The following is a 72,089-nucleotide window of genomic DNA, read 5'->3' on the forward strand; positions in this document are numbered from 1 at the left end:
GATTTGTATGGGGATAAATGGGGAAGAAAACACAGCACATCTAGGGATAGTCAAGCCCATTCACAGACTATATGTATACACTATGAGAAAACAACTTAGAGGGGTCAGCTACACAAGGAATCTGATTTTTAATTGTAAAATGGGATGATGGTAATGGTGATGACATGGTGCTGATGGTGATAGGAATTAAGGCAATGATAGTGATGTGCACTGTTGAGAATAATAGTGATGAGAGTAATGATGGTAATAATTAAGATGGTGTGATGGTGATGACAGTGATGATGGTGATAATGATAGGCATGATCATGAGAATGACAGTGATGATGGTGGTGGTGGTGGTGATGGTGGAAGGGATGATAGTGATGATGATGATGGGGATTATTATAATGGTGATGATGATGATGGTAGGGATCATAGTGATGGCGATAGGTTGATGATGGGGGTTATAATAATGGTGATGACGGTGATGGTGGAGTGATGATAACAGTGAAGTTGATGATAATGATTAACAGATTAATATATATTTATATTTATGATGAGAGGGGCCTGTTAAATAAAAGTTTATATGGCTTTGAATCATTCAAATATTTACATCCCAGTGACACAGTACTGTGTGAATCTGATACAAAGGACTTAAAATTTACAAATAGCTACAGCTCTTGGAATGGGGAGGGTCAGAAAACAAGAGTGGTAGATGATAAACTAATCAAGCAGATGAATCATTTTAAATACCTATGACGCCTCATTAGCCCTAGAGGGAACGAAACATGAAACAAAGAGATAAAAATTTATTACAATAAAGAAGGACATTAAAGAAGATTTATAACAGAATCCCAAAGCTGATTATTAAATTTGGCAGAGCAACTTGGCTATAGAAAGTGGAAGATAAAGAACAACGTGGTAGTCACTGTTATGGGGAAATTGTCCTTCTTACTTAAGGATTAAAGAACAATATTCCCCCTCTAAAAATGTACACACACATACAGACACATGTACACATGTACCCAGGTGCACATGTACATACACTATCCTCAGTAATCAATAGTCAAAATTTACTTTTTAAAGAAAACAAGTTGTTAAAATAGAGTCTGGGAGAGTGTTCAGTGGATAAAATGGCTGTTGTGCAAGCACGGGAGACTTAGTTCAAATCCCAGCACTAACATAAAAGCAAAGAACAACAGGGCATATCTGTAGCCACTAGTGCTGGATTGGGGCAGACGGAAAGGGGAGAATCTGAAGCTGATTGGCAAGCCGGCTGGCTGTACTGGTGCACTGAGAGATCCCTATCTGAAAAAGTAAGGTGGGGAGTAACTGAGAAACACCCCTGAAGTTGGCCTCTGACCTACACACACACACACACACACACACACACACACACACACACACACACACACACACAAATAAGTATGTATACTACATACGAGTGCTCATGTACACACATGTGCAAGTGCATATACATACACTAAAAGAGAAAAACGTCAAAAGAATTAAAAAAGCCTCAAACTCCAACTAAATATTCAGTAAGACAGAAGACTAAAAGTCAGTAAAAATTGTTTCATGAAAAGGAAGTTTGGAAAGCAGAAGTGTAGAAGTGAAAGTAGAAGTTGAGGAGAGAGGAGCACTTACCTAGAATGTTCTGTGGATAAGAGTTCCTAAAGAGCCTTGTATCTTCTATTGACCCTTCTGCAAGGTTAATCAATGGATTTTAACCTCAATGATTATGGAGAGGTTGAAATGCTGGAATTCTAGAGCTAAATTGTGTTGTGGCATCTTAGCTCCCATAATACCCTTTTATAGTTCCTTTCTATGTTTGACCTGACAACTTTGTGACTGTCAAGTAAATCACTTGGAAAGTATAGGCAGAGCACTGGTTCCCCATCAAATAATGCTGTCAGCGAGCATCTGAGGCCCCTTACAGGTTCTCAGCTTTGCTTTAACCTTTCCACCTAATGTTTCTACAATATATTTTAAAAGTGCATTGATTTATGGCATTTATTATCCTATTATTATAAATACTTCATGGAAATGCCTCCACTTTGAAGCAGGGAATTTAAGATAACTTAAATCTGTGTCCCCTAGACATGGGCACTTATATTTGCCTCAAGAATAAATCCTCTTTGACATGAGAGATGTGCTTTCTACATGATTTGTTATGAGGTTTTGAGTTCAGTACTGAACTAAACACTGAAGCAAAACAAACAAGATCAACCAAAGAGAAAAACAAAACAAAAAGGACTTTGGAATGCAAGTTCATTCAAATCAAAAGTCATTCCAATGGAGTTCTGCCCTCCAAATGTGGGTGCCACTGAAACTCCTCATTTGAGTGACTTGATCAGTTAGAAATCTTGATTTGGTAGCTATTAAAAACAGAATGGTTTGTGAGGAAATCATAAATGTCTTGCAGTCTAAACCAGGAGGCTCTAGAGCTAACAGAGTATTTAAATTCTGTATCAAACAGTGGCACAGTGACCTCTAAACAAAACCCTCTATTGCCTTTGTCTTGGTTCAGCTCATTGTCTTCTTTATATGATTTCTTTTACACATCCCATCAATCCTTCTGCTCTTGAAATGTAGTTGCCACAGGTCCAGGCCTTACTTCAAAGCTTACCATATTGTTCAAAACCTTAGATTGATGCTAACAAGCTAAGCATGGGTCATCTGTCTTCTGAATGATAATTACTATAATCCAGAGAATGGGATATGATGATTGGCAAGAGCCAATTTGAACCCAATGAATATTAAATTGCATGAGTTAAAAATGGTGAGAAGTGGTTCCCCACTAAAATATGAAGGATTGTGCTCATGCTCCAAAGGAGAAAATGACTTTTTGTTTTTATTTTCTTTTTGGAGGACAATTGTTTTAAGAGAGAGAGACAGAGAGAGAGAAAGAGAGAGAAAAACAGAGAGAGAGAGAAACAGAGACAGAGATGGAGACAGAGACAGAGATAGAGACAGAGACAGAGAAGAAATTAGGTGTGTGAAAAGGTAAGGATAATATGCAAGGTGTTGGAGAGGGTGAAAATAAATAAATGTTTTGCATTAATTTTTTTTTAAAAAAGTAGGCCTTCTCTAAAATAACAACCTGAATTCTGAAAATCCTACCTTCAGTCTTACATTTCCTCTTACTAACATTTCCATGCATTTTACTTTGTATTGATCCATGGAAATGTCAAATATATACTGTTCAGCCAAAACAAAACAACAACAACAAAAACTCTCGCTTACCATAGAAAACAGTCATTTGATAATTTCTATTCACTCTTTGTCCATTTGGAAGTAATTCCATTTTTGTAGATGAACTATTCTTAAGAAGATAATAAGTAGCATTCTGAATATTTATGACTGTAAAATGTTCTGTCTGGGCAGCCTGTGAGCTTCCGTAAAGCTCCTATGTGAGGAACTGTCTGTGAGTTGCTCTGGTCATTGCCTAAACCTCTGCACTGCACATTTACAACACTTGGATTTCAGGAGGCAAGGTCCGTACATATTCATCACAGCCTATTTGAGCTCAGTGTAACACTGTTCAGAACACCGAATCATTCACCACAGCCCAGGAGAAATGTCTGTGAAACACAGCAGAGGTTCTACAGGATACTTGGTAAAAGCAAGGCACATTCTTTTATGAAAGGCAGTAGGGTGTGAGTCTCAGAGGGAAGAAAGGTGTGTGCAGTTTACCTGCCAAGGCATCTCTACACACAGATATATAATGCCTCTCTTTGCAATCTGAAAGGAAAAGTTGGAGTTGTTTCTATACTGTATTTTCACAGTGTTTAATTGCAAGAGTAAATCCAGATGGGAGAGAGGCTTACTTTCAATCCAAAGGGATGGTGTCACTCATCTTCTCAGAGGTCTGGCAGTGTGTCATCCCTTAGGGTGGATCAGCTCTCTTCAGAGAGACTGAATACAGAAAGAGAGATTTGACACATAGGGCCAGGTTCCTAACCATGAAGGTAAACTTTTGTTCTTTGATTGATCCTATGGCCCCACTCTCAACTCTTCTTAATACTTCACTGACCTCTTCCTTATGGAAAAAAATCTGAACAAAGTAAATAAGAGAGAAGACATCACTAGATATTCATGTTCCTTCATAAGAACATTTGATTTATTAGAAGATGGTATAAAATATGAGAGAATGTTAACAAAAATCTAAATCAAAACAATGACTACGCAAAGCCAGACCCAGGGAAACATGTCTACAATCCTAGCACTCTAGATAAGAAGGCATATGTCTGAGGAATCCAAGGTCATCTTAGGTTCTAAAGTTCTAGGCAATTCTGTGCTGAATGCAACTTTGTTTAAAATGAAATGCAAAGCATTATATGTGTGTGTGTATACACGTAAAACAAAATACACAAAAAAAAAACAACAGCAATAACAGCAACAAAGTACTTCTATAAGCTATCTTTATTCTGTGATCAAATGCAAAATTAAATTCCAATTTTTTAATCACCAGTAATATTTTTGCAAGAGAACTCAGCAAACCATGCAGTATAGATAGAAAATAGATGCTGCCCTAGCAGTCTCTAACTCAGTTCTTTGCTAGTTTCTATAAGTAAGAGGGTGCTATTTGAGACCCCAGCCCTCCACCTGCTTCTTCCACAGGAATCACAGGGAATGCCCAACCACAGCCAATTCATATTGACTAATGGCTCATTGATTCCTGGTACTTGCCAGATACTGTTTACCAGTCTCTGAATATTGTTTTCTCCAATCTCTGCTTTATTCTAGTTAGAATGACAGTGAACGGGGACTCAAAGAGATTAAATCACTTGTCTTTGTTTAAAAACACTGGCAGAGGTGGCCTCATGTAATTTGTCCTGGGTTTTTGTTGTTGTTGTTATTGTCATTGTTGTTGTTGTTATGTTTAGTTGAATTGGGTTTTGTTTGCATCTTGCTTGTGTCAAACCTATGCTGTTACTTTCACTTCAGTATTTCAATGACAGGAAAGAGGCACACCAAAGTCACAGGGAGACACAAGTTCTCTCAGTAAGATGAGGTGAAGAAGCCTGGGCACAAAGATGACATTCTCCTCTCCAGTCTGCCCAAGAGACATATGATACCTTACAAGAGACCAGAGGTGTATCTTCCTTTAGTTCTTCTCCATCTAACTTTCTGACACACAGAATCTGGAGTCACTGATTCAGCTAGGTTGGCTGGCCAACAAACCCATGGAGTCTCCTGCCACTCTGCCTCCCAGTTCTGGGATAGTCAAAGCTTCTGTCCCTCCCAAATTTTGATGTGGGTCATTGGAATCTTAACTCAGATCCTCATGTTTGTATGACCATTTTCTCCAGCCCTAGGGACTCACCTTTAACCAAGAAAATATCTCAGGTCTAGTTGTTACTTCAGAAACCAAGTCCTCAAAAGCTCCATGGTTTCTCTTCAATGGGTCTCACTCCTGAACTAGCTGTTCTATGGAGTGCCAGACATGCTATAAACATACCAAGGAGAGGCCCCAGGCTCCCCGCCTGACAGTAGCCACATTGCCCACAAGCTAGGATGGGGAATGGATAAACTCTCTTCAGACAACCTCTATCCTAGACTGTGAACACCATGAGAAGGATCAACTGAAGCAGCGTCTCCATATACCCAACATCATAAAAGTTGGGAAATTCCTGCTAACCTAAGTGTGAACTAGGATGCCTTTATGTTCAGATATGGAAAGGGCATCTTTGAGGAGTGAAGAGTAAATTATATTTCTAGAGGTTTTGCCAATTCTTACAGAACTGTCTCTAGAGTCAATATAGAAGGAAAAGAACAGCCAGGGATCCTCACCAGAAAAAGTGAAGAGAGCATTGGAAAGGTGATTCAGGAAAACTATTTTCATTGCTTGTTAACTGGGTTAAAGGTTTTCCAAATGCACAATGGAGAATTGCAAGAGAATATTCATACACATTCTAAAGAAAAACATATGCGAAGATGGGTCACCATGGATGACCAACTACTGGAAAGTTGCATTAAATAACCATTAAGAAGCTTATACAAGGGTGTACTGTGGTCTGTCCTCTTGAAGACAGTAAGCATAAAAGGTAAGAGATGGTTCTTCCTATGAAGGACGCTATAGGCTTGTTGGAAAGTTGAGAACCAGCTGCTTCTCAGACAGCTTTCTATTGTTATTATCCATTGGAAACTCATATGAAATAAAATACAAATCAGAATGATAAGTTGACGGAGGCTAGAGAGATTACCCAATGACTTAATACTCTTCCAGAGAACACACATTCAGTTCCTAGTACTGACATAGTAGCTAACAGCTATCTACAACACCAGTTCTAGGGGATCCAATAACTACTTCTGAGCTCTATGGGAACCAGGCATGTACATGGTGCACCTACATACCTATAAGCACAAAATCCAATACATTAATAGCAAGCAAACCTGAAAATATTTAAAAGGAAGGGAAGTGGTGATGATACAGCTCCACAATGGACACATAAACATACGCACATACACACATACACAAATGAAAATAAATCTTAAAGATGAGAGCTAATTTTGAAGATGTGGAAATAACTGTGTTGTATATAACTTAAGGTCCTTGGTGTTACACTTATTGTAAGGACAGGATAAAGAAACAACAATGTCTAGGAGAATCAGGGATGCATGATGAACATCTAGAGAAAAGAGGAGCTCTTAATATGTAAAGCTGAGGGTCACTCTCAGGAAGGAATAGGTAAGATTCCCAAAGAAGATGGAAGCACAGATAGCAAAGGAATATTTTCCAGAAGATGGATGCAGGTCAGGGAGAAATGAGCAAAGTGTGAGAACAGGATACTGATGCTACTGTGTGGAGAAAAAGACTATAGACAACAAGACAAGGGAAACCATCTTCTCCACATGATAATCTTCAATATGGCCTCATCCACATCAGAACGACTTTAGAATTTTAAAAACTTATGATGTTTCTATTGCTTGGTGGAAGTTATTCTACAAAGCAAGAATGTGTAACAATACAAATGCTTGGACGTTTAAAAGCTCCAAGAGAAGTACAGCAGCTGGGATGTGTGTGAACGAATAATCTGTTATGTGTGGAAATGAGCACCATACGTTTGCTGTGATGGGGGTCTCTTAGGAAGCTTCATTGCAGCACCATGAAAAATGGGAGCAGAGAAACTTTCTCAGCCAAAAGGGAGAAACGTGATAGATTCTTTTAATTTTCTTCAAGCTCAAATGTTCCCTCGCATATGCCAGTGTCACAAGAGGGAAGCAAAAGCAGATGTGTATTGGCCTTATGCTCTTTTGAAAAACCTAAATGCAGCCACTTATTGTACCAGATAAGTAATCAAATCATTTATTAATGAGTGTATTATATGTGAGTGTGTATTTCAGGAATGATGTACATAATAGAGTCTTTACTGAGGCATGAAAACATGTACCTATAGGAAAAGATTTATTTGTTGAGGAAGATGCACCAAGGTTAACAAAGGCATTCTGTACTCACCATGGTCACTACCCTAACAACAGTCTCAATGGAAATCTGAGAAACTAAAGTGTACAAATAGAGTAAATGACTTGCCCGAGGCATCCAGCTGACCAGATGACCTTTTATTATTAATCCATTCCAAGGTTATTTCTATTACATCAAGAAAATTTCTGAAGTGGTTAATCTTCATTGTCAAATTGATAGGGTTTAGAATATCAGCGCTTGACTGTGAGGGAGGGCTCAGAGATGTTTAACTCAGTACAAAAGTCCCATCTCAAATGTAGACAGCAACAGCATGCCATGGATCAACATTCTGGACTGAATAAAAAGAAGGAAGAGAGTAAGACATCAGAAGGTATCTCTTTCTGCCTCCTGACTGTATGCTGTGTGCACATCCATATTCTCTCTCTCTCTCTCTCTCTCTCTACATATATATATATATATATGTATATATATATATAATCACTCATACATATATATGTGTATATAAATATATATGCACATATATATACATATATACACATATATACACATATATATGTATATATATATATATGAATGAGTGATTAAAAATCCAACTTGATTCAAGACCTCCAATGTCTATATTTATTGTCTATGAGATAAAGAACCAACATTTTTCACAGAGCGCACACATGTAAGTAGGTCTTCATGAACCGCTCTCACCTTAGTCTCTACCCTCATTTTCTACATCACATTTATATTCCTACCATGTTTCCCAGGTATCCTCACAGGAGAATTTCACAGTGATGTGTGAAACAGGGAGAACACCTCAAATCCAAAATTTGGAACTACAAAGTGCTCCTAATTCTGGAGCATTGTGAAGGTCATGTTGCCATCATAAACAGAAAGCCCTACACCTGACTATGTGTGCTCATTGCTATGTTCATAGCTCACTGCTGTGAAAATACAGGCACACTAACAACTTGGTGCTCAACTACCTTTGGACTAATTGCATAAAGTATATGTAAAATAAATATGAATTTCACACTTAGATTTGAGTCCCATCTCTAAGATAACTAAGTATTTGCAAATAATATAAAATCTGAGGGAGATTTTGTACTCTGGAAGCCTATGGTCTCAAGCACTTCAGATCAGGGACATTCAGCCATCCACTTGAAGACAGATGCTAACCATCTAGGCTTTAAACAACTTTTAAATGCAATTTTAATTATAGTTTTTACAGTGTTAACTGTATTCTCATAAAAGATAGAAGCAAGAACACAAAGACATCCAGGGTTGCAATGCACCCAACTTCTTCCAATGGCAATACTCAGTAGAGCTCTAGTATAGAACCATGAAACAGAGCACAGACTTTGACTACATAAGAAGCCCTTGATCTTATGTAGAGTTCCTCGAATTTACTTGTTCTTGTTTGCATATGTATGTGTTAAGGTATCTACAGTTTTATAGCTTTTAAACTGACATGAATTTGTGTGGCTACCACAGGAAGTGAATTACTTAAACAACTCCACTCTCATGGGGATGCTTGTTCTCTCCCCTCCTCTCCTGACCCCTCTTTTCTCCTCTCCTCTCCTTTCCTCTCCTCTCTTATTCCTCTTTCCTTCTCTCTCCCTCTTTCTCTTCCCTTCTCCAGCCCTCCATCTTCTTCTCCTATCCAACATGGCTCTATGTCTAAGATAGGTCCTCATTATATAGTCCCAGTTGGGCATCCCACAGCTACCTACCTATAAATCAACACAACCGTGTACGATGACCAAACTCTGTTCATTCAAAGTAAACTCAAACATACCAAGAAATGAAAAAGCAGAGCTTTGGAGATACTGAGTAAGTAAGCAAGGTTATGAGTTTTGCTTTAGTTTTGAGACAAGGTTTCATGTACCAATAGATATCACAAAGCTGTATTAGATGCAGTGTAAAGCAGCCAAGCTTAAGGTGTGAAATCCGATCCCATTTCTACCTGTTCTTCCTAAAGAGTATAGATCATAAACTTTTCAGTAAGGGGATATACACCCAGATGACTTTTCCCCAGGAAATACTCATTAACTCCACCATTATATCTTGGTATCTGGGTGGTGGTAATTTCTTGGTAAAGGGTTTCCATTTGCCACACCTAGTAATGAGTCATTGGTGAAAATAAAAATGATTTTCTTAAAATCAAGCATCAATACACTCACATCTTACTGCTTGTTCACTCGGGATCACTAAAAATATGTCTAGACTTTGCTAATTTTCCCAAGGGACAAGTCAGGTTTCCTGTCTAGCACCTATGCTCTATCATTCATTTCTGCAAAGAACAACATATTGGTATGCACCTCCTATCTAAGTCATTTATAATTTGCCAAATTACACAAATATAGTGTCTTATTGAATTTTGTGATACTTTTCAAATATTATCATTTTTCACTTTATATTTGAGATTCAGAGCCCAGTACTCTAAATCCAGGACCAAAACTCTTAATCTACCTATATAATTACTAAAAAGTTACTAAATTTCTCTACCTTGCTTAACTCATTTATAAAATGGAGATGAGTAAGGATTAAATGAGATAAGTGTGGCACAAAAAAAGGCTCAGTAAAAATGGATACATATCTCTGTTCTAATCAAGGACAGCTGGAGGGACAGATTGAATATTTCAGTAAGAACCAATGTGGGGGAAATGTTACAGCAGAGAAAGTTTGTTTAACCTTTTTGCTCTGAAATGGTTATTGGGCAAATATATCGCATTTAAGTGATGAATTACATGACTCCATAATATAATTAGCACTTGCTAAAGTAAAGTCTATTATTTCTAGATCTTTTGGTAATATTCAGAACAGGTGATGTCATCACTAATGTTACATGCATCTTTCTGGTGATCCAGGCAGTCATACTTAAGATACATTGTTTTGCGGTATCAACGAACTTTTTTGAGGCCAAATTAGAAGTTAAAAGGGGAAGTAAATAATAAGTAAATAATGTTGTTCAGAGTACAAATTCTCACATATATGGGCTAGAGTGCACAGCCACACACATACGCACGCACACACACACACACACACACACACACACACACACACACATTTTGATTCCAATATCCCTTTATCCAAGGGGAAGATCAAAACAGAAGTTTCAAAATTTTAAAATATTGCCATAAACATTATGACCCAATGGACCAGCCAACTGAAACTTTGTGAGAGGGTTGAGTTTTTTGTTGTTGTTTTTTGTTTTTTTGTGGGGTTTTTGTTGTTGTTGTTGTTGTTGTTGGTTGGTTGGTTGGTTGGTTGGTTGGTTTTGTTTGTTCATTTGTTTGTTTCTCTGTTTGTTTTTTGTCACATCCATGGAATCTTAAGTATAGTCTAGATTTATGGCCATTTCTCAAATGTATTGTTTGAGACCAAAAGTCACAGAGAATCAAGTCTATGAAATCACTACAGGAAGAACATACTAGAGCATGAAGAGAAAACATATTCTTTAAATTTAATGAGTCTATATCTCTGGTTCACCTCCTCCGTACATGAAGAATGTGATGTTACAGCAAGAATGTGAACGTTTCTGAACATATTTTATCCATAGTGGGATTGAATTTGGTAGAGTGGAATGTGCTTGTGTTCAATTTATTGGGGGATAAGTTAAAATTATGGTAATGAGAAAGTTAAGGAATATATGCCAAATCATGATCTTCAGGGATAGAGCAGGGACTCGGATCTAAGACACTGAATCTAACTTGCATCACGTTCCATCATACCTGTTCATATTCTAAGCATTAATTCAGAGTTGAGTGGATTTCTATGAGAAATAAGAGGCAAGAAATACAAGCATAGAGATGCAAACTTTAAGGGTCAAAAGTATATCTAAGAAGTTAAGGAAAACAAGGAAAGAAGGGAAGAAGGGAGGAAGGAAAGAAGGAAGGGAGGGAAGGAGGGTGGCAGGCAGGAAGGAAGGAAAGGAAGGAAGGGAGGAAGGGAGGGAGGAAGGGAGAAAGGAAGGGAGGAAGCAAAACTACTCTGAGCCTTTGTTGTGTTCATCTACCTCAGGGAAGGAGCTGCAATCAAGTGGTTAGTAGATATTTCCCAAATTCAAATGTAAGGATAAAACATAATTAAAAAAGAAAGACATGGCCAAATATCCAGGAACAATGATGGTATTTTAAATAGTGTCATATAACTATAATTGAAAATGGAAAGAAGAAATTACTGAAGCAATCACAGCCAGGGCTTTTCCCAAGTTAGCCACTGATCAGAGAAACATGATAAATAAATACCTAGTAAAATAAACACCAGGAAAAGTTCACCAAGTCTCAAAGTCATCCAACCAATCAAAAGAAATATTTGTATGACATTAAAGTCAACAGTTCCTCCTCAATTCCTCCTTTTGAAATATCTCTGGAAGTCAAATCTGTAGTTTATTCAGTTGCTGACCATTCACCAGCCATTCATTCTCATTTGTCTCTGTCTAATTTTGCTGCTTGCCTTATTCATACTGACTTTTTTTTCCAATTGACGATTACTGAAGATGAACAAGACACTAAGTGCCACAACACATATGAAAGCCAGTAAGTACACAAGGAGATATGGGAAAAAAAATATCTCTAATGAGTGCCATTAAAAATCAGACAAGAAATGCATTCTTGTATATGTGGGTTGAGAATATGGGTGAAGAGGAAGAAGTCAGGGAACCAGCTGGATGGTAGCTCTGTGAGACACAAAAGGAAGAGCAGAGTGGATTTCTAAAAAGCTTTTAAGAGGCCTTTTTCAAGTAGACAGAACACAATTGGTGGTCTAAACCTCAGCTTGACCAAATTCTCCAAGCTGTCAAACATCAGAGGGATGAGTCATGACAATGAAACAGAGGACACTTAAGTCCACAGTCTCCCACCATTAGTGCCCAGTGTTCTATCACTACAGCCACTACAATGATAAGTCTCTATCTAGGTAAGTCTAAGATACCAAAGAGCTTCATCAGTCTGAAAGCTGTCTCTCAAAACAAAGAGCTTGTTGAACCTGGTAATGACAATTCTACAAGCCAGGGATGGCAACACAGCATGGCCCAACAATCATGAAAATCATCCTGGTACTAGTGCAGGGGAATTATTAAGAGATGTTTCTCCCTAACACAGATAGATTTTCTTTTCCTTCACCTATCCTAACGCACTAGAGAAACTAGTTCACAAAAGATGTGGTATCTTGTTTTATCACCATTCCACTTTTGCTCATGTAAGTATCAGGTGTTATTGGCAATATCACTTTTAGCAACAATAACTCTGAACCAAAGAATCTGCTGGCCTCATCAAGGCCAAGGATAACAAGTCCTTCTCCTCTGAGAATTAGGGACCCCTCTCCTTCTTGATGCATTCTGAAGACTGTCCAAGGAACCAGCTGACAGATCTGTACGGATTCCCAAATAAAATCAACAGCAGGCTATTGTTCCGCCTGTAAAAGCACAGAGAGATGGGTAACTGGATAGTTACCTTTGCTGCTGACAATGCCATAAGTAGAAAAGAGACTCCACATAGTCTAGCAAAGAGGTAATTGGCCCAGATACTTTAGTAATAGAGGCACAGATGTAAACACTGAGAAAGTTTATACCAGAGCACAGGGAAGGAATCTGTGTGAAGATTATCATTAAAGCCATCATAAAAAGTGTTATCCACACATTGCATATTCCTTATTTGGTCTTTCGTCCCACTTTTAACATAATCACTTCCCTCTATTCATCTTTTAAAACTGATACATAGTTGGTTTATCTTCTTTTATAAAATTGATTTTTGTTAGTTTCTCTATTGCTATGAAAAAAAACATTAACCAAAAACAGCACGAGAGGATAGTGTTTATTCCATCTGATAACTCTCAGGTCCCACTCCGTCACTGAGGCAATTCAGGGCAGGAACTCTAGGTAGACTCCAGAACCTGGAGCCAGGAATGGAAGCAGAAGTCATGGAGGAATAGTATTTACTTGCTTTCTTTCCATGGCTTGCTCAGCCTGCTTTTTCATACAGCTCAGACCCATGTACCTAGGTGTAGCATCATCCACAATAGGCTGGCCAACAAATATCAAACATTAACTAAGACAATGCCCCCACTGGCTTACCTAAAAGCCAATCCAATTGAGGCATTTTCTCAACTGAGGTTCCTTCTTCCAAGATGACCATTGTATCAGGTCAACAAAACATTAACCAGTACACAGTTGATCTGTTTGTGTCCTGAGAAACATGGATCACAACAATGAGTCTTTCCTAGCCTTCCTGGTCTCTTAAACCTTGCCTGAGTCAGCCTCCTCTGATGGGTAATTCCACCCAGCCTGTATTATTACTATTAACCAGACAATCAGCTTCTCAGTACTGGCCTCAGGAATGGCCACATGTGGCAAGCCCAAGACATCATGAGTATTAAATGAGAGTACAAATCACTCTATCTGCTTCCCTTCTGTTTCCTCATGAGAACAAAAGAAGCCATTACTCTCCAAAGCTTTCCCAGCTCGGTCATTCTGTAATTATACATCATCTCTGCATCCTGCACATTTAGCAAGAAACAACAGTGTGTGTGGCAGGTAAATGTGCTATCCTGGCCATGAATTATTAAAAGAGACTTCCATATTTCTATGACAATCAAAGCAAATATAAAAACATCCATAACAGAACAGAACTGAATTTTCTCCCCAGACTTATAACATTTCTGAATTACCACATATCCAGTTGAATATGAGATATGATAATAACAAAGATAGCTTTATTCAGTGTGCAGCCCTTAAATACTGCTACTAAAACTGTTTATATCCTTGCACATCATTATTTTTTGTTCTAAGAGCCACTGTTTTCTTGAGGGAGCATATTCTTGAATCATTCCAATTGGAAAGGAAGCTTCAATGTACAAAAATCAGATTTTCAAACTAAGCTGCCTGATTTTGTTCAATTTGCACACAGGCGTCCCCTAGTGGCTCAATAGAGTCAGTACTAGTCTCAGAAGTACCTCACTACCAGCTCCCTATTGTGCCTTTGAACATATCACTGGCTGCACACCTTGCATTTACAAGTAAATCATCTATTACCCACCTCTTATGACAAAGAGAGTAATGCCTAGACACATGAGCACTTCACTTGGAGTAAGGAGGCAGTCTTAGAATCAGTCAAAGACCTTGTAAACTTGGACTGGGCTTCAAAGAGCCTGACATCCAGAGGTCCCCAAACATCTCTTTCTGAGCACCCTGCTTTCAGCATACACAAGAATCCAAAGCCTCTTTGTTTTCTTCTTCTATTGTGAATATATGCAAAACAGTAAAATAGTAATTGCAGGAACTGTACATCCTCATTGAGCTCGTTTGGTTTAAATGCAGAGAGCTGTGATCCTTGTCATTCATTATCCGGAGATAGAACTCTTCATGTATTTTTGAAAGAAGGAAGTGAAAACATCAGAATTAGAAGGCATCGGTCCATTTAATTATTGTTTACAAGTCTCAGTGGAATGGCACGCCAAGTCTGCTTTGCTACCCAAACTATGTGCAAGACAGAGCCACAGTTTCATCCTTGCCAAAGCATCTGAGTAGTCCTGCCAGAGTTGAAGCAAGTCAATCCATCAACTGAGAACAGAGTAAGAGAAAAAAACACTCACATATAGAATATGAAAGGACAGTCAGTCCTTGGTCTATTCAAACTAATTATCTGAGTTCTGGAGAGTTCCTGAGTGAGGACTCAAGTCTTAGGGATGCTTAGGCCTTCACTTGAGATGATACCCTACCAGAATGGAATTCCTGGACATTAGAATTTGAAGATGGTGATTTCCCAAATAGGAACACAAATGCCAGGAAATAAAATAAAAGTAGAGAGTAAGAGAAGAGACCAACAAAAGGTCTTCCTAAGTGTCTTCCAAATTCCTTCTCTGTCTTCTTTACCTATAGATTCCTAAACTAACTTAACTACCTGCTTTTTCAGACAATTAAACTCCAAAATGTCTCTTCTTAGCACAAATTCCAATTAAGACCAGCTTTCTTGAAGGTGTCTAAGATATCTATGGCTTAGTAATGGTATAATCACACAAAGATCACAACAACTTGCAAAGTGATGGAGTTGGAAATGCTGATAAATTTGAAAGATATTACTATATACCTTTCTATATGATGTGATATACAGGTGGCAAGTACACCTGTAAAAACGTGCCAAATAACATTTATTTTAGGGAAAAATGAACTAAATAATGATGGGTACACCAATGTATTACCAACTGAAATTTATTTCTTTAGTGTGGATGCATGCAGGCAGGCACACACATGTGAAAGCCAGAGGAAAATCTGCAGGAGTCAGTTTTAACCTTTTGCCATATGTGTCCAGGTGGTCAAAATCAAGTCATTCTTAACATTTGCCATTTGAAATGCCATGGTTCATTATTTGAGCTTCTCAACTCAGTACTATGATATACATATAGACAGTAAAATGACCACTTGAGAGAAGTGCACTAACATCTCTCATTTCATACTTATTTTTTCATAAGGGAAGTTAAAAAAAATTAGTTAAAGCAATCTCTAACCCAATACAATTTTATTCACCATAGTTCTCATATACTGCATCTGCTATTTATTTTCTCTTTGGTTTATAACCTGCTATTACTTTATTTTGTTCCTCTATTTGTGCCTTTGATCGCTCTGTTTTATTCATGGGTCCCTTTTATTTTTCCACCTTCAGTGTAAATTTTAAGGTATTTAAACATTAGTATTACCTATTGTATGTGATTATTATTATTTTGTTATTTTATATCCCATAATTTATGTATATCTAGATTATATATATATGTGTGTGTGTGTGTGCATATATATGTATACACACATACAATATATATATATAAATGCAGCTGAGATTCAAATCAATGACTCACAAAAGACAATTCAGAAAAACAAAGTTACTCAAATCTATAGTGTTTTAGGAATTATGTCTGTTAATTCTTTTTGGTTGGTAGCTATGTCTTATGGTCACTCAGTCTGTTGTATAAACTTATGTGGACCATAAACTGGGGAAACCAATGAGGTTTTAGGAAACAGTTGGAAAATCCTTCAAAGTGAATATGCTTAGTCTCTACAACTTTTCTAGAGGCACAGCCTCTGAGAGTTAACTCAAAGTCATGGAGTTAAAGGAAATACTGAATAACCAAAGTAACAAATTTCTCAGTGAGATACTTTAGAGCTGTTTCCTGCTGTTTCTTCCTCATTTACCCCCTCAATCCCGAGCTCTTCAAATACCTGAAATACCCTTGATTCCAGTTAAGAAACTAATATTTCATATTCCAATTCTCCATTTATGGTCATAATGTTGACAGAGTCATGCCATCATGCTTTCAGGCCAAAGAGACATTCTTTTCATACTCTCACATTTCAATCACATCCAATTCTGCAACTCAAGGTCAGGCATGTCATTGAGTTTGCAGAGTGCTTGACTAGCATTCATAAATCCTTGGATCGGATCCTCAGTGCTGTGCAAACCAGGCATGGTAGCACTTGCTTGTAAGTCCAGATATGGTAGGTAAAAGCACAAGGACCAGTAGTTCAAGGTCATCTGCCTGGACTTCATGAGTCCCTGTCTCAAAAAGACAATGGTAGGATGATATTAAACTGGACCACATATTTTCCTGCTTCATTGTCTTTTGGAGCAAAAAGATTTAGCATTCAAATGTTCTCACTTATTTCTCTTTTCCTTTAACTACTAAAGAATGTTGTAATCGGAATGCCTGTACCACCCCAAAATTTATGGGTCAAAATCTCACCTCATCCCATGAATGATATTGATATATCAATGATAGTGGTATTGATAAATAAAGCCTTTGAAAAGTGATTAGATTATGGCAGCTGGAAAGAATCTTTTCCATCATGTGAAGACACAAGAGGTCATCAGCTATGAGCAGGGAGTAAGCCTTCACCAAATCCTATATTCTTCAACACCTTGATACTGAACCTCAAACCTCTGAAATCAATAAGAATAATTTTTCATGTTCATAAGCTCATAGGTTATTTGCTTTGGTTACTGCATCTCCAAAAGATCCATACCAGAGATAAAAACCCTGCCAAATGATTGGCTCTTCTCTTTGGCTCTTCAAAATATTTTATTTGTAATTTCTTCAGAACCCTGGGAATCACACCTAGAACCCAGCCTAAGCACTGAATCACCAAAACTTTCAGTGATACTGTAAATATCAAATTCTCCAAATGCGTTCACAGTCAAGATGAAATGATTCTTGGTTCCTAAAACCTAACCCCACACTATTCAATGCCAGACAGAAATTCTTTCTTCACATTAACTGTTATAGTCATAAAGCTAGACCTAAGGAAAGTGCAAAAGAAAATTACATATACTATCTGCTGTAAAGACAGAGAGCCCTTATCCAGTCTCTACTAGTAAGAATAGCTGGAAGGTCCATAAGGTGGCTGTGGCATCGGAAGGCTCGCCTTCATGCTGTTTACTTACTACGTGTACAATATAAAAGACTTGTTTGTCTTGAATATGCTATGGCATTAACAACTAACTGAGCATCAGATAAGTATGACTTAAATAAGCTAGAAACAAAAGGAAACATTTCCTTTGCCTTATTCTATAATACCTCATATACTATTTAATTGTGTATTCAATACCCAATGAAATAAAATATTCAAAAAAATCCTCACCTCTCAAAAGAATAAATTTGAACATAATTATGTCCAGGTAAAAAGACTGTCACATTCCTCCCTTCAGTCCACACACACAAAAGCTTTTTTTTTTTTTTTAACATTTAAAAACATATTTTAAGTAAATAGAGTTACATCACATTCTTCTTTCCCTTTTGTATCCCAACTCCTCCCAGAGACCCCCTTCAATACCTGCAATACCTTTTTTTATATTGTCATATTCATTAAAATTTATAAAATATTGTAACAATAAAAATGAGTAGTATAAAAGCTTTTTTGTTTGTTTATTTGTTTTTGTTTTCCCAGACAGGGTTTCTCTGTATAGCCCTGGCTGTCCCGGAACTCACTCTGTAGACCAGGCTGGCCTTGAACTGAGAGATACACCTGCCTCTACCTCCCAAGTGCTGGGATTAAAGGCATGTGCCACCACCGCCCGGCCTAGTATAAAAATTTTTTGATATAAAACAATCAATTAAAAAGTCATATGTAGATGCTTGTCTGCAGCAATAGTGAAAATACATGCGTTTTTCTCAATATAAATTTTAAATAACTCCAAACATAGTAGCTGTATATTTTAAAATAATACATCACTACTAGTTGTTTTAATTGAACATAAATAGATAAAGTCTTTTTGATTGTTTGTTTTGTTTTTAGTAGAATTTAAATCTTGGCTCTTATTGTGGTACAAGCCCAAAATAAGAACAACTTTTAGACATTGGAGTTCATTGTAATAAGACTGTACTTCAATGCCCCTCACATCACCAAAGGACTTTACCTCCATCATAGTTAAGCTGAGAGTTGACAGTTCTGCTCTGCCAAGGAGTGAGTTGTAGGCACGATTTTTGAATACAGATTTTCTGCTATGGTCAAAGCTATTTGACTGGAGTGATTGTCTTCATTCTCAGCCCACAGAGAACAGGTTACATTCATTTAAGAAATGGTGTATGCATTAAGATGGTCTATCTGAAATGGTGTGTGTATTAAGAAGGTCTATCCATGAAGTCATTCACCAACTGTTTCAATGAACAATGGTTCTGCTTGGAGAGTGGCTCAGATATTAGGTGAGGGTAAGAATCCGGTTCATTGGCTGTGATAATTTGGAAAAGCATTCATCTCAGAGAAAGAGTAACTTGTAAAGTCCTCTTCTTCAAAACTGATACAATAATCATAAACATCAAGCAAAGCAAATGCATTCAGTCTCACACTTTGTTGTTCTCTTATAAGCCACCTCCCAAGTTAATTGTTTGTGTTGCTTTTGGCTGTATAAATAATTTTGAAATATGTAAGCTGTTCTGAAAACCATAGTATAATGTAAAAACATCAAATAAACAATCCTACTAATAGAGAAGCTGAGATAGGAGAAGCATGGTTTCAAGACTGTTATGTGGTGCACAGAAAAACACTGTTAGGTACCATCAAGCTGAAAGTGTACATGGATTGTACAATATTGGTCCTATTTCTCCAATTACCAACTTAGAGAGACCACCAGATGACAGCCAACAAATTTTCAATTCCTCATACTTTTGAATTTGAATTGATTAAGATAGGTTGGTAATATTAATTTTCATATTAAGAGATATTAAGAGAAAGTGATGGTTACTTCCTGTTATTTTTGTTGTTAGAGGTGAAATTATGTTTGTGTGGGTTTGTTGAAAGGTTACTTTCTTGCTTTTTCTAGGGTGTAATTTTGCTCCTTATGTTGGTATTTTCCATCTATTCCCCTTTGTAGGGCTGGATTTGTGGAAAGATATTGTTTAAATTTGGTTTTGTCATGGAATATCTTGGTTTCTCCATCTATAGGGATTGAGAGTTTTGCTGGGTATAGTAGCCTGGGCTGGCATTTGTGTTCTCTTAGGGTCTGTATGACATCAACCCAGGAGCTTCTAGCTTTCATAGTCTCTAGTGAGAAGTCTGGTGTAATTCTGATAGGCCTGCCTTAATATGTTACTTGAACTTTTTCCCTTACTACTTTTAAAATTCTTTCTTTGTTTAGTGCATTTGATGTCTTGATTATTATGTGGCAGGAGGAATTTCTTTTCTAGTCCAGTATTTTTGGAGTTCTGTAGGCTTCTTGTATGTTCATAGGCATCACTTTCTTTAGGTTAGGGAAGTTTTCTTCTATAATTTTGTTGAAGATATTTACTGGCCCATTACCTTGGGAGTCTTCACTCTCTTCTATACCTATTATCCTTAGGTTTGGTCTTCTCATTGTGTCTTGGATTTCCTGGATGTTTTGGATTAGGATGTTTTTGCTTTTTGCATTTTCTTTGACTGTTGTGTCAATGATTTTTATGTTATCTTCTGCCCCTGAGATTCTTCTTTCTCTTGTATTCTGTTGGTGATGCTTGTATCTATGACTCCTGATTTCTTTCCTAGGTTTTATATCTTCATGGTTGTCTCCCTTTGTGATTTCTTTATTATTTCCATTTCTATTTTTAGATCCTGAATGGGTTTGTTCATTTCCTTCACCTATTTGATTGGGTTTTCCTATAGTTCTTTAAGGGATTTTTTGCGTTTCCTCTTTAAGGGCTTCTAGCTGTTTACCTGTGTTCTCCTGTGTTTCTTTAAGGGAGTTATTTATGTCCTTCTTAATGTCCTCTATCATCATCATGAGAACCAAATCTTGCTTTTCAGTTGTGATGGTGTGTTCAGGACTTGCTATGGTGGGAGAAATTAGGTTCTGATGATGCCAAGTAACCTTGGTTTCTGTTGCTTATGTTCTTATGCTTGCCTCCCTCCATCTGATTATCTCTAGTATACCTGCCCTGACTAGATCAGACTGAGACCTATCCTTTCTGTGATCCTGGTTATGTCAGAACTCCTCAGAGTCAAGCTGCCTCTGGGATTCTGGGATTCTAGGTTCCTGTGATCCTAGGCTAATTAGAGTGCCTGGAAGTACAACTTCCTCTGGGAGTTATGGGACTCGCTACAGATTTTGCCCCCAAATTATGCTCAGAGGACCAGCCTAGACAGACTGGAAGGAACCAGTGTCACTGAACTGGTGGAGTTCCTGTGGGCATGAGTCCTGCTGGTCCCAGTTATTCCCAGTGTTGTGACAGATGTTATGTCCTCCTCACCTCTGATCCTCTGATCCTGGGTGTGTCAGAGTGCCTGGGAGTGGAAATTCCTCTGGGTGTTGTGGGACTGGCTATAGAATTTGTGCCCAAAGTCTGCTTAGGACACCGGCCCAAACAGACTGGAAGCAACCCATGCCACTGGGCTGACAGAGTTCCTGTGTTCCTGGGTCCTGCAAGTCCCAGTTACTCCCAGTGTTCCACACAAAAGCTTTTAAATAAATCATTGAGTAGTTTCTTGTGAAGTAATAAAATAGATGATGATGATGATGATGATGATAATGATGATGAATAAAGATAGATATTTTATGTATGAACGATGGATGGATTGATGTAATTGATGTATATATCTGCCTGTGTGTGAGTGTGAGTGTGAGTGTGTGTGTATGTGTATACATGTGTGTATGTGTATGTGTATACATATATATATATATGTATATATGTATGTATGGTCAGAAATACACACTATACATACATGTTTGCTCTGAGTTCTTTTGAAATTTTCCACATACAATTACCACATTTTCAAATTTTTGCCTTAAAAAGTACACAATTTTATACTTTTAGAAAAAAAACTAGCTATGGGAACTCACAAAAGAAAGTCTACACTAATTTTTTAAAGGACAAACATTTATGTATAAAATATTAATTTATTCTCTCCTACAAGTAAGAAGCCTCCATTGATTTTCTTTGCTTAAAGCCATCAGGTTAATTAAAGGTTTAACAGTGGAATCCAGCTACACTTAGATGAACTCTCTTCTTTCTTTGAACCTGCTATTTTTCACATTATAAATGTAAAACCTGCTTCAGCAAGTCTGGAAGCAACTTGGCTATTGATTTCCTAAAACCCACAACTTGAGATTTGCCCTTTAACTCCATGATAGAATAGGTAATGTCTCCCTGGGAGTTGTTTCAAGCCTATCCATTATTTGATATGAGAATCCAGTCATTATGCAAGTTTAAAGGAGAGAGACAGAGAGACAGAGAGACAGAGAGACAGAGAGACAGAGAAGAATGGTAATTTAAAAAGAAAAGAGAAAGAAATGAGAAATGAATAAGAAGACCTTGGAGCATCTTTCCCATCCAGTTGAGGTAAAGTGTTCCTTATTTCTTATCTCTAGTCTAATTTTAAATAGGGCTTAGGTTTCCTCCTCTAGAGAAGGGATGAAAAGAGCAGAGTAGCTGTTGCCTGTGTTTTCTGCTTTGCTTATTTCTTAACTAGAGCTGCTATTCCTATTACTATGTGGTAGTTGAGTCCATAACAACCTCAGTGACTTGTGCATCCACTAGCATCTGTAACACTCTCAGCTACCCACACATCCCTTTATTAGAGGATCTCTCCATAGCCAACAGTGTCTGGTTACAAGTTCTCCCAGAAGCAGGCCCTGAGATGAAGCTTAACCTGTCAGAAGAGTACTAAGTTTTTTGCCTAAGAAATGAAAATGAAGGAAACATCTGGGCACAAGACATAGCCATGCTGCTGCAGGGTCATCCAAAGTCTCAAACAATGCTTCCAGAACTGCACAAGGGTGGTTCTTGAGGGCAGAAGCTTCAGACCACTGAGTATGAAAGGTGTGCTATGGGAAGCAGATGTAACAGTGAGAGAGCCAGCTCCAAACAGAGTCAGTTCCTGGAGAGGGCTAGCAATTAAAGGTTGTTGGCCAGCAAGGCTCACAATAGATTGAAGTTAAGTATTTAAGTCTTGAAGGAGAGGTGAAGCATCTACTATACTACTTTGTGTATAGCACTACTATTTGTATTTTTCTATTATTTGGACTTCTAATATAACTCTTGTGAATGACTTGTCATAATGCTGCAGTCATAAGAATTCCAGAGGTGGTAGAGTACCAAGAGACTCTAAGAAATGATGAATGGGTAGAGTTCTCACATTCAGGGCATTCCCTATGAATCAAACCTTTTAGAGTAAAGTATGTCTCAGAAAGTAAAGTGGGCCTCAGTCTACACATAGACTTTCTCTAAAAACCCATGGAATGCACAAGGACTGCACAAATTAAAGGAAATGAAGTTAGAGTCAATAAAGTATGTAGGGGGTAATAGAATAGAAATAGACACCACTGGACAATTATTAAGTTTTTCTATAAAGAGGGGCAGAAAATAATGTCATAGAATCTGATGAAGAGCCTGAGATTAAGAATTGATGGAGAAATTGAGATATAGCTAGAGATCAGTGAAAGTGTAAAGATAGAGCTAAAGATGATAAAGATGATAGAGAGATAATGGTGACAGATATGTTAGAAATGAAGGTGACAGAAATGTTAGAGATAAAGAGGAAATGGCAGAGATAACAGAGTTCTGGATGACAAAGGTAACAGAGACCAAGATGATATGACAAAGCTGATAAATATGATAGAGTGCAGATGACAGAGATAACAGAGTAGAGATTATTAGAATGGAGATATATAGTGATGAGAGAGACTGAGATAATCAATATAATAGAGACAGAGATTACAGTAAGATTAATGACATGGAGATTATGGAGATGGAGTTTATATGGGGATTAAGATAACAATTAACAGAGATGGCAATGATACTGATGAAGATGATATGACAAAGAAGGGGATGACAGAAATGACAGGAATAGGTGAGTATAATGCTGGAGGATGTGAAATCCTGAGCATGTTGGAAAACTGATGGAAGCAAGCTGTCAATTCCAATGCAACATAAACAGCTAAAACAGTACTTCTGGAGTAGCAGACCAACCCAGTCTAAATCCTCTCATTGTTCACATCCAGACTACATTCACCTATGTGGGGAGTACCAGAGTTGTTCTTCAAGAAAAGAAGAAAGGAATGGTGTGCCTTCTTTATTGCAAGAATCACTTCTGTATTAGAACAGAATAAACAATTACTTTTAGGGGTTCAGACACCTCTACAAAACACTTGAAACAGAAAAGATCTTCAGATGTGGAATCAGAGAAGATTAATTTGGTCCTGCTTATGTTGGTTTACCACAAGAATAGGACTCAGAGAAGTCATTCAACTTGCCACACAATAAAGGTCAAATATTATGTTATAATTAAAAATATCAAACAGTCAATTGAGGTGTGTTAGTCACTGTTGTACTGCTGTGAAAAGACACCATAACCAAGACAACTCTTATTAAAGAAAACATTTAATTGGGTGCTTGCTTACAATTTCAGAGGTTTAGTCCATTATCATCATTGCAGGAAAGATACCTCATGTGATAAGATGCTGGAAAAGTAGCTGAGAAATATAGACAGAAATAGAGACCCACAAGGTCTGGTATCTTTTGAAACCTTAAAGCCACCCAAGGTACATGCTTCTTCTAAGAAGGCCATACCTCTTAATTTTTATAATCCGTTCAAGTAGTTCCACTCCCTAGAAACTAGGCATTCAAATTCATGACCCTGACGTAAGCCATTCTTATTCAAACTACTACAGTAGGTATCCATCAATCTATGAATTGATGAGAAAACTTTCTCATCCATCTATCTATATCAACTTCTATCTATATGTGAGTATATAATAAAATTTTATTAAGTAATATAGGAAAACAAAAGTTACAGGAAAATGTGTAGAATTGGAAAGTATATTAAGTAAGATGTCCTAGGTTCATATACAGATAGTATGTTCTCTCACATATTTATATACAGGCTTATAATAGGAAACAGAAGAAATGAGAAAGGAGAGAGGAGAAGATGATACATGTAATGAAGAAGAGTGAAGGAGACTATGTGGGGCATGGATAGATTGCAAAGAGGATGCAGAGAGAAAGGAGGAAGAAACTTATGAAAACATTTATTTGAAAGTACTATGATGAAAATGTAGAATAATGTGCATATTAACTTAAATTTTTAAGTAAAAAGAAAATCACTGATCTTTCAAGACCCTATGAAGCAATAAAATATAAGCATATAGAAATATTTGCAATTATTAGACTGTTCTAAAGCTGCAGTTCTCAGCCTGTGTCCACAACACCTTGGGGCCCAAACTACCCTTTCACCTAAGACTATCTAAAAACACACATTTACATTGTGATTCATAACAGTATCAAAATTATAGTTATGAAATAGCAACCAATATAATCTTATGGTTGGAGGTAACCACAATGTGTAGAGCTGTATTTAAGGGTCACAATATTAGAAAAGTTGAGAACCACTGCATTAGGGTATCATTTGTCATTAACTCAGGAGATACTCATCGTGTAAAGTTGTCTGTTGTGCACATAGAAATCTTCTAGGCCCTAGAGAGGTGACAGTTCTGAAGAAAGACAAGGGCTCCATGGAGTTAACAGTCTAATAGGACAGAGATAAACAAGGCAAACACATAAATAACCACAGCTATTGACCAGTTCCGTGTTGTTAGCAAACACAATGCTTAGAGAATCCATGTCCCTTTCTTCTTTCTAACAATGGACTTCTCTAGTGTGAGGATTATACCACAGTGAGTCTTCTGCTGTGTGGTCTCTGCAAGGATGTTGTCTGACTGCCTTCTTTGCCCTTTGTGTTTTCCATAAACTGACAGCCGCATATGGTTGAACTGAGTCCTGATCAACCTTTTGACCAAAATTTCCCACAGGTAGCTTGGTGTCCATTGAGTGTCACATGCTATGTAGCTACCTCTTTTCTTAGACATAAGCAATCACCAGTGATTGCCACTTAGATCTAGTTCATTAACATTTCACAGTCAGGGAAGCTGTAAGCCAACTGGTCTCTTAACCAGCTATGTCAGTTTCACTGAGGGATGTGCTTTTACAGTGCATGCTCTCTAGCTGGTACCTGGGGTTGTTGTGGGATGGAGGAGTTAGTAAATGGGGAAAGGGGGGAATATCTGAAGGGCTTATTTAAAACTTTACCACTAACATTTCATCAAGCCATCCTCAAACTGTTTCTCATTGTTTAGTGACAAACCAGAAGAGCAGCTTTGGGGTCTTACACAGACCACAAGCTAAGAGTAAACTGGCTACAGCAAAAACAAACAAACAAACTTCTCCTTCCTGGCCCAGAGCTCATGAAAGCTACAATGTAACACAGTAAAATGAATTTGAGTTGCCCTCTCCTATATCTCCAACACCTATCTTGAGTTTGAGGCCAACATAGAACATCCTTTCACTGATTTAAGCCAGACCAACCCCTAGCTAAGGATCCATCAGCAACTGATGGGTTCTGGGGGAGAATCAGTTTTCGTGAGTTTAGTTATGACCAGCATAATTGGACTTCGTGGGTTATTAAAGGGGAAAGGGTAGGAGAGGAAGTGAAGTTGGGTGGAAAATTAAGAATAGATTTGTGTCTGGAAGGAGTTAAGGGAAGGAGTGGGGGATTATGATCAGTTACATTATATGCATGTATGAAATTATTAATCAGTGCAGAATAACTGTATTTTAAAACAACATTGGAGCTGCAGAGATATTCAGCAGTTAAGAGTATTTGTTGTTCTCATAGAGATCCTGGATATAATTCCCAACATCCACACATGATTCACAACCATCCATAACTCTAATTCCAGGAGATACTATGCCATCTCTGGCCTCCATGAGCATTGCACGCACATTGTCCATGTACATATAGCCAAGCAAAACAATCATACAAATAGAATAAAATAAACAATAGAGTTTTTTAAGTTTTAAAACATTTTTAGAACATCATAAATTAGATGTGGTTAGTTATTTTTTCCTTAGATGGTCCAAGAAGTTGGAAAGGCGATGTTCAAACCAAGGCTCCTATCACTTGAGGCAGGACATGCTATTCAAATCTATGACAGTGCAAGTCTCAATGGATCAACTCTGCAGATGACTGGTTCATTGTCCTCTACTGCTGTACCCACCTTGGCCCTCTATGCTGCTTCTACTTTGTTAAAAAAAAAAAAACTTTCCCCCTTCCTCATGTCCTTTGTCTATTTCTTTGTGAAGGTGCAATGGGGAAAATGTCCTCCAGCAAGGATGAAAGGTGATTCTCCAGTTCTCGGGTAATCATTCTATTAAATCACAACCTCCAGAATGGGTCCCATTTGTGTTGCCAACAAGGCTCCCACCCCTAATCAATGATGTTGTTATACAACTGTGTCTGAGAACAACTTTTTTCTCACTAATTAGCTGGACTTTTATAGAGAAGTAACTCTCTTCACTATCTATCCCTTTGGTTATTATTACACAGTCCAGGCAGCAAAAGCCCAGTTTAATGTTTGGCACTTCTTTTTTAGTTAGCACTCTCCAGAATCAGGGGTTGGGTCCCAGAAGGAACATTATTTGAGAGCATCTAGAGAAAGGTGGGTAGAAAAGAAATACTTGGTGTGCCTTGTATCCCTGGGATTCCATTGGTTCTGTTAAAAAAAAAAAAGTCAAAGTACTCCAGAAAAGAAAGCACACAAGAACTTCAGCAACCTGAAAAACCCAGGAAGGCAGGTGTGCATCATTTTTTAAACCACTTCCTCTACATGTATATGTTACATTGCCCACATCAAGCCTTGTTAATCCAATTTCCCCATCCCTATTTAAAAAAAAAAAAAAAAGGAGGCACTCATCATGATCAATACTCCTTGTCTGATGATAAACAAAGACAGATGAGCCTGTGAGGCCTGTCTGGTATTTGTAATTACTGTCTCATAGGCATTCAATTACAGATAATGAAAAGGTGACACCCCACCCTCCCTCCTGGCTGACAGAAGAACACTGATACAGACTCCCTGGCTTGCCACATGCTGTCAGCAGGTATCATTTCTTTCCTCAAACCAACTTCAGCTCGCCCCACCAGAGAAGTTTCTCAGTACACAAAAGCTCTAATGCCATGACACCTCCCCTAATGGAATTTTCAAAGAATAAGGCCATTCCCTCATCCCATTTTTCTCTGGTTGAGCACTTCTGTGTTCGTGCCTGCATCATCAACAGGATGTGACAATGTTCTGTGACTCAGATATGTTGCCTAAAAGCAAAGAGGTGAGCTCAGGTTAGCAGTGATACCTTCAGTGGTATTAAAAGCTTTCATTCACAAGCCAGGCAGGAGGAAGACTATCCAGGATACTCCTGCTGGCCATTATTCAGTTTAAAACATGAGAATATATACATATGTTAGCTTTTCTATTTGAATATATTTCATTAATGGGCATACAATTCTATTTTCTCTGCTGAGAAGTACAGAAGAAACCTGTTAAATGTAGAACTTCTGTTTCTGATCATTGTGCTTTAATAGGGAAACCTCTTGGATTAAGCTAGCCATAGCCCTTGCAGGTCCATACAGCCATCCAAGACTACTTTATTAGTTTACATAACTCACACAGATGTCCCATTCTCGATAAATGTCTTCATTCAAGCATATCTGCCCTTCCATTACCAGAGGAGCTCACCCAATGATGCCCAGCACAAGGGCTGCATAAGTGGACTAGACACCTTATCTTGCTGAAGTTGAACCACATTGAAGCCAGTCTTTACATGAAGCCACATTCTTGCTTAGAATTTCTCCACTGCTTCATCCCTTTCATCTGAGCATAATCCTCTATCTCCAAACCAATCAAGTGAAAAGAATCCCAACTTCCTGTCCTATTTCTAGGAAACCACAATCCTTCCTCATAATATCTTCAGAAGTTATCAATGAGGTGACCCCACCGTCAGCCTCAGAGCCTACTCAGAGCACTTATATTTCTTTGAAGCTCTTGTGATTGGTTCAAAGATGGATGTAGATCTTTTCAGGCCAATCATAGCCTAACCTGATGAGGGAGATCCATGTGGAACTTGAAAAACTTATCCTGCACGTCTGAACTTAGGGTGAGGGCAATGAAGTGCTCAGGACTGAAATCTAAAGCTTAGTCAAAAACTCAGTAATCACAAATAATCACTTGGCTCTTAAACCTTAAACCTAAAACTAAAGCAAATTAGATAAGAAATAAAATACCAAATGTTTTTATAATACTGACACAAATCACCTCTATTATGTTGACACTACCCCCACCCCCACTCCAGGTTCCAGTAAGCTTGATATGATACTGCCACTCTTCTGTCACCCTAGAGAGGGCATAAGCAACATACAAACCAGATAAACAGAGCCAAAAGCAAGGAAAGGGCAGAGCTCTATTCTGTTCATATAAAGTCTACCTCTTGGGCAATGGCAAGGATTGAATCAGCAAATCACACAAAACCCTTAAACTTGACCTGGCTCACAGTGAAACTGTTTTAAGTGGTGGTCATAGTGACACTTCTTTCTGCTACATGGTGATCTGGCTACAAGTCACATACTCTGTTCTCAAGTTCTACTCAGAAACAAGGCAGCATGTGTTGATGGGCAGTGATGGACTAGATGGATGTTTAGATAGATAGATAGATAGATAGATAGATAGATAGATAGATAGATAGATAGATAGATAGATAGATGGATAGATAGACAAATAGACAAATAGATGATAAATAATAGTAAAGGAAAGCAGGGGATAAAAAGATGGCTTAGCAGTTAAGAACGCTTGTTACTCTCGCAAACAAACTGAGTTTGGTTTCCAGCACTCACATCAGGCAGCTCATAATTGCTTGTGAACTCTAGCTCCAGAAAATCTGACACCCTCTGACCTCCATGAATACCTGGCCTGATGTTCGCATACCTATACAAAGATGCATGAAGACATATATCCAATTAAAAGCTTTATTAAAATAAATCATCACCCTCCCAGTCCCTCTGTCTATGAGGGAAATCAATGATATTAGCTAAGTGGACTCAGCTGAACTCATGCAAATGGTGGTTATTTGGCTCAAAGGATAGTCATATATAATAACTCTCTGAACCTCAGATAGATTTATAGGCAATTTTCTTATTAATCCTTATGTTTCTTGAGGGGAAGTAAGTGGAAAGAATAAAAGCATTCCCTAAAAATCATCTACTATTTAGAGTGAAGCCAAAAGAAAGAACAAAACAAAATCTTTCTGGCTTTATCTGTTAAGGACCCCAGATGCTAGCAGCCTTTGTGGGTCTGACATGGCTGAACCTTGCCCCTTAGTCAATCTGTAGGTATTTATTCTGAGGGCAACACATCAAACTATGTGAAGACTCCATTCAATTTAATCATTGAAATGAAATACATGAAGTGACACATTGGAGCTAAGAATCCAATTCTCTAATCAAAATGCTGGGACTCCAATTCTAAATTTAAATACATGATAACAGCTAACCTGGAAATTATCTTCTATTAAAAAAAAAAGAAAAAAATGTGCTTGATGTGCTTATTTGAGATTTAAATTAAAAAAAAAAGAATATTCCATTATTTGACCCATAAGACAGTAAGGGCTGATATTAATATTTGTAATAACATCATCATTTCTGGTAACATATTTTCCCTTTACCTGTTTCATAGAATATTACATAAGACCTCAGCCTGAGGGGAAGACAAGAACTAGTTTGGGTTTGATGCGGGGCTTTTGGTAAATGCAGAAACCAAAACCACATCAGCACCTTCATTCACAGAAACCACCCATCGTGTCTTACTCTCTGCTAAGTGCAAGTGATGCCCAAAAGAAGAGAGAGTCCCAAACTTTACTGTCAAAGAAGTCACAATCTTGGCTAAGTCTTTACTTCATAACTGTTTTGGGGGGGGGGGTTGTTTGCTTGTTTTGTATCAACAGTGCTTACTGAGGAGAAAGCACAAGAGCTTTAAGTTTTAGTTCTCAGACAGTCCTGGTATTAGCTTCGGCTGAAGAAAAAGCAACCCACTAGGTTAATGATTTCCAAGCAAAAACATCAATCTGTCCCTCATAGCATACACGGACTCAAACCACCTATATGAGTCTTCTCATACTAGGTGGATGAAAAAGCCACAGTCCAGAACGTTCTAACCTCCTAATGAAAGAACATGAAAGGCTAAGTCAAATTGCCTAGTCACACACAAAGAAAAAGGCAGATCCTTAAAGGACAACATTTCCTTGTATTGCTTCACTTTTGTTTGTATTTCAAAGGAGGGATCCAATGCTGTGCCTTAAGCACTGCAATTAAACCTTAGTATTCAAACTATTAATTAATATCAACCACAGACTGCAACCTAAATTTCTGAGAAGTTTAGCTAGCTAAGTAATCACTGACCTAACTCTGACACTCATTTCCCCAAAACAAGATCCACAGCTAGGTCTAGTCATTTCTTAACTTCGGGCATTCATATCTATGAAGTGAATAATGATAAATCTAAGGTTTGAATTTTGAGCTGAGAACCCTCTAAGCTTTTGAGCAAAAGCAAACATTAGACAGCATGTGAAAGAGTCAGCTTTTCCTGTTTTGTGAGAAAATCAATAAACCTTTGATCATTTAATGTTCTTGTGCCTCGAATAACTAATTTCAGTCTGCCTTACAATTCGATAATGCACATTTTAAAAGTGTTATTCTTGCCAAGGCAGATGCAGAGATACATTGAATTGTTTGGTATTTTCTAATACTACTCAAAATATATCTTCTGGCTCTTTGTCAGACATTTTTTTTAAAGAAATGGAATTTGTATTCCTTGAACTTACTGGGAAGTTATGCAAGCTAATTTGTCAACTTCAAAATAACAAATATAGATTAACCCATTGACAAATTTTTATATCCAGAAAACTATTAAAAATTTGTTACCTTCTGGAGCAATATGGAGCTTGTGGATACCTAGGGGCTGACTCTCTGGGCTCAAACACACTCCACTTTTATTATAGACAAATATTTTGCTACAATGATCCCTGTTTAGAAATTAAGGCAATATCCATGGGATAGGGGAGCAATCTGTGCAAAACAAAATGACTTTTGAAGGTCAAACATGAATATACATGAGCCCCTTGGAGAAGGTTAAAGAGACCCTAGAACATTATCTCACCAAACCCAAGCTGCCTAAGTGAAAATGCAACTGTGTGAAGTTTGCCATAGTAAAGTTGGATCTGGGATAAGCTATGATGACTCCTGTTGATGTCGGAAGAGCTGGGAAACATCACCTTTGCTCCTTGCCCCAGAGTCCTTCTAACATCCTGATGACAAGTAAGAGAATTATACTTCAGAATCAACTCTGTTTTCATTAAGCTTCATCAAATGTGAAGGATCCATATAGACAGACAGACCGTCTGACCTCTTGAGAGAGGGATGAAGAGGTAGATGATTGAAGGATAGAAAGATGACAGACAGACAGATTATAGTCTTGGATCCCAGTTTGCTGACTGGCCATATAGTACTTACATTACCCTTTCAATCACTATTACCTGGCTCATATTCGACAATTGGAAACAATCATAACAGCCATCATTTTGGAGGCAGTTGTCATTTATTCTATGTTCTTTTTCTGTTGTGTATTTATTACCTTTACTCATGACTTAATATCGAACCATCTAGGTTTTTTATATTAGATATTATACTTTTAGGTCACAATATTTCTATTTTGTATCTTTTGGTCAGTTTGAACACATTAATAATAAACTCAAAGTCACTGCTAATGTTTGATATCTCCTTAATGAAAGAATTCCAAGCACTCCCCCTTGGTGTCATTTAACCAAGATAATGCCTGCATTTAAATTCTTTACTTCTCTTTCCCTGTGTCTCTCATCCTTCTGTTTGTTGTAGGAGTCTGAATCTGTGTCAATTTGAATGCTATCTTGTGTGTCCCTGTGTCTCTGTCTATGTCTACTTTGCTCTGGATGTAATGACCAGAAAGCAGATGTGGGGAAGAATGAAAGATTCTTTATAGCAGTCTTTAACATTGCTTAGCAAGGACTGAGTCACTGACTACAACTGACCCCAATAAACTTAGAAAACCAACTACTACAAACACCATTCTTTATCAAGTAATATCCATGTTACTTTCAACATTTATGGTGGATATTCACTTTATAAGATTGCTTTCTGTTTGTTTTCTGACTTCTCCTTTCAGCAAATGATACCCATGGATTACCTGGAGTCAGGAGCATGGAAAAGTACATAATTGAAGACTACAGCTATGCATTGGCTGAGGTCATAGGGTTCATTCCATGGGAGATCCAATGCATGTAGGGGCATTTGACACATTGTTCTCTAAAAGGCAGGTTAAGTAAACAGGCTGAGTGCACAGCAGGACAGCAGTCCTAAGTCTTAAGTGGCAGCAAAGTGTATGAGGTTCATCAAAAGTTCCAGGCTCAGCGCAGGGTCTCCAATGAAGGAGCTAGAGAAAGGACCCAAGGAGCTGAAGGGTTTACAGCCCCTTAGGATGAACAATATGAACTAACTAGTACCCTCAGAGCTCCCAGGGACTCAACCACCAACCAAAGAGTACATATACATGTTGGGACTCATGGCTCCAGCAGCATATGTATAGCAGAGGATGGCCTAGTCGATCATCAATGGGAGGAGAGGCCCTTGGTCCTGTGAAGGTTCTATGCCCCAGTGTAGGGGAATGCCTGGGCCAGGAAGCAGGAGAAGGTGGGTTGGTGAGCAGGAGGGAGGGGAGAGGGAACAGGATTTTTTCTTCCCCCTGAGGGGAACCAGCAAAGGAGATATCATTTGAAATGTAAATAAAGAAAATATCTAATTAAAAAAAAAGTTCCAGGCTCAGAATGTGTGCAGTATTTTCACAATATTGCATCATCACAATAGCTCTGAAATTTTCCTGTTTGGAGACATTTTTGGGGTTTGTTTTCTTAGTTTTTTGTCCCCATGGTTTTCTTTAGCTTTCTTTGAAGAGTAGAGAGAAATAAACTAAGGTTTGTTTTGCTTTGTTTTGTTTTTGTTCAATATAGCTCACGGTTTGTGCTTCTTCAGGGATAGTCTCCTCATAATTTTTTTCAAGTCGTGCTTTCTTTTTTATGTTTATGTTTTATATTCATTTAAATGGATACAGGATAGTTCCTATACAAACAAAAATGAAAAGAAAAGAAAAGAAAAATAACTAATAAAATATAACAAAATAAACACAAAAGGGGACAAAACAAAGAGGGAACATACATTGTAGGCCAGCAAGCCAGCCTGTGTCAAAGGACCCTCAGCATGTGCCATTCAGAACTCTGTCTTAGCTTTTATGTCCTATTTGCTCTGAAGCCAAAGACTAGTCAGAGGTGAAAAATCTACTCTTCTCAGATCCTCTGTAAGAACAGGGCTCATCATGAGCACTTGTATCTTTCTAGGTTCCTTACACACATGGTAGCTTTACAAGCCCCACGGCCTCAAAAATAAGTCACTCTGTCCCCAAACTCCATCCAGTGTTCGGCTGTGGGTCTTCATGGTCCTTGTAAGACTGTTCTCAGCTTTCCCTTTAGTGTTTCTGAACTGAAGAAAGATGGTTCTCAGAGGTCCCTTCCTTGCCAATTGACAAATGTCATTTCTTATCCACATTTTATATTTTTAAAAGAGAATTTCTTTATTTTTTAGAATAATTTTAGGTTTACAAAAACATAAACAAACAAATAAAAAACAAAAGGCTACATACAAATACAAGCAATCTCCACATCTCCACCTCCCTCCTGTCACTGTATCCTCAGCTCATTGCCATCTTGCATTAGTGTGGTGTAACTGCTATAAATGATGTACCAATGTCAATACATTAATATCAACCCACTTGATATTAATTAATTGATAGCACTTGTTCTGTATGTTCTGTGGATTTCAACAAATGTATGCTGGCACACATTCCATATTACAACGATTCAGATAATAAATATATTGTTCTAAAACTTTCCTGTGTTCCACATATTCTAGTCTCCCTACTGACATAGTCCTGGTAAACACCTCACAGTATCCTTAGATTTTAATTCTTCAAATGGCATGTAATTGTAATCATATATACATACATACTCACAAGTGTGCCCATCCATACACACACACACACACACACACACACACACACATACACACACACACACACACACACACACACACACACGCGTGCGCGCGCGTTGGCTTTTTCCATGTGACAGCATACTCTTGAATCTCCATGCTTATTTTATTGCTTGAGACTCTAGGCAGCATTAAGTAATATCCAGTTGTATGAATGCAGTCTCTTTGTCCATTTGACTGCTGAAGAACATCCTGATTGCTTCCAGTGTTTGGCAATTGCAGATAAAGCTGCTGTAGCCATCCATGCTCAAGTTCCTATTTAGATAGAGTTGTTATTCAAGTGAATTAAAACCTACATAGTTTCTGAACCTTACAGCAAGACATTTTAGTTTGGAACCAACTGTCAAATTGCTTTTCTAAGTTCCCATACAAGTTTGTATTGGCACCAGCAAAGCCAAGGGCTTCCATTGCTTCCTGTCTCTGTCAGCATTTGGTATTGGTGGCATTTTGCACTTTAGCTATTCTAATAAGTATATAATAGCATCATGCCTAGGCTTATATTTTAAGCTACTAAACAAAAGTGGTGCTAAGCATCATTTCATGTACTTATCTGCCATCTGTAACTCATCTTTGGTGCAGTAGTGAAGTTTTTTTTTACCTATTTTAGTTGGGTTGCTTTTTAATTTTAGAGTTATACAAATTCTTTCTGTTTCTGATACCAGTCCCTTATCTGTTTCCAGATCTGTTCTTCCAATCTGTTCTATATTTCCATTCTCTTAACAATGTCTTTTATAGAATATAATGGTTTTTTATGCTAGTAAAGTCTTGTTTCTCCATTTTTAATGGATATTGTCTTTTGGGTGCTGTATCAATAATCATAACCAAAGCAAAAGTCACCTAGGATTTTTTCTTCATGCTATTTTCTAGGGGCTCGAGATTTGCATATACTTATATTTGTGATCCATTTGAATTTCTTTGTGTGAAAGGCATCAGGCCTACGTCTGGGTCCTAGGATTCCTACATTTGTTTGGGGAGCTGTTTGGTTTTGTTTGCAGTTGCTATTGTCTGTTCTGTGCATGTGGGTGCCCACTTGAATCAATGGTCATAGCTCACTCAATTTAACAAAACAATAACAAGACTACCCAGATGGCCTTTGTTCTCAGACAAAACTATTCTGTTGAATTGTAGGTACATTATATAAAGTCTGTACTTGCCCAAGGTCCCACTTTGCCGCAGACTGGCCGATCTGGGCCTCCCTCAACCCGCGGGAGAAACAGGGGTCCTACTCAGGTCAACAAGGTGAAGGAGAAGAAATGACAGACAGAGCCGACACAAGGCTGTGTTAGATCTGAATGTATTTGTGCAAGGTGAGATTTAGGCTTAAATACCATACAGCAAACAGGGCAAATTACAAGAGTCACATAGGTAGGTGGGTTACAGCAAGAGGCGCTGGACTGAGGTCACATAGACAAGTGACTGCACATCAAGGTCAGTGGGGTTTGGTCATCAGGTGTGAAGAGGAGTGGAGCCCTCCCTGCTGAGGCTTTTTGGTATTCCTAGGCTAATTCTCTGATTCTGCTGGAGGCAATGACTAGGAGGGTCTGACCTGACACTCCTAGCTAATGTCCTTGAGTGAGGGAAGCTCTTCATTACTCTCTAGTATGTAAAACATTTCTAGCTATTGTAAACTATTATTGTCCTAAGGAATGTGCCTGACCCTTGTTAGCTCTAGCAAGGCAGTTTCCTTGAGAGAAATTACAAGTTATGGGAAGCTTGGTAATAAACCAGGATAGGTTAGAAAGATTGTGTTGGCCAGGAAACAATGCCTAATCTTAGCCATTTACGAATCATTTCTTGGGGTACCTTAATGCCTAATTATGAGGGCGTGTTGACGACTGGAAAGACTAATCTGGAACATGTCTGAGTTAGGGGATACCAGTGACTGTCTGAATATTCAGGAGGCATAGAACTCCTTTTGGATTCTTATTGCCTCTTATCCTTAATCAGGATTTTATCCCTGATATTTTGGATGTGACTGGAGTAGACGAGTGTGTGTGGCACCACTTAGTAAGAAAGCTAAAATCAAAAAAATGCAGTGCATGATCAAGATCAAAGCAACCAATCAGGGACATACAGGAGTCATTCTGATGGCCTGAGATCGAATGCAAAGATATCTCTGTGGCCTTCATGCCCACACAATCCTCTACAAACAAGGAAGCAACAGTTAAGTTCAGCAGGTTTCATGTTCAGAAAGAAATTTCCCTCCAGTAGAATTAATCCATACACTTGGTCCTTTCTATTTGTTTTCTCTATATTGCTGTGATAAAGACAAAGACCAAAACTAACCTGGAGAGATAGGATTTATTTAGCTTATAACTATGAATCACAGCCCATCATTGAAAGAAGCCACAGCAAGAAGTCAAGGCAGGAGCCTGGAGGCAGAGCCTAATATAGAAACCATGGAAGAACATTGCTTAGTGCTTTCTCTTCCTGGCTTGTTCAGCTAGCTTTCTTTTATGTCACTGGCCTACCTGCCTATGTATGGCAACACCCACAGTGACTTGGGCCTTCTTATATTAATTTGCAATCAACACAATATCTCACAAGCATGGTCACAAGATAATCTGATGAAAGCGATTCTTCTGTTGAGGTTTTGTCTTCCCAGGTGACTCTAAGTTTATATTAAGTTGGTAGTTGGCTTCTGTGGGATTATCCATACACAAATATATTTACATACACACACACACACACACACACACACACACACACACACACACACACACACACGGAGAGGGTATGGAAACAGACAGAGACAGATGGACAGACTTAGAGATACACAGAGAGAGTCACCAACGATTTTTTAAAGACATGAGAATCAACACATAAAATAACCTATAATTTTCCTAGGACATTCTTTTTTTAGTTGAAGGGCCCTTTTTTCTTTTCAGGCTGATGAGAACCTATTCAAACTCCATTCACAAACAGATGTGTCCTAATACAATACACATTCATGGTAAAGAATAGCATTCTTGGCTGTAGCAGTAGAGCAAAGCAACTGATAAGCCAACATCTCCAACTCATATCAGCAATGGTTTCACATTTAGGCATCAGCCTCTGCAATAGCATTTTCTAAAGATCTCTTCTGACTTTAACATTTTACAACTATATGCTCTGAATATGTATTTTCCCAAGGCCCTGCACACAGCTCTATAACCCTTCAGCCAATGGCAAGTGAATGGGACAGACTTCCCCATGCACTCTCAAGCATGCAGCCTGGAGCTAAACAGACATGCATGATATATCCTCTACCAGGGGACTCACCTACCTGTGCTGTGTCTAACAAAAGGTTGTGGACCACAATGGCTGTCAAGAGATATGTAGTCATAGCCCTAGATTTACTAATGCCCATATGTATCTCATAAAAATGATAAAGGACTGCTCAAAGAGCCATTAAGGAAATAGCCGAGAAACAAAGGCTGAAGATCAACACATCAGTGGGCTGTGAGGGAATAGGGAGCAAACCGCTGACACTATGAAGATTGATGTGAACCTAACTCCAGAACACAGAATGGATTCACTCCTACATCCCTAGCAAGTATGTGTACCCAAAGCCCAAGGCATGTCAGAACCTGACAAGACAGAAGTTAAGTGGAAGAATTGTTGCAAATATATCATGTTGGGAGGTCTCTCTATAGACTTGTGCTACAGTCAAGAGCAATCAATGACTGATGATTGCTGCACTTGTGTATGAGCTCACAGAGTCTCAGCAAACAGGATTTTGTACTGTCAAGAGTACAAAATTAGAGTAATTAATGTTACCTGCTGTGACAACCAACTTCATAACCTTAGTGGATGAATTGAATACTAGTACATTCTGGGTTGTAGAAAGCCCAGTGGATGTTTTCAATGAATAGCTTTATTTCAGGACTTTCTTCCCAGTAAAGAGATTGAAGGGATCTCCCCCTCACCTTCACCCCCCTTTTTTTTACATCTGTTCTATGTTCTTCAAGAGATTGCAGCCTGTTATTTTTTTGTAAGTACAATTATTTATTTTATTTTATTTTATTTTTATCTTATTAGATATTTTCTTTATTTACATGTCATACGATATCTCATTTCCCAGTTTCCCCTCCAAAAAATCCCCCCAAAAAACCCAAAAAACAAAAAACAAAAATCAAGAACAAGAACAAACCCCTCTACCCTCCCCCTCCCCCTGCTTGCCACCCCATCCTCTCCTGCTTACTGGCCCTGGTATTCCCCTACACTGTGGCATAGAACCTTCACAGGGCCAAGGACCTCTCCTCCCATTGATGACTGACTTGGCCATCCTCTACTATACATATGCTGCTGGAGCAATTAGTCCCACCATGTGTACTCTTTGGTTGGTGGTTTAGTCCCTGGGAGCTCTGAGGGTACTAGTTAGTTCATATTGTTGTTCATACCAAGGGGCTACAAACCCTTCAGGTCCTTGGGTCCTTTCTCTAGCTCCTTCATTGGAGGCCCTGTACTCAGTTCAATGGATGGCTGTGAGCCTCTACTTCGGTATTAGTCAGGTACTATCAGAGCCTCTCAGGAGACAGCTATATCAGGCTGGATTGTCATACCTTCAGTCTCTGCTCCATAGTTAGTCTCTGCAACTCCTTCCATGGGTATTTTGCTCCCCCTTTTAAGAAGGAATGAAGTGTCCACATTTTGGTCCTCCTTCTTCTTGAGTTTCTTGTGGTTTGTGGATTATACTTCATGTATTCCGAACTTCTGGGCTAATATCCACTTATCAGAGAGTGCATACCAAGTGTGTTCTTTGCCACTGAGATAGGGAAAGTAGACGAGCTGGAGATGCACACATTGCTTCATGGCTAGGCCTGGAAAGAAATCTGATGGTCTGCATCTTTCTACTTGAGAATTGGTAGTGGGACCCAGTCAAGATCCAAACCAGATAATAAATATCAAATTCCTATCTGCCCAAAAGGAAATGAGCAGAGTGGGGAAAAGTCCTAGTGATATCCCTGCCACAAACCACTTTTAAGTTTTCCTCCATACTATGAATCACCCAGTATATTTGGCACTCAATAAGTGCCAAACATTCTGGGACCAATACAATAGACACAAAAATGACACATTTTCACAACAGGTAAATCCATTTTTTTTTTTAATCTCAATTGCATAATGTTGCAGGGGGAAAAACAGACAGACAAATAAGAAAAGACTTAGTTGAAGAGGAAGGTTATAACTTAGGGTGATGCTATCCAAGCATGAGAGCCTGAGCTTGGATCTCCAGGACCTACATAAAATCCCAGGACTGGAGAATACCTGTGTAGCCAAATCAATTAGCTCCAGGTTCAGTGAGAGACACTGTCTCAAAAAACACAGTGGAGAATAACAGACAAAGGTTAGTGATACCCATCTCTGGCCTTAATTTTTAAATGTGCAAATGCACCTGTCACATATATGTAACATACATACACTAAAAAGAAATAAATAAACTTAAAAAGCATAGTAATTTCAGTTTTAAATAGTAAAAATGGAAATCTGGGAACAAAGATAGAAGTAGATATCCAAATTCAAGAGAAATCGAAACATAAATTTTAAAAAAGATGTTGAATAAAGTCATCCAAGAGGATGGGTGGAAGGAGAAGGTAAGTTTTCCCAGAATACAACCTAACAGGTTAAAAATGCATCCCACTGGAAACTCAGAAATCAGCATCTGAGACAGCATCCTTGCAAGCCACTGGTGAGGTAGGAGAACAGTTTCATCAACAAAAGGGCTGGGACAGAGATCCTAGGTAGAAGAATAAACCCCAAGGATCTTGAAAGCCCAAAATTCTTTAGAGATCTTGGACTCAAGGGCAAGAGACAGGCCAACCTGGGTCCCATGAAACTCAAGAATAAAGAAAATTCAGCTTCACTTAGCTTTTAAGAAAGGCAAGAATCCTGAGTGTTTAAATGCAGACAGGGGAAGGTCTTATGGCTGAGAGAAGCTGGGGAGGATGGAAAGGCCCTTCAACTTCGGCTCAACTAAAGGATTAGTTCAAAATGAAGCCTGCCTGTCTTCTTCCAGGACCCATGAATCTCAGAGGATACTGCTGGCCACTCCACTATTTATTCTTAATGCTAATTACCTTTTGACACATGAAGTAGCAGCACTTATTATTATGTTTCTTGCTCATTCCCCTGTGTGAAAATTTAATGCCTACAAAGAACACAAGTTTGATTTTGAATTTTTTGTCAGTACATGCAGGTAGTACTTGCTCAATAAATATATGTTGAATAAATGAATAGTGGACATACTTTTCTATACATAAAAATGGAGTCTTATATTATGCAGTATTCCAGAATGTTTCTTCTCAGTATAACAGAGTTAAATCACTGCACAGAAATCTACCTTATTCATTTTAACAGTTATGTAAAATGACTATAGCAAGATTTATTCAAGTAATTCTTTACTGATAAATCTTGCAGCTGCTTCTAAACTTTAAGTCTTTACATGCATTATATTTTATACTTCCTTAAGGGAACATTTCAATAGGATAAAGTTAGGAACATAGAATTATTAAGTCCAGAATGACACATACTAAAATACTGGTGATATATTTTAACATTGGCCTTAATCAGCTTGTATTTTCCACACTTAATGTATGAGGGTAGAGAGGAGACATAATGGCCCAGAGCTAAGCAGAACTGGAGAACTTTAGAATAGAAGATCTGGACAAGGTTGTAAAAAGAGACTGGAAAGCATCCAGGGCTGAGGATTTGGGTGGGGTCCCCAAAACTTACATAAAAATGCCAAGTCTGGTGGTACATGTGTACCATCTTGGAATTTGGGAGACAAAGCCAAGTAGATCACTGGGGCTTGCTGGCCAGAGGTTATTGTCTAATGGTGAGTTCCAAGCTTCTGAGAGACACTGTTTCAACATCAACAGAAAAAAAAGTGAACAGCAGCTGAGAAAAGACGCCCAAGGTTGACCTCTGACCTGTGCATAAACACATAGGTACCCATGGTCACCAGCATCCCCTTAGGTGAGAAAGGAACCTATATATCATCATCATCAGAAGAGGGATGAAGCAGCCCTTCTAAATGAACGGACACAGTGCTATCTTTTAGGAACACACACACACTCTCTCCAGGGCTGCAAAGAGCTGGCAACACAAACTGGAGAGAGTATTTAGTATTCTGTCCCTGGACCACCCCTTTCCCACTGCTGTGTGCCAAAAAGCCACCAGGGCTCCCTGTCTCCCTTTAAACACATAATTAACATTCTCAGTGGGGTGAGCTGTGGATAGTCTTTGCAGATGGCTGCTTCCTGTCTAGTTAGCCCTCCTGCTGGCTCTGGTATGATATGCCAAACAACGTCCAATTTCCTTCTGCTTTAATTAAGGGAACCTTTCAACTCCACCACCTTCAATCTGTGCTGAGTACCTACTAAGTGCCCAGGAACCATGAGACACTGCACATGCAAACTGCTCTAAAGGGCTTTAGGGGTTGCGGAAAAGAGGTCTTCATTCTACCTGATGAATGCTTTTGCTTAAGACTGAGAAACCACTGTCTGATAAGCAAAGCAGGCTGCAAGGGAACATCTCTGGTTCCCAGCAGCTGTAGAGATGGCCCAGTGGGTAAAATGCTTGCTGCACAAGTGTGAGGACTCTGAATTTCCATAACTCATGTAGACGGTGGATATGGCACCTCCAGGAGCTGCACGCCCAGATCTCCTAAAAGGTAAGTGGAAGAAGAGAAAGGAGATTACATTGAAGTTCAAAGGCCAGAAATCCTGAAATGCAAAGTGAACAAACAAAGAGACCCTGTCTCAAAGAAGATGAAAGGGGAAGACTAACCTTGGACCTCTTCATACCCACTGTGACATGCAACCTACATCCACATCATGCAATCAAACACATACACACACACTGTCATCCTCGTCATTGTCGTCGTCGTCGTCATCATCATCATCATCACCATCACCATCATCATCATCATCTACTTTCCTGATCCAGGTATGGTAGCTGTCATTTATAATGGCCAAGTCAATATTATTAGCCTAACATTATAACTGAGACAGCTGAGACAAGGGTATTGAGCAAATTCTGATTGGCAGCATCAAGTGTGACCATATTGTTAAAATGAATTCTCTTTGCAGTGCCCACACAGTCTTCTACTTTTACAACCAGGTCTCACAGTGACTAAGAAAGTGTTGGCTAACCATGCATCCTGGACACGAGAGGTGCACTGGAAGATGGTTGTGACAAGCCCATGGCCATCCTCATCAGATCCTTCTCTCCATGCTAATCCATGTTACTCTTCAGCCACCCACATGAATTTGTTACGTGCAGAATGCTCAGAGCCTGGTGAGAAGGCAGACACCCGCTGCACTGTAGAAGATGGCCCACTTCGTTGGTCTGACATCTGAGACCTGTAGGCTAAGCTTCCCAGGGTACAGGTGGAATTGTGATACTGAATCCTTGGAACTTTGGGATTATCTGCAATGATTAATGTGTAAAATCAGTGATGTAAGCATTGGTCCTATTCTGAACATCACCGACTTTCAAAGTCCTCAGCAGCCTTGAGAATGTTCAAAAGAAGATAAAAAAATATATATTATTTTCAGTTACCAGGTTTCAAAAGTAAAACCCTGCCTGGTCATTTTTCTTTTCTTTTCTCTCTGTCTCCATGACTAGTTCACCAAGAATCTCAAAGAAAAGATCTACCCAGAGATTGTAATTGAAAGAAAGCATGTCTCCCCCTACTTTATAATTACAAGTGAGTAAATATAACCAGTGTGGAACTAAGAGATGAAGCATGCAACCTACATGGCCATGAAAGCTGCATTATTAAGAACCTCATGGCATGTATTTAGCTCTACACAGCCACTTGCAGCATATAAATCAGCCACCAAGTATTCATTCACCATTCAAAGGCGGTTGGTCAAATCCCGCAAGGCATTTCCATAATAACGGTTTTCTATATGCCTGTTCTTCACCAGAAATTATGGGTTCCATAAAAAGTAATAGCAGTATGATTTTAGTTAAAAACTAATTTACATTCTGTGTTTCTGTTCAATAGTCTAGCTGATTGAGGCCTTTGGGGGCAACTCTTGTCCTATGGTGCTGAAGCTCGTTAAATAAAACCATGAATTGTTAAAAAATGGTTACACACTTGCTTTATAGGTTTCTTAAATATTATTTACCTTCTGCTCTGGCTTAAACTATTGAGGAAATGGATTGTGACTGAATTTTTTTACACACCAGGGAGTAGCTGCCTCAGTTTAACATATAACAGCAATCTAGCCCCTATTTGAAACCACCAGAGGGCACCACTGCCCTCAGATGTGGAAACTGTATTTCCAACAATGGCCACATGGATCTGAAGCAGATAGAAAACATTCAGTGGAGTATTACCTGTCAAGGCAAAAGGAGAGACACAAGTTTAGCAAGTACCTCCCTTCCTACTGCTCATGGCTGTTATTCCTTATTTCAAATTCTTGTCAACTCTGTAACTTTTTTCCATCTAGAACTGGTTCATTCACTGTGAATGTCATCATTCCAACTCTCTTTGAGCTTCCTCCACTTTTCAAAAGAGAAGCTGACCTTTCATATAGTTCCCCTCCCTCTAGGTTGGATGTTTAATGAGAAGCAAGGTAAAAGAATGTGCAAGCAGAAACAAATGTGTGCTTTGGCTAAGCCTCTTGAGAACTCCCTTGTACTGAAGGTACACAGCCTCAGTCCTTTGCCCAGTGTGGTGGCTTGCATATGGTTGGCCTAGGGGAAGTGGCACTATTGGAGATGTGGCCTTATTGGAGGAGGTATAGCTTTGTTAGAGGAAATACTTGATTGTGGGGGTGGGCTTTGAAGTCCCCTCCCAGTGTGGGGAAGAGAGTCTCCTCCTGGCTGCCTTTGGATCAAGATGTAGAACTCTCAGCTCCTCCAGCCTTATGCTCAATGTCCTGCTTCCCACCATCATGGTAATGGACTGAACCTCTGAGACTGTAAGCTAGCCCCAACTAAATGTCTGCCTTTACAAAAGTCGCTGTGGTCAAGGTGTCTCTTCACAGCAATGGGAACTAAGACACCCAAGTGTGAATCAAATTACCAGTGAGGATTATTGAAATACAGATTACTAGGCCAGATGTCTGAAGCTATCCTTTTGTGGAGGCCTGAGGTGGCACTACGGATAGAGAGGCTGCACAATGAAAGCCAGACTGGGACACCAAAAAAAACGGTTTACCAGTGAGCCAATAAAGTATCAAGAACTTTTAAATAAGCTGAGAAGAGCCACCTAGATCAGAGCCACAAGTTGAATTTGTGGGATCTCCAGAATGACTCCACTATTTATTGTGGTCACATACATGTTCCTGGATTCCCAGCAAACAGCAACTTTCACATACACACAGTGGAGAATGGCCTTAATTTTCCCAATAGCTATAAATACCCCTATCCCAAACCCACTACTCTAGCTCATTTCTTTCCCTAACTTACCTATCTAAGTTAGGTTTTCACTGCCATAATAAGATACCATGACCAATGCAACTTGGGGAGAAAAGGATTTATTTCATTTTAAAGCTTGGAAGTTCATTATCCAGGAAAGTCAGACTAAAAAGCTTAAGGCCTGAGCCTGGAGCTAGGAACTGATTCAACGACTGTAGAGAGTGCTACTTACTGGCTTGTCTTCATGGTTTGCTTTGCCTGTTTTCTTGAACAACTCAGGACTACCAGCCCAGGATTGTCCCTGCCTATAGTGAACTGGGTAGTCATAGAAGATTGTCTTCCCCAAACACATACAGAAATTATCTTTTAAAACATTAAGCCAATCTCAAAGCTTTGGGTAACCCCTGTTCTGCATTCTGATGGATTGTTCTATGAGAAGATGGTGGCTTTGCACAGAGGGACTGTGATCAAATGGGTGTTATTGATATAAAAGTACTTGAGAAAAATTCACCAGTACGAGATACACATCTGAAGGCCTCTACCTGGCCAAGCAATCCTGTGCTCTCTCCCTCTTTTCTTCCCAGCCTAACATTCACTTCATCAGTGTTCCTGTCAGCCATGACACCAGTGACTCAAGAGCAACATGCCTCCCATTCTTGGGCATAAAATTTTATGTAGAGAATGACACACATTTTGACATTTGTAATGTTTCATACTGAGATTTGAAATACAAAGGCATGCGATCACTGTGAGCTACCGAAGTACACATTTACCTCAGGTTTGGTAATAAGATCTCATCAAGAAATATGGAGAGCCAGTGTCCTAATGAAAAACCGAGCCTGCATGCTTAATGTTTCTGCAGAAAAGTTGGATGGCTGAAGGAGATGATTTGTTATTCATTTGAAGCTCCACCATGCTGAGTAATTGAGGAATGATTAAGTAAAGGAACACTTTCTGATTTGGGAAGTCTTTTCAAAAGGATGTACAGATTGGGCACTGCTAAAAGACATCCTGTAGAGGGCACAATAGGAGGACAGACAGGATCAGTCACCAAGAAGGATGCAGGATGGAGAAGCTACAAAGCTGACAGAAACCCAACAGTAGCACCTAGCAAGTCACTGTTCTCCAGTTACTTTGGCCTATGAATACTCCTCTCCTGTTTCCACTCTTCTTTAGACTCCAGTATCCTTTGCTCTGAGACAGTCTTTGTGTCTCTGTTCAATCCTTTGCAGTCTAGGGTTTCCATATCCTGAGTGTGTGTGTGTGTGTGTGTGTGTGTGTGTGTGTGTGTGTGTGTGTGCGCGCGTGTGCGCACACGCACGCATGCACACTCATTGAGAATGTAGAGAAAAAACAACACTCAGAAATTTTTCTTGGTACAATCTTCTGCCTCCATTTGAGACTTGGCAGTCTTTAGTCTTTCAGTCTTACAGTCTTTCTGTAGTCTGTCAGCACATCAGGACTCAGGCTTCAGTGGTCTCTGTACTTAAAAGAATAACAGGCTGGAGGGAAGGCTCAGTGGTTAAGAATGCTTACCACAAATGTGAGAGGACTTGAGTTCAATCCACCATACCTACACAAGTGCTGAGCCATGCCACATGTGTCTAGAATGACAGAATTGGGAAGTAGAAACTGGAGGGTCCTAAAGCTCTCTAGATGTCAGGCCTAGCCAAAAAAAAAAAAAAAAGCAAGCTTCAGATTCAGTGAGAGACTATATTTCAGAACCGTGAAGCAGGAGGTGGATGAGCATTGAGGGAAGGAACTAATGTCCTTCCTGCCCAGCCTCTGCACGTACATACAGGTGTATATATACTAAGAAGACTGCAAATAGCTAATATGGGTATTTTATGGGGGGTTTGTGGGAAGAAATGTTTTGTGTCTTAGCTTCAGTGATGTTTCATGGTTCAACTATTCAAAAGGATATTTCATGTAGCTCAAAAGTCTGAGCATGGATAATTCAATTTTACCACATGGAAATTTGAAAATAAAGTTTTACACACACACACACACACACACACACACACATTTATCCTATTGTTTCTATAGAGAGACCAGACTAATAAAATGGCTAAAGGGGCCACTAACATTTGCTGATATTCAGATTCCTCTCTTTATGGTTCTGATAAACAAATACACACAGTCTACAAACTGATGGTTTGATTTATAACTTTTGTAACTTTCTGATCATGTGAAAGCAATACACACTTAAAAGAAGCCGTATGCCAAATTTTGAATTGTAACCTTCCCTTTGATAGCAGTATGCAATATGAGATCCTCTCTGGTGAAACTGGACAAGACAGTGAGCCACCTGATCACACAGTCGCATGGCCACCCAGGAGAACAACATGTCACACAATAGTGCTCTGTGTGAGCAGCTTTGGGGAGACAGAGGTATTCCACAAATCACATGAACTATTCACAATTTATTTGGCAATAGATATTGTGTCATAGGACTGTGCCAAACTGTAGGTAAAAGGGAATGTTCTATTCCCATTAGAGGTATATTGGGCTTACTACAAAGTTTGTTCCTTTAAGTGTAGTGAATGAATTTGACTTCAGATGACTTCCCATTTACAATGAGTTTACCAGAAGAAGGGATCCCACCATGAAATAAGGACACCTGGAGATATGGAGAGAGAGACATAGATAGATAGATAGATAGATAGATAGATAGATAGATAGATAGATAGATAGATAGATAGATAGATATAGATCACCATAAATTGTGTATATGTATATATATATACATATATAAAAGAAAACATATAGCTGCATACTATCAAATTTGATAAATACCCAATGTGTAATACAGTAGGAACTTTTCCTGTGGGAAAACTGAATCTCTGCAGAATCTCTATAGACACATTGTGTCTAGGTAAATGCAGACACTGATATCCTATCCAGATTCCATGGCACATGGTTCTGACATTCTCCACAATACCCCACTGAGTACCAAAAACAACTCAGAACCCTTTCTAAAGCATCCTTCTGTCAGCTACAGTCAAGCAAGGAGAGGTACCTTGGCAAGTTCAAATCCATGTGCTAGACTTGATCTAGGCCTAGGTGGTTGAGTCTGAGGATTACAGCCACAGTGTATGCTTTATAGTTAAAAGCCCACAGAGGTGGCATGACTGTTCATGTCCCCTTCTTTGCTACATCTAAGGACGTATGGAAGTGACCCCAGACACAAAGAGGTGAAACCATTTAAGTACACGTATTTAAGGTAAGTTTTGAAATATATGAGCCTACAGAGATCTTTCGATGTTTCCCACCCAGAGAAGTTCCATCCCCCATAATCCCCATTCAAAGAGACAGATTTTTTTCTTAGTGAAACTTACATTCTTAAATATAAGGCATTTCCATTTGAGTAGCATGTGAAAGTAGATGCAAGTTTCAATGCAAGTTAATTTAATTAGCTCAAGAGGCACTTTATAAGGATGCGCTAATCAGGGCATTCAATAAACAGAAACACAAAATAACACTGAGTATCTTGCCTTTGGGGATTTCTTCCTCTCCCACTTAAACTAAATAATCAAGATATTGTAGGCAATGCTGCACTCCCTTCTAGGACTCTCTGCCTAGCAGTGCTCGTGGGGAACACTGAAACCATGGAAAAGGAAGGATGTGAGTGCAGAAAGAGGTTCACTTCCCATCCCAGAAGATGCCACCCATCCTGCTGCAAGCAGAATGTTGAGCCATCTGGAATTCCTCTTCTGCTACACACTTGTTATTCTGCTAAGAATGGCTTTCTCTTTTTAAAAATTGGCAGAGAGTTGTTGTACATAGTGATGGGCTTCATAAACAAAATTTACTTATTTTTTTTTAAGTCAGGAAGCTCTCTTCAGGATCATTTAAAAGTCAATAATGATGAGGGAATATTATAAATTTAAAAATTCTGTTTGACAAAGAATACGACTAAAGAAAATAAGTCATCGACTGAGATCAGATATATGCAAAGCCTACACTAGACAGAACGAGTCAGAGAAAAGCTGCTTCTCTGAGAAGTTAACTTCATTCCTGTTTTGGTTTTGCCTGAAGGAGAAAAGTCTGGATTTTTATAGACTTACAGGTTTATAGTGGGCACAATTATGCTTATGTTGTTAAAGGTTTGTTCTTTTCAATTAATCTACTTATTTACATTACCTTCCAGTTCAAAGTTTCCCCATCCTTCCTCTCTCCCTAGCCCTTGTCTCAACCCCACCCCAATTCACTCCTTCCCCCTTTCCCTTCAGAAAAGGGGAGGCCTCCAAGGGATATCAACCATTCTTGGTACATCAAGTTGCAATAAGACTAGGCCCATCTTCTCCTGTTGAAGCTAAATGAGGCAGCCCAGCAGAAGAAAAGGGTCTGAAAAGCAGGTAACAGAGTCAGAGACAGTCCTTGCTCCCACTGTTACCCACATGAAGACCAAGCTGCAAGACTTACTATGTGAAGAGGGTCAAGGTCAGTCCCATGTATGCTCCGTGGTTGGTAGCTCAGTCTATGTGAGCCCCTATTGGCCCAGGTTAGGAGATTCTATAGGTTTTCTCGTGGTGTCCTTGGCTCTTCTGGCTCCTACAATCCTTCCTCCCCCTTCTCTACAGGATTTCCCAAGCTCTGCCTAGTGTTTGGGTGTCAGTCTCTGCATCTTTTTATGTGAGTTGCTAGGTGAAACCTCTCTGATGACAGTTATGCTAGTCTCCTAGGAGCAGGAAACAGGCACATACTTAAATAATAATAAAGGCAAAATACAGCAAGCTAATAGCCAATATCAGATTAAATGGAGAGAAACGTAAAGCAATTTCACTAAAATCAGGGATAAGACAAAGCCGTCAACTCTCTCCTTATCTATTCCTTATCTATTCAATATAGCACTTGAAGTTTTACTTAGAACAATAAGAGCGAAAGGAGTTCAAGGGATACAAATTGGAAGAAACCAAAGTATCTCTATTCACAGATGATGTGATAGTGCAACATAAGTGATCCCCAAAGTTCTAACAGGAAACTCTTAACCTATAGCTGATAATTACATTTAGTGAAGTGGCTGGATATAAAATTAACTCAAAAATATCAGTAGCCCTCCTATATACAAATGATAAATGGGCTAGAAAACAGTTAGGGAAATACCATTCTTCACAATAACAACAAATAATATAAAATATCTCAGTGTAATTCTAACCAAGCCAGTGAAATACCTGGTGAAATCTTTTTAAGTCTTTGAAGAAGTAAACTGAAAATGATATCATGAGATGGAAAGATCTTCAGTGCTCATGGATCGATAGGCTTAATATAGTAAAAATGGACATTTTACCAAAAGCAATCTACAGATTTAACAATATTCCTATCAAAATTCCAACATAATTTTTTCAGACCTTGAAATAACAATACTCAACTTAATGTAGAAAAACAAAAATTCCAGGATAGCTAAATAAAATAATCCTGAATAATACAAGAATTTCTAGAGGTATCATACGTGTATTTTAATTCAAGTATATCCTGCACCTTGACCTTTTACACCCCCCTCCTCCTCTATCCACTGCCCACTAGTCCCTATCTTTTCCTAGATAGTCTTCCTGTTTTATTCATGTCATATATAAATAAATACAAATATAAATATAAAATCTAGGATCCACATATAAGAAAAAACATGGTATTTGTCTTTCTGATTCTGACATTTATTTTTCTATGATTAATTTCTGGCTATGTCTATTCTCCTACAAATGGCATAACTTCAAGGTTTTCATAGATGAAAATAATCTTCACTGGGGCCATAATCCACATTTTCTTCACCCATTCATCTGTGGAACACCTATGTTGATTCTTTAACTTGGCTACTGTGAATAGTTCAGCAATGAACATGTAGTGTAAGGATCTCTCTACTGTGCTGACTGAGAATCTTGGACAGAGGTCGATCGGACAGTCATACTCTCCTTGGTTTGCTAGGGAGTCCCCATTCTGAATCTATGGGGGCTGTATTAATGGACCTTCCCACCAGCAGTCTCTAAGAGTTCCATTTTCCCACACGCTCACCAGTATTCGGTGCTGTTTGCCTTAATGACAATCATTCTGGGAATCACATGTAGTTTTGATTTGCAAGGAATAGCAATCTTTACTCAAGACTGTTTTTATATCTGGAAAATACCACTTTTAGGAACCCCCCACAAATATCTAAACTTCACAATGCCTCAGCCCTTATGCAAAATGGTATAATTTTTGTATAGAACTTACTTACACCTATCCTCCCATAAACTTTAAATCATGTCTGAATTAGTTATAACACCTAATACAAGGTTATTGTTACATAGTCATTGCACTGTTTAGTGAACCAGGAAAGGAAGAACACCCATGCGTGGTACTTACACAAGCATTTTATTTTCGTAATGTTTTCAACCTGCACTTAACCAAATCTATAGCTACAGATCCAACTAACAACAGACTTAGTGCTAGGCACTTGCTTGCAGTTTTAATTCTACAAATTAATTGTTATCTTTATGAAAAATTTACAGATAGAGAAACTGAGGCTAAAGAGGTAGAGAGGTTAAAAACATGCCCAATAGGCACACACAATTGGTATTTTTATCTTCCTGAGACCAAGCTGAAAATTCAAGGGTGAGTAGTTTATTCTCAAATGTCTTTGAGAAAATCCAGAGCTTTGGAGTGGGAAGTGGGACCCAGACATCTAGAATCCAGTAAGGAGCGAATGCTAGGCAAATACCCTTCCCATGGAGGCCAATGGAGTCTAACTCCACGGGGAAATTCAGAAGACACCATGGTCCACACTTCAGAAGGGCATTATGGGATGAGGGAAGCTTGAATATTTTGTTAGTCACTAGTAAAGAGCAGCCCCTAAAGGATATAAACCCCCAGAACTTCCAGGGTTTCTGACAGAAGGACCACAAGGTTTAACAACCAACGGATCTCCCATGCCATCTAGCAGAACAGTGATGGGCACCATGTTCCTCAGACCTTTCACAGTTAGTGTTCTAAGCAGTAATTCTGCCTAAGAACCTCCCTTGCCAGGGAAGCAGCCATGCCCAAAGTCACTCCTCTTAATAAACACAGCCACATCTTCAGTTGAGCACCATGTTTCCCAGAGCTCAACCTTGGCCTGCTGGCCACCTCTGTGCAGCTCTGAAGAGCTGTACCAGAGTGCTCCCCTGCAGTCACTCTATGATTTTGTCCTCCTATGGCCAAATCTGCCTCCTTCCTTCTCATCTAGGTATGGATCTCAATGAACTTCTCAGCAAATTTCTATCTCAGAGTCTGTCTCTGGGGAGTACACTTGGGTCCAGAGGCAAAAGCATCCTAGAAAACTTGAGATCAAAAGTATTAAAGCTATCTGATGAAAGCTGGAGGCAGTATATTGATGTCAGTCTCAAACTTGGCTTACAGCATAGCAATATGGGTAGCTATGACCCTCTAAAAAGACAAATATGTCCTATTTCATGACTCTATTAGATCAAACTTAATTAAGCCTTGTTCTCACCCAAATGGCTGGATATAGACTTAGTCATGTCTCAATAATGTTCTCCTTAGCATCACAAAGCATGAACAAATTCAGGTTTTTCCTGCACAAATGCTCATGGCTGAGGACTAAGGAAATGAGAAATGGGGAGGAAGGCATTGTCTATGGAGGTGCTGGTGGAGGAGAGGATAGCAATGCTGGTAAATAAGAGCAAAGACATCAACTTCCCCTAAGACTCACAAAATACCAAGGAGGAGAATGAGGACAGACACTCCATTATTTAGGAATTCCTATTCTAGTAGTGAAATCAGATTGTATAATGACTCATGTGTCAAGCCATATCACAAGAAATGCTCTAACAGTCTCGATGTGCAATAAGAAGGAGCTGAATAGTTCCTGAGAAAAGGGCATCAGAGTGGAAGTCAAGGCATACCTTATTCAGATGACAAATGGGAATCCATCCAAAAGTGAATCCTAGAGAGGGAGAAGCACCCTAATATATGCCAGATTACATTTCCATACTCCCTCTGTCCTGTGTATGAAGAAGGAACAAGAGAAAGACTGGTTGTATTGGAGTAAAGTATAGGTGGGGTACAAGGAGATTGAATAGTACAGAGGGGGTTGGGGCTACAAGTGTCAACAGGGACTAGATTGGAGGGATCTTAAATATTGAAGTATGGGATTCGACTCTAAATTCATTAGTCACAAAATGCAATAGTAAGTTAGCTGGATAGAAATGGGTAGTAACCCAGCTCGCATCTGCCTAATAAAGTGAGATATATAGGCCTTTACACAAAAACTATTAGTACATTTACATTTCTCAGAGTCAAATGGAACCAGTAACCAAGATACCATCAAGAGTCACAGATATCCATGCCTCATTACCCCCCTCTCATAATCCTGCACCACTATCTAAAACTGTTTACTGACTTCCTATGATAGAGACTTTCAGGTCAGTTTTATTTTCCATAATATCCTAGCAACCTGTATGACTTCCTGTATGTCTGGCATACAGCAGACACACCATGAATATCTGTTCAAAAAATGATGCAAATAGACCAGAGATTTTAAAATGTGCTAGCTGAGTAAACATGAATATTTAATCTCCCTGGGGGGTCCAGTTCCCCAATATAAATTCATGCATTTTCAATTGCCTCATATGGCTTGATATCTCAGTGGTTAATGTCCCCCCGTGAGTCAACAGCACGAGTGGACATATGGATCCTCAAAGCTAAAAGGAAGCAGATGGATTTGAGGGCAGTCCTTGCAATGAGACACGACAATGACATGCCAGGGGGAGGTAGATTGGCCTCCAGCACCAAGATGCTCTGACAACCCTAGGAAGCATCTTTGAAACACCTGCCACCTCTGTGTAACAAACTCAGACCTGGTCCCTATCCTTGAGGGTGCCAGAAATGGGAATCAAAAGGACTTTTTGCTGTATATAATGCCACAGTGACATTTTCCTGCCTTGTCCTCAGAATGTGTCACTGGAGACCTTAGCCAGGGACCTTCATCTGAGCACAGTTGGGATACATTTACTGTCCTTTCAGATCTCGGTCACAAGCAGCAGCTGCCCTCTCCTTTCTCTGCTGAGGTCCTGCCAGGTCTTGGTGCTGAGGCAGATCTGGGATGATCACATCAACAAGTCTCACATCTGTTCATTATTCTCACATGATGAAAGAGCATTGCAGCCCTATTTTCTGCCTCTTTGTCTGAAATAGCCTTCCCCTATTTTTACTGTCATTTGATGGAAAAAAAAAAAAAACAGCCAAAGTTATTTTAGGCTCAAGACAAAGACTCACCATCCTGTGTCCTAGGTGAACTGTCTTGCTTTGGGGCACTTTGGTTATCTTTGACCTGTAATATTTTCACCTTGATCTGCTGCACAGCTTGTTCTTGTGTTTTTCTGAGTTAACAAACCTATGACCACACTGTTCTTTAGTATTGTCTTTCCATTTTTATACCATGGCACACTGCTTTTGTTTAAATGACTAAATGCAATCACAAATCACTGTAGGACATGGGCATATCTTAGATAAGGGTATGGGATGCTTTGAGGACATTTTAAGGAAGCCTGATGGACTGAAACCAAACAAAGATTTAAGTCACAAAGATGAGTGTGCTCTTCGGTTACATAAACAGACAGGAGAGCATTCCTTGAGAATGCAGATAATGTTAATTAAAAATTATATTCATTTTAATACATTCACTTACAAGAAACACAAAGACTTTCAGAAAAATATCTCTCATGAAGCAATTGTGGGTAAGGTCATTAGTGGTACCAATTTTCTTTCTACAGTCATATAACACCTACAGTGTCTAAAACATGATTCTGGTGATGAAAGGAATTCACTAATGATGAGGGAAACTATCAGAAAGGCTAAATAGAGACAGGATTTCTAAGCCTTTTCCTTCCTCCCTTTCTCTGTTGGGGTTCCTTCTACTAAAGATAATCTGCTACAATACTTCATTTCAACTATGGTGACAATCCTTTAGAACTTGTAGTTAGTACCCCAGAGGATAAATCTCTGTTTCACAGAGACCCTAAAATATTTTAGGGATACTAGTTTCTCCAGATCCTAATTTGAGATCCTATGGTAGAGAAAATATTAACTATGTAAGGAAAAAAATATAACAAACTTTGGGACATTGGAATCAGGGGTCCAATGAGAGGACAGCTCTCATAAGAATCATTAGTCAATGATTAGTCAAGAGCACCAGGTTGAGCTGGGGTTTGAATAAGTTCCAAAAATTCTACCAGAGTGAAGAATGTCTGATCAGTCTTTGACTGGGGATGGGTAAAAGACTAAGTAATGTTAAAATTTAATTGTCTCTTCTATACTGTGCTTGGTTGATTCTGCCCTCAGATGCTTCATTAAAGTCTACACTATACAATGGCTTTTATATTTGAACTAAGAGGGAGCAAAAGAATAGATGCTCAGAGAGGATGGAGCAAAGATATAGAATACAAGTGTTTGGGGATGTAAGATAAAACAAAAATCAATAATTAGGCACTTAGAAGAAATCACAATGAGAGGCAAAAGTACAGAAACATAATATAACCACCCAAAGCACTCTTGGATATTTGCCTGGCTCCAACTTTGTGGCTATCCTTAGTTACCCTCTCATTCCTGCTGGGAGAGCTTCCTTGCTAGCTTCCAAGCTATCAGATGAATACCTCTTTGTTTCTGAGTAAAGACAGAGGAAGATCCTTCAGTAAAAATGATATGTACAGTTTCCTACTCTCCTGAGCACGTTAAGTGGTCAAAGGTTGATTATCAAGCTAAAGCTAAATCCTACAGAATGAGCATGAATATTGGAATAAATGCTAAAAGAGTAGCCTTCCTTCAGCAATTATAAAAGCTATGAGCCTTCAGTAAGGCCAGGCATCTCATGAAACATGTTGTCTACCACTCAAAGAAAGTATGCCTGAGTAGCTGAACGAACCAATCAAAGCAGAGGCAAGTGGTGGAAAATAAGAGGACTCTTGAGATAGCATTTGAACCTTGGTCCCAGCCATAGTTGAGGTCCCACCAAGACCTAGTACTGTTCAGATCCAGACTCCAAACTGAATCCTGTCAGTTAAACGCAAAGCTGTTTGCCTGCTACTGTGATTTCATGGGCATGCTGATCCACCCAGATACTCAATAGCAGAAGTCAATAAATATTTTCCCAGTGGGCCAGAGAGTGGATGTTTTAGGCTTTACAACATAAAACAGCTCCTGACTCTACTATGTATTTCTGCTCTGTGGTGCAGAAACAGCTATAGACAGCAACGTAAAAGAAAGAAATGGATTGTAAGTCAATGAAACTATTTATAAAGCAAGTTGAATAGATTTAGCCATCATTCTATGGTTTGTACTACAGATATCTGATATGGTAGATTTGGGAACTGACTAATGTATTTGTGCTTAAATTAAAAAATATCTTAAGGAAAATTTTCATAATCTAGAGAAGGCTGCCAAATAACAAAGAATGTGTTTGTTTATCTTTTAACATAATGTAAGAGATCACAAAAGGACCATGCAATGTGTGTTCTTGTCCACTTGTGTGATGAATCAAACATGAAGCCTGGAGGTTCAATAAAATTTAGCTGTAGCATTAGATTTTATAGATCCAAGCCACTGAAACTTTGAACATTAACATTGACCTGGTGTTAGTTTGAATGAGAACTCTGTCCCATGCGCTCTTGTAATTGAATGCTTAGACCCTTGGTGGTGGCGCTGTTTGGAGAGGCTATACAATCTTGAGCACATGACATCTTGCTGGAGAAAGGATTCCATAGTGGACAGAGCTTAGAAAGTTTAAAGCCTCATTCTGGTTCCAGGGTGCTCTTGCTACTTTCTTCCTATAATTGAGATGTGATCTTTGAGCTTCCTGTTCTGGAAGCCCGTTCCCATATCTACACCACCTTTAGGGATCCTCCTTCTGAAACCTTGAATCCAAATCCTTTCTTACTTAAGTCATACCTGGGTATCAGATTTCTGATGACTGTTGCCATCCTGGATACCACCCACCTATACTCATCTCTTTGCCAAAAGACATAATGAAAACATCCTTCCCAGCTCATTAATTTTGTCACTTCCTGGTCTCTTGATTCTCTAAGAAATCTGTAGGTCTTAACACTTTGCTTCTCACTCATGCAAGTGGAAGATACATTTGTCTAATTGGATGTATTCCTTTCTTGTGAAATGTAATCACCAGCAACCAGAAACATGTATATAAATCAGTTTAAAGAGATCTTTAATTATTAGTCATCGGCCAAAAAAAAAGTCATCATTAGGGGCCCCAGAGGTTGTAATTCAGAGCATGTTGTGCTCTTGAACAAGGCTTGAGTTCAGTTCCTAGCACCCAAGTGGGGTGCCTCATAACTCCATAACTCCATAACCCATAACTCCAGCTCCATGAGATTTAACAGCCACCTCTACAGATGGTCATATTCACAAACTTATACACAAACATCTAATTTAAAATAAATGCTTTACATGTACATTCTAATAGTTCTGTACCTTAGAGAGTCCTGACTGATAGACCATCTTCTACAGCCATCATCACCAAGATAACTCCCACTTTTCCTTAGATAGCTACTGCTCCTTTTGTCCAGACTCTAAGATGAACACTGGAGCCTAGCCAGCAGTACAGAGTAGAGTCCAGCTAGACCAGCACTGTAAAGCACAACCACCTATCCCATCTAAGAACACCAGACCCAGGCAACCCACTGGTAAAGAAGCAAGGATAAATGACTCTTGTTTTAAGTTGTTAAGTTTGAAGTACTTTGTCACACATGATTGTCTCAATAATGGATATACAAGCTACAATGACCACAGTCATTTTTCACTACCACTGTAGTCTTCTTAAGACAGACCTGAGCATATGACATTGTCTATCTGTACCAGCTCTACCTATACTAGAAAAACAGGGGCTCTTAGTATCAGTAGCACATACATGAATGACACTTAATAAAGAACAAGAGATACTAGAGAAGGCAAACCAAAGGCATGGCTTATTTAGCCATAGGATCATTTAATAGCCTCTGCATCATGAAAATCCTCTTTAAAAGAGGAGAAAAAATCCCTGATATTTTCTTCCTGTCTAGAGAGAAAGTCAAGAAAACAATTCAATTCTGTCTTCAAAATTACTGTCTCAAAAGTCTCTGCTGACTCGAGTGAGTACACTGGATCAGTAATGGCTTCCAATAGTATTAAGATGCAGATGTGGGTATTTATCAGAGCCTTTGATTCTAGGAAGAGATGACGATTAAATGCAAGTCCAAACAAGTTTTCCAGTCAGCAATGGTTTCTAAGCACAATACAGAATGTTATATATGTGCATACATTACATATATACACATCATATACATACACATACATATACATACACACATACATACATATACATGCATATAATAATATACATATATAATTTTTTGCTAAGAAATTTTAGTGTGTGCATGTGTGCAGTGTCTCGTAGCCTATATACATGTCTTTGTGTGTGTGTGTGTGTGTGTGTGTGTGTGTGTGAATATAAGCAGGGAGGCCAGAGGAGTACAGAAGATGTCCTGCTCTATCGCCTTCCACCTCATTCCTTTGAAATCAGATCTGTCACTGAACCTTGAGCTAAGCTGACAGCAAATGAGCCTCAATGATCTTCCTGACTCTGCCTCACCCAGTACTAAAGTTGCATGGGTGCACACAAGCCATCTCCAGTTGATTATGTGGATGCTGGAGATCTGAATTTTGGCCCTCATGCTTGTGCAGTGTGTGTTTTTTACCTGCTGAGCCACCTCCCCAGGCCCCAACCCAAAGGAATTTCTTATGAAAAAACAAAGAACAGTAAGAATAAGAATGCAAAAGAAAACAGCTCTTTGAATTTCCTTAAAGAGTCATTTGCTTGAGGAAGCATCATCACCTCACATAAACATGCAAAGTCATTTAACTGATCTCTGAGTTTTGAGAAATTGGAATTGGAAACCTTGCAGCAAATTGTCTCAGAGGGCTCACAGAATGTGCAGTGCAAATGATGTATGCAGGATCGTTTATTGCAACCCAGTGAAGAAAACAATTGCCGATGTACTTTAATGCTCTAGAACAGTGCCTCTTAAACTTTTCCCACTCATGACCCCTGTACAACCAAGACACTTTCAAGCAACTCGGCAGTGACTGCTGTATAACATAGGTAACCAATGGAGCTGTAGAGATGGCCGAGCAACTCCTGACTGCCTCCAACTCCAGCTGCAGGGCATCTGACACCATCTCTTCTGGCCTCCACCACTACCTGCACATGCATGCCATTACTAACACACAAATGATAAACACACATAATATAATTCAAGTAAATATAATATATTTACTTTTTTATAAAGTAAGTGGACAATTGATATGTCATGCCTGATTGATATCCACTGAGGCTCTTTCCTGAAGAAAAACAAAGAAGGAGTGGATGAGGAGAGCAACTGGGGGAGAAGAAAAAGGGGAAACTGTGGTCAGGACAAATGAAATTTTTTTAAAAAGGTGGATACTTACTGATAATAAAGCAAAAACTAAACATTTTAAAACAAGCCTTTAGTATATATAATTTTACCATTTATTAAAAACAAAAGCAAATGTACATAGTAATAGATGGGTATGCTTGTGTGTCTAACACAATAGGATCCAAAGGTAGACTAATTTGATACTTACCTGTTAAGGAATAGGAGTTGGAATGTATTAAATGCTTTTCTCTTTCATAATTAAATGTATGTTCTATAAAATCATTTCAGAAACATGACAAGTATATTAAAAACACAATTGCCAACTCTGAGTGGAGGATTTTGAAGCATTTTTCCTTGGAGTTATGTGGTATTAAAATTTATACAGTGCAAAGTACATACATTATGTGGTCAGAACTAAGGTTTCAATGAAGTTTCTAATGCAACATGAGAAAATGATCTCTGCCAGAAACTCCTGGGAGTCTTAACATGTTAGATTATGACTTAATTTTTGGTCACTGTCCATTCAGAAATTTATTAACTGCCAAATCTTTATTATCCCACATCCAATTATGACACTACATGGAGTCACAACAACCCACAGTTTAAGAAGCTTGTCAGGGAGACCAAGCTTCTGCTATATGCCATCTATTTTGTTTTAAGATTTTATTTTTAATGATGCATGTATACATGCTGGCACATGTACTCATGTGTGTGCATGTATGCACTCATGTGTGCACACATGTGTGTCTATGTGTGCATGTGTATGTATGAGTGTGGGTGCACAGGTTTGTTTGAGCACATGCATACACATGTACCTATGAGTGCAAGTGCCTGTGGAGGCCAGAAAAGAATATCAAAAACTCTGGAACTATGATTATAGGAAGTGGTGAATCACCTAACTCTGGTACAAGAAATCAAACTTAAGTTATCTGCAGGAGAAGAAAACAGTATTGACTACATTTGACATCTAGATATATAAATATTCCCAAGGATTGTGGAAGATGTTGAACATAAGATCCAAGAAGCTTGAAATGATCAAGAATAAATGGAGAGCAGTAGGCAGAGGAAGCAATCCAAGAATGACACCAAGATCATGTGACAAAATCTTTTCTAATCACTCTATTCTCCTCACACATTTGCCTTTTTTTATCCAACAACCATTATACATACCCAAGTGTGCTTAAAGAACCAAACTGCTATGCCAGGCAGTGGCGGCACACACCTTTAGTCCCAGCACTTGGGAGGCAGAGGCAGGCAGATTTCTGAGTTCAAGGCCAGCCTGATCTACAGAGTGAGTTCCAGGACAGCCAAGGCTACACAGAGAAACCCTGTCTCAAAAAACAAAAACAAAAGCAAAACAAAACAAAACAAAAAAACCAAACCAAAACAAAAAAGAACCAAACTGCAACCAGGATAATTCTGGGTAGGCCCATGGTGACTTTTTCTAAATATGTCCATAAAGGTGGGTATCCATGGACATTTTTATGTGTCTTTCTCCTAGTTTGCATTGCTGCTTCTCTTGATTTCATGCACCCCAAAGTTAGTGACTAATGGTCTTTTTTATTTCAACCCAGATTCTTTATTAAGTAAAACTCAAATGTTAAGCACCTGCTCTTTGATGTTGCAGAAGCATAGAGAGTTGGCACAGAGACCCAAGTGGAACTCAGGAATTCTGCTCAGAGTCATTTCTTCTTCTACCTTCTCCTGTCAGGTAAAGCAGTAGCTCAGGTCAGGTCACAGAAATTACTTAATATTTTCTCAATCCAGTCATTCTTTTTGTTTTGTTTTGCTTTGTTTTTTGTTTTTTGTTTTTTGGGTTTTTTTTGTTTGGTTGGTTGGTTTTTTTTGAGACAGGGTTTCTCTGTATAGCCCTGGCTATCCTGGAACTCACTCTGTAGACCAGGCTGGCCTCAAACTCAAAAATCTGCCTGCCTATGCATCCCAAGTGCTGGGATTAAAGGTGTGTGCCGCCGCCACCACCACTACCACCCCCGCCTACATCTGTCATTCTTTCCAGCAAACTATGATGATTAACAATGTCATCTCAACAGTATTTTAGAATCACCTAGAATACAAACCTCTAGACATGTCTGTAAGGAAGTTTCTAGCTTAGATTAATTTAGATGAGGAGACTCATCCTAAGCTTGGGCAGCTCCATTCTATGGGATGGGGTCCTACACAGAATGAAAAGGAGAAGTATAGCAGAGTACCAGTGTTTGTTGCTCTCTGCTTCCTGTCTGCTGTGGATGCAATGTCACCAACTGCCTCATCATGCTCCTGTTACCATGCCTTCCTCATCATGATGGACTATCCTCTCAAACTGTGAGTAAAAGTGAGCTCTGTTCCTTACATTGTTTTGGGGGGTTGTTTGTTTGTTTGTTTGCATTGTTGTTGTTGTTGTTGTTCCCCTCCAGTATTGAACTCATCAATAAGGAAAGTAATTGATAAACTACCCATTCATTCATTCATTAACTTTATGTATTGAGTCATGTCAGGCACCATCTGAGGTAATCTGAGATACAGAATTGAGTCAACAAAGAACTCTATCACTTCAGGTCTGAATCTGAGTATGCAAAGACAATGAACAAAAAAAATACATATGAAGATTATATATATCATGAATGACTGAAAGAGCTTTCTGAGGAAAGGCAGACCTCGGGATTAGACAGATGGGGGTGAACAAAGCTGTTATCTGGTTGAAGGGGTGATCCCTTGTGGGGGCACAGCAGGAACAGATCTAATAAAACAGAAGCTTAAAGGAAGGCTTCCCTCCACACAGTGTCTGCAGAACACTGGAAGGGGGGAGGGGACATAAGGGGCAAAGAGAGGAGCAAATGGAATTGGAATTTTATGATATGCTAAGTTGGGGGGATACGAAAGAGAAGACTCAGAGGCAACTCTGAGGGTTTGTTCTGAACAACTATGGGCAGTGAGTTGCTATTGAGTTAAATGAAGAAGGCTGGAGTTGGAACAAGTAAGTGGAAGGGAAGGGAAGGATTTCCATATAGGACATGCTGTGTTTGAGAGCACTGATAGACACCTGAAGGGGATGCCAGGAAGACAGGTGAATAAAAGAGGCAGGAATTCAAGAGAGAGAGAGAGAGAGAGAGAGAGAGAGAGAGAGAGAGAGAGAGAGAGACAGACTCAACTTACAGCCCCAGGCACCCCCATATCGCTGGTCAAGTTCATTTAAAGGAAACCATACCAATGAGTTCCTAGCCTCCAATCTCTTCTTTCTGTAACTGTCCTCCACAGTTGCTACTAAAAAGCTATTTCTAAAGCCAGAATCAATTCCATGTTTCAGCTGCCCCAAAACTTATGCTTTCCCTTTAAATACAAAATCATATAACAATTTAGAGCCCAGATCCCGGGTTTGTATTCTCAGCCCTCTCTCTGTAGCACCATCCATGATAGAGGTGACAGAGTAGCTTCTGCAATAACCTACAGTGTTGCCTGTTGCAGCACTGCCAGACCTCTGAGCACTGGTTTGTAATCCCTTTGTCTGCATTACCACTTGCCCCTGGTTCTCCTGGCAAGTCCACTCAGCTGTAGAGCTCTGATTTACATATCACCTCCATTCCAATGCCTTGCAGTTGGACTTTACACATCCCACTTTGGCTATATAGCTTTTCGTCCTGGATTAACACACAGAGTAGACAACTTTTTATTTGACCCTGAGTCTATGGCTGACTGTGTAGCAAACATGTGTTGAATTGCAGTGAACCAACATAAACTTCATTGGCACTCCAATTGAACTGGCATCAAGAGCTTAGGGATGCAAGAGTGAGAAACATGGTCTTCATCCTGTGGAGGAAGCAAAAGCTGTGAATCATGGTGGGACTCCCTACAGGTAGGTGGTAGTTCTAAGCCTCCTAGGTTGGAGCTCTTCCTTTACTGGAATCCTAGCTCAGAGCTCCAAAGGAGGTAATATACTAGAGTTCTAACAGCAGGGGTTTTGTTTAGGCATAAAGAATGTCCTCATTAAAGCAAGAAATGAGATGGAACTTTCCAGAAAAGCATTAAGAGAGACAGAAAACTGCTCTCCGAGTTCATCAGACTCCAGAGACATCAAAAAGCCCCCCAGTTCATACTCTGACAAAACATCCAAGGGGCCTGGAGACACACAGTATGAAGACACACAGATCCCACTCCTAGGTTCCAGTATCCTCCCTGTCACTGGCAAATTCACTACTCTTCCCAAGTTCAGAATAAACAATATCTGGGACCCAGGTTGGCTCTGCAGATTGGCTTTTTGAGAACTGAGCACTTTTAAAACAAAAACATCTTTCAACCAAAACAAAATGCTTTCCTAATTGAGTGGAAGAAGTGAAAGGCAATTGGCAACTCAATAGGAGAAGAAATCCCACCTCCTACAATAGAAATAAGCCACCACAAATGCAACTGTGTTCTTCGTGGGGACTCTGGGCCAATTCCATATCGTTATGAACATCAAAGGCTACAGAAGGACTGTCGGTCTTGAATATGATAAATGAAGCTCTTTAGGAGCCATCCAAAGAAAAACAAGTAGGGTTGAGATTTCTTCTTCAATAGAGTTAGCTCTTAATGGCTCTGAGGAAAGTAAGAGTGGTGGGTAGAAATGATTATATTTTCCTCTCCTGTCAAAAAGAAATCAAATGTCAAAAACTGGAGACTCCAACAGGGCAGGAGCAAGGCAGCCCTGTGAGCAAAGCAAATGATGTTTGCCTTGTTCCCCATTATCTCTCTAGTCTTCAAACAATGCCTAGCACAAGGCAAGGACTTCCAAACTTCTTTGTTTAATAAGCAATGAATTACCACCTTAAAGATTTAAGCCAAATAAGAAGAGAAGAAGCCAAGCCCAGGTGCCATGGCAAGAATGTGAATCCATGGAGTCATTCTATCCTTTAACCCAGTTCTACAGATTGTCTGTTGTACAGCATGTCTCAGGGAAGTGATGTATCTGGCCTTTGGGCATCTAGCAGCTTCACATTTAATGTGAAGTCTCTGAAAGGTTTCTAGCAGGCTTACCCTTTCTCTGCAGCTGTAGCCTTTCTCCATCATCTCTCAGGCCATAGTTCTTTCTGATTTGCAAACCACAATGGTCTCCTCCTGATGTACAATGATAAGACTAGCATGAAACGCCAGACTATATTCACCTCCATCTGACTCAGAACATGCCACACCCCTTGTGTGAACTCTCACATGTCTATCCCATTGTCTGACGAACTAACCATCCCCTTCCCATTCCTCATAACTCCATAGTCTTAAGGACAGAATGAAAAGATTTAAAGTCCATATCTCTGCTTTTTCACACCATCTAGCATGCCTGGGAACATAAAGTCAGACGCTCCACTGTCCCAAAATCCTGCAAGAATTACTGATTTAAAATATGTAAGAACAGGAGCTGGGAAGATGGCTCAGTTGGTAAAAGGATTGCTAAATGCATGAGGACCTGAGTTGGAGCTATAGTACACATATGAAATAAAAGCCAGTCATGGTGGCACACGCCTGTAATTTCAATGCTGAGAAGGTGAGGACAGAGGAGTCCCTGTGACACCCTAGCCAGCCACTCTAGCCTAATCATTGAGTTCTGGGCCCCTGAGAGTCTCTCAGAAAACACAGTGGACAGTTCCTGAGTAGGAAACCTGAAATAGTTGACCTCTGGCTGGCCTCCACATGTGCACACACACACACACACACACACACACACACACACACACACAATACAAACACACGCACACATGAATACACACAAACATGACTGATTTAAATAAGTAAATAAGTAAATAGATAGATAGATAGATAAATAATCTGTAGGAGAATGGATACACGGGCCAGAGAGATGACTTAGCAGTTAACTGCAGTTGCTGCCCTTGAGGGGATTCTAGTTTGATTCCCAGCACCCACATTTGGTATAGAAGTTTGGTCCTCATTTTTCCTTCTAACCCCATGCTTCCAGAAATAAGATTCAGATTCAAAATATATTTACAAATCCTTGTCCATACAGCTAGGCTTTTCTCGGACACAATCATAACATAATAACCCACTTACTCTAATCTCCACTCTGTCAGGTAACTGGATACCTGTGCTAAGGTATCATGTGTTTGTCCTGTCTCATCTTCCCAGATGAATCTCCCATATTTGGCTTTATAACAGATTTTTGTCTCTGCCTCCCTGGATGTCCCGCCTTCTCTTCTAGCCTTTCCTATAGCCCATTGGCTTTTTAATTGGCAAGCAATGCATCCATACAATATATAAGATATTCTCTGTAATTTGGAAACTCGCAACAGCTTGTATCTGTAACTCTAAGGAATCCAAGTCTAACTTCTGGGCTGCAGGGATACCTGCATTCACACATACCCACATACAGATATATAAACATACATATATTTTTAAATATGGAAATAAATCTTTAAACTGAATAGATACATGTACAGACATACAACCTGATGGATATGTCCCATATAACTATCTGTCACAAATGTGTACCACACTGCATAAGTCCTTATGCTGGCACTCCACGTGACACTTCTGCTATCCATTTAACCATATTATTTGGCTTTGTTTTTGCATGGTCTTAATTGTTTTACTTCTTGCAAGGATTGAGCTTCCAAATTATGGCCATTATAATAAATTAAAATATTATATTCTTTCTCCAGCAGGGAGGATTTGAATAACTTAGGGTCATCTAATATTCTGAACAGTTTAGAAACCATTTTGCTCAATTTGTTTATTCTCTCAGAAATAAAGACAAGAATTTACAGGAAGACAATATGCAAAATATGTAGCAGTATGTCTCTTTCTGGCTAGAGTCTCATACCAGGTATAATGGGCAGATTTGGAATCCAAGTATCAGTTGGCTTTACACTACTATAACAAAACATCTGAAACAGTTCATTAAGAGAAAGACAGTATTGTAGTTCATGGTTTTAGAAGTTCTAGTCCAAGGTTAAGCAGACCTACTGCCTTGGACCTTTGATGGGAGCTCTGGATGATAATGGCAGAGGGTATGTGGTGAACTAAACAGTTTGCTTACGAGCCACTAAGCCAAAGAGAAAGAGGCCAGTTCACAATCCTCTCAATTGGATCTACAATGACATAAGACCTTCCACTGGGTCTTTACACAGGTTCCAACGCCACCCAGTACCATCACCCTGAGGACTTCTAACATATTACAGTCTACTTACAACAAGGAGGTTGCTTTTACTCATTGATCATTGATAGTATAAGAAAAGTAATTTTATGGTGACATGAAAAATCACTGTAGAACTCAGTAAAAATAAATCAGAGGTGTAACTCTCTGAAAAGGCCTTCTGCTTAAACATAGTCAACAAAATTTCAACAGTGTAAAATAAACAAAACCCATATGTTTGAGGTGATCCTCTAGAAATACTCAATACACGCAGGAAAAATCTCTTAATTGCTTCAGAATTTCAAAGAAATTTGCATTCATTTGGAGGAGACACTAGTGGCAAGGATATTTGTGAGAAATGAGAGAAATATAAAGATACTGCCATAAAGAAAGATAAAGGCCAGGGATGCTCAATAACAGTATACTTACCCAGCATGGGTGAAACCTTCAATTCAACCCTAGTCAGGCTTAGGGATAACTGGACATAAGATTAATAGAAACTTTTCTTTGATAGATTTTCCTTATAGATGGAAGCTGTGCAAAGAATAATTCTCTCTCACACAGGATCAAATTCAAATGTGACTGACCAGAAGTCATCCCAGAGATTTGTGTGTGGAAGCCTAAATAAGGCTCTTGCCCTGGGTAGGTTCATTGAAAAACCATTGCTAGGTTTTGACCTAAAATGTCCTTCTAGCTTATGATCGTCTTTCTAGTTGGGGTGTTGGAAAGACCACTTTAGAATCTCTAACTTCAGGGCATGTTCCTCAGATAATGGCACTATCTGGAGAGGCCATATCTTAAGTGGCATAAGTAGATCTTTAAGAGAGAAGCTTTAAGGGGAATTTCTGATTCCCCAAGCCTTCCTCAATGTTGTCTAAGTCCTGTCTACCACAAGCTGAACAGCTTTGATCTGCCACTCTCCCCTCCATAATGTTCAGCTTCTGATACGACGACCAAGCCAACCTACTGTGTACGGAAGGCTTTCTGGCAGAAAGCCAAAATAAATGCTTCCCCATGTAAATTGTTTCTCTTGGGCATCTGATATCTAACACACCTCCTGGCCCTACTAGAACCCCTGGGGAAAATCAGAGACCTTCATTTTCTCAAACACGAAGCAAGTATGTGGCTAACCCCACTCTGACCCTAAAACCTGGCCAGATTCTGCAGTAACTGCAGCCTTGAGAAGCTCTGTTTGCTCATCTTTTCTTCCCTTGAGACCTTGTTCAGTGCTGAATCACAGTATAGTACATCTGGTATTTTACAGCCGTTGAAATAAAAGCCCTGGCAAGGAACAGGAACCCAAGCTGCACCCACAATGGCTTCTTTATAGGTTGCCTCTGAGAGGTTTTTATGAGTGTGTGCATGTTCTCAGAGGGGAGAGCACTGAACCTGAGAGGGTTAAGGCAAGAACACATTCAAAGACCCATCCTGGATTCATGCTGAAGCTCCCTCTGTTCTCTGCCTTACTTAACAGATGCTTCCCGGGAGCCTGGACTAGGCACAAGAGACAGAAAAACAAATGAGAGCCAGAGACTCTCTTCATAGGCCTTAGGGTCCAGCTGGCATGCTGTTGACTATGCATGGCAGGCTAGGACCAGCCCTTTGATGAAAATTCTCATCTGTGTTATCAGATATGTTCATATTTGCAGAAGCAAAAATTGATTTTGCTTCTGTAGCATTCACTGCAGGAAACGTTGTTTGAAGCTTATGATCGTCTTTCTAGTTGGGGTGTTGGAAAAACCACTTTAGAAAGAATAGTCAGGAAGGGATTCCCTGAGGAGATGACATTTAAGTAAAGCAAAAATTAGAAAAAGGTCCAGCCAAGTGATTCTCATGAGATATAACTGTAATGTTATCATAGAATCCCATGATGCTGACATAGTTCATATTGGCCACCATCAAGAAAACTTCAGGTTCGTCATTGTCATTACTCAGCAACACTTTCATGCCTTGATACCTCCTAGGTTGAGATGACTATAACATCAGAGTGACTAGACTTAACAGTGCCAGCAAGATTCAAAACACGAACTATAGTATATATGTATGTATGTGTACAAAAAAAGAGCTACAAGGTCCTGAGATGCTTTAGTGGGTAAGGTGTTTGCCATTCAACCAGTAGGACCTAAGTTCAGATCCCCATTGCCCATATACATAATCTAGATCAATTTTAGTTATAGAGGAGCAACCATGCAAAGAATAGTTTTTTTAGGCAGTGGTGGTGCCACACACCTTTAATCTAAGCACTTGGAAGGCAGATGCAGGCAGATTTTTGTGAGTTCAAGACCACTCTTGTTTACATAGTGAGTCCCAGGACTGCCAGAGCTATATAGTGAGACCCTGTCTCAAATAATAACTAATAATAATAATAAGCTGTTATTATTACTAAACAAATTATATTTTAAAAAGAATAATTTTCTCTCCTGTAAGAGTTGAGTGTAAGTACAACTGGGAATCTTCCCAGAGATGAGCATATGGATGCCTGGATCAGGTTTTTCCCATGATCCAATTCATTAAGAAACCATTGTTTAATTTGAATCTAAAATGTCCTTCAGAGGTTTAGATGTTGAAATCTCCACTAGTGCCACCATTTTAAGAGGTAATGTCTTAGCTGGAGTAAACAAGTCACTAAGGGCGGGACTTCAAAGGTGACTCTTGGATTCTGTGCCTCTCTCTCTCTCTTTCTCCTTCCTCTGTCATGCACTAAGCAGTTCCCTGTCTCCACATTCACCCTTTCATTATGATCAATCTCACCACAGCTCAGACACAACTGAGCCAAAGCTGAGGAAGTGGAGGCAGGATACCTGGAGCATGCTGACCAGCCAGCTTAGCCAAATTGGTAAGCTCCAAGTTTAGTAAGAAACTGTGTTAAATAACAACAACAACAACAACGAGGTGGAGAAGATATTGAGGGAGATCCATAGCACTGATCTCTGGTCTCCACATGCAAACATATATCTTCAGGAACTCATGTGCACAGCCATATTAACATGTACATATCACACACACACACACACACACACACACACACACACACACACACACACACACACGTATACACACCATGCATATAGTAGACGATAGTTTCCCTAAAGTTGTATTAGTTAGCTTTCTATTGCTGTAGCAAAATAACTGAGACCACAGTTTATAAAGAGGAAAGATTTATGTTCACAGTATTAAAGGTTCCAGTTCACAATTGCTTAGTATTATTGCTTTGGACATTTGTTAAGAAAATTTGGGGTTGGTGGGTAGAAAAAAAGAGTCCTGAGTTCTTACAGTCTCTTTTGAAGACATATCCCCAGTGACCTAAGAGCCCTGCTCCATAAAGTCCTATCACTTTTCAGTAGCTCCATGTTGGAAACTAAGCCTTCATTCAGCACACAAATTGGAGGGATATTTAATACACGAATCTAGACACATGTATAAAAATGCCAACTGAAAAGTCACATGAGGATTTTGGTAGTCCTGGTTCATTCTAGGGAAGTAACCTGGACCTTTTAAGGGCTATAGTCGCTGGGCCGTGGTGGTGCATGCCTTTAATCCCAGCACTTGGGAGGCAGAGGCAGGCGGATTACAGCAAGCTCAAGGTCAACTTGTTCTACCTAGCAAGCTCCAAGCCAGCCAAAAGAGACCTTTTTCCTCAAAAAGACAACATCTAAAACAAGCCTCACAGGATTCAGTCCACAGTGTGTGTGCATACGCACGTGTGGGGGGATTAGGGGTGGGTGTTCACGCACGTGCATGCATGTGCATATTCAATCATATCCTATAAAATGCAGACATATACTTAATAACATCAAATAGATTTAATTAGTCACCGTGGGTCTAGTTTGAGGACTTTCTCTTAAGAAAAGAAGAAAACACTCCACATGGGTTTGCTTATAAGCCTTCTGTCACAAATGGATAGAGGTAACAGGCTGAGCATAGATCCTCCCAGGGGAATGTGCTTCTGCCCTCCTGTACCCAGGAAAACATGACTGAAATAACTATGACCCATTAAGAATGCACCAGAAGAGTAATAAGAAAAGCTCACTGCCTCCTATTCTCATCTGTGTAACAAAGGACTGAAAGTTACCCTACAAAACCAAGTAAAAACACCATCTGTGCCATGGCTTCTGGAAATAGCTTAATTGAAAGTACTCAAAAAACCAGAGGAGCTAGCTGGCTTCTAATTTGAACAGCTCCATCCTACCTCAGGGTCTGTCTCAGAGATGTGTGCATTGGATACCATACCCCATCTGTAAGTTTAAGGCCTTCTTCCTGCATCAGACTTGATGGCCTACCATCACCTCTCTCACTGTTGTTTGGAGCCCATATAGGAAGCCTCAGTTACAACATGACTTGAAAATCATCTTTGCTTTGAGCCTTTTAAAAAATTTTATTGGCAAGCTTGTGCTTGGAAAAGTGTGTGCATTTCTGTAAAGCCCAGAACACATCTAACTTTGTTTGTAGTTTTGGGAAAAACAATCCATCACCGGCTAGCAAGCTCTTTCTAGAAAGCCCCTCTCTACCACCCATTCCCCCTACCCCACCTCCCAGGAACAGGACAACAAGGAACAGCCACCACACTCAGGTTTTATTATGTGAATTCTAGGTATCAACACTTTGTCTTTCTGCTCCTAAGGCAAGCCCTTTACCATCTTCCTAGATCTATGTATTTGATCTGTTTCTATGATGGTCATGGATCACTGGTGGTTACAATGGATCCCTTCTGCTGTTTTTCTCTTAGCACATTTTTCCCAAGTTGCATCAAGATCCATTTTATGAGAAAGGCAACAACACATGTTTCTCCTGTGACTGGTACACTCAGTTACGTACAAAGAAGAGTTAACAGGGTGGCAGCTACCCAGCAAACTAAATAGGGGCTTGTTTTATTACCGCTCAGTCCTGAATTCCATTGTTACCAACAGACCTGAGATCAATATTCCATCAGCAGAGGCCATCTCAACCCTGAAAGCCCACTGGCAAGGTGCCAGCCCTCTATACAATCCATAGCTACTGACCTACCACAGAGCAGTGGGAGAACCTGGCCCTTTCTGATAGCCCACAAGGGCACTAATCAGAAAAGATCTCTTATCAGCTCATTATCTACCAGGTGGAGAATTCAATGACATCACAATTGATGCATCAAGGCAGGCGCCAAGTCATTCAAGCCGAGTTTGGACTCTTAGAATTTCAAAGTTCAGTTGATTCTGTTCTGCAAAGTAGTTACTTAGATTTGTGGCTGCACTACCAAGAAATTGAATATCTGGATTCTTGACTCAGATAGTTTGTCTTAACAGTTCTGAACCTTGAGCTTTGAGAGAAGATATTTCTTCTTCTTCCCTGTGCATCTGTATCTATTTGCTG

Source organism: Mastomys coucha, unplaced genomic scaffold (assembly GCF_008632895.1).
Source record: "Mastomys coucha isolate ucsf_1 unplaced genomic scaffold, UCSF_Mcou_1 pScaffold20, whole genome shotgun sequence".
NCBI lineage: Eukaryota > Metazoa > Chordata > Mammalia > Rodentia > Muridae > Mastomys > Mastomys coucha.